The following is a 72,089-nucleotide window of genomic DNA, read 5'->3' on the forward strand; positions in this document are numbered from 1 at the left end:
CAATCAAAAAATAAGTTACTTTTCAAAGCTGAGCTTTGAAAATATTTTCCTATGGGGGAAAATGGACTTTTAGTGGAATAGAGGACTTTGAAGCATTTCTGATGAAAAGACCAGAGCTGAGTGGGAACTTTGAAATATAAATGTAAGAGTCAGAGAAGCCTTTTACGTACATTAATTACATTTGGTACATTTATTTGAGCAGTTGGATATATAATGATATCCATTTGATATATACATATATATGATGATATCTAACATTTGAATAGGGAGAGAAGAAACAAAAGTCCCTTCAGAGCCTTAATGTCTTCAATAGTCTGATATTTTTCCCTCTGTTTGCTCATTTTCCCAGTCAATTACTTGGCTTTTTAGCTTTTTGTCAAGGTAGGACTCTGTTTCCAGTGTGGAGACTGTACTGTCCCCAGCTTCAGTGGTTTTGTACAATGTTTTCAGAGATACTTCTAGGGTGTAAGTTTTCAGTTCTTCCAAGGTGGTATGATCAAAGGAGAGGTGTTTACTCCTCTCCTGGCCTGTGCTCTGGTCTGTGAATGACCACAAGCACTATTTTTTGCCTTGGAACTGTGAGGAGGACTCCCTCTCCACCGCAGCCACAACCTGCGCTAAGCCAGCACTCATCCTCGCCCCAGGATCGCCACTCAGGACTGCAACCCACATCCAAGCAGGACAAAGCAAGAGAATCCTGCCTCAGCACCAGCAAAGAGATCCCTGCAGTCCCCCTCTGACCAGCAGCTTGATCCCCCCACAGTCTGTGGGCCAAGAGCTCTGGAAGCAGCCACTGCAGCTGCTGCAGGGGGTGGGGGGCGGAGCTGACAGCGCTATTCTCTCATGTACGTTCTACAGACCTTCCCCATTGATCTTCGAAGTTGTCTTTGCCATTTGTGGGTTGAGAAGTCTGGAAACCACCCCAGCTGCTAGTGATTCAGTGCCTTGAGGCCTGCTCCAGGTCTGCTCTGGCTCCACCCCGTCTGTGCCCAAGGAGGACTTCGCTCTGCTCCCAACCCAGTACCATAGACCCTTCCTGTCAGCCTTCCAGGTTGTTTTGGCCTGGTAATTTGTTTCATGCTGTCATTTTGTGGGTTCTGCTCTAGAATTTGTTTAGAGTCATTTTTTTACAGGTTTTAGGAGGGGTTTGGGGGAAAGCTCAAGCAAGTCCTTCAGCCTTTTACTCCACTATCTTGGCTCCATTCTGCCCCCCCCCCAATGTCTTCAAAGAGTTTGAGGGAATTAAATAAGAAAAACAGAGAACCTGAAGATGGATGGGTTTATTCTGAGATTTTTGAAGAGGAGAAAAAGGAGGGTAAAAGGAACACATTACTGTAGAAAGGAGGAAGAAGGGAGGACAACTTGCTTTTTTACAAATTGAGATTCATGAGAAGAAAAGCACACTTACATGGAGGAAGGGGTGGGGTAGTGAGCAGCAGATATTTTATCTTCTCTCTCTTATCTGAAATGGACAATGGGGGATTGAACCTAGATAGATTGAGTGGTGTAGAAATACAGCAAACTCAACAGGGAGATTGGGAGAGAAGTATGGAGGGAGAGGATAATATCCTTGTGGAATAGTAAGAAGCAAAACAAACTTCCTGATATGGAAGGGGAGATTAAAAAGGAAAAAAAAAAAGAAAAGAACTAGACTCTAAGAGGGAGGGTGTCCATCAATTGTGTAATGGCTGAACAAATTGTGGTGTGAATGTAACAGAATATTATCGTACCATACAAAATGATAAAAGAGATAATTTCAGAGAATGCTGGGTAATATGAACTGATACTGAGTAAAGGGAGCAGAACAAGGAAAACAATTCTAAAAGGACAACATCATTGGAAGGAAGACAACTTGGAAATATATAAGAACTATATATATATAAGAACTCCCATCAATGTAATGATTATCCATGTCTCCAGACATGGTAAGCATGTTACCTATTTCCTGACCAAGAGAGGATGAACTCAAGGTTCAGAAAAACATACACATTTTTGTACAAGGCCGTTGTTTTGCTTGTCTAAACTTATTTGATACAAAGACTTCTTCCCTTTCTTTCTCTCCGTTTTTAATTTGGGGGAGGGAGCTGGGAGAAGAGGCTAGCAATAGTGAGGGCCATTGAAATATTTTTAAAAATACACAGAAGGGAAGTAAGAAAGTACAGGAGGAAGCAGAGATAAGCAGAACAAAGAAACCAAAGGTTGTTTGATCACTTGTAACGTGTATTCTAGTGATACACACATTGGTGTATGGGTTAGATTGGACTAAATGCTGATTAGGGTGCCTCCTGACTGGTATTCTATAGAAGAGACAGTTTCAAAAATTAAAAATGAAACTATTTTGTACAAGAAAAATTTTCTGAGTGTCCACTTGAATGTATTTGTATATTTGCTCTTAGTTCTCTGAATGCTTGAGGTAATAATTGTTTGTGTGTGTGTGTATGTATGTATGTGTCCATGGGAGGGGACTGTGGAACCCTAAGCAAATACCATGATGCTTATTCTTCTTATTAACAATAGCTATGGATCAATCCACTGGGAAGGGTGTGCCCGGTGCAGGAGGGCTGTTCTGGTTCTTGGATCAGGTGTACAACCTTTTAGAACAAGGTTCTTAACCTTCTTCTGTGTCATGAGCTCCTTTGACAGTCTGATTAAGTCTAGAGGCCCCTTCTCAGAATGATGTTTTTAAATGCTAAAAAGCAAATACATAGGATTACACAGGAAATCAATGTACTGGAATATAGTTGTCAAAATTATTCTTATAAGAATAGTTCTGGTATGAGTCAGTCTACCTGGGCCAGAATTGAATTTACATTAAATGACAGAGAAAAGTATTAGAGATAGAGAAACATAGACCTTTGTTTTGCCCACCCAAAGTTTCAGAGCTTGGAGGGCCATGCAGCACAGCATGTGATGGGAAGAATCAATGGACAATCTTTGAGAGAGAAAGGATCCTAGATCTAGAGCTAAAAGAGACCTCAGAGACCAATTATTCTGACCACTTAGTCTTGGCACGATCTTGATTTCCTGTCATTTGGTGAAGAATTCATGCAGGTAAACAATTCAATTACATAAACTTCTACTTTATATCTTCTATGCATACCATGAGAGAGAGAGAAGAATGGGATATCACCCTTGTCCTGATGAACCAGTAACAATGACTTAGAATATTAGGGAGGGGCAACGAACAGGATTTATAGTCAGTTCCTAGATTCATAGTAACAAGAAAAACCAGATTAGGTATGTATAACTAACAGAGGTTTCCCCAATTACCCCTTTTACTTCATCATCTAAAGATAATACAAAAGATAATGATGAAAATTCACAAAAACACCCAAAGACCTCATATTCAGCAGGAAGGTAGATGAGATGGAACCTCCAAGAAAGTTCAATATAATGTCATTATCTCTTTAAGAAACCCTTCCAAATCTACTTAGTCAATGTGGAAATTGGAATGTTCTTTTGGACTTGTTAATGCGTTGGGCTTTGTCTGTGTGCATGATTCTTCCCCGTTGGGCCCTACTCTCTTCCTGTGAATCCTTAGCAAACCAATCTCCCAGACTGTCTGTGCTACATATAGTAACAGGATGAAGGCAGAGCTTGGCAATATCCTGAATCCACATTGCTCTTCCCTGTCCCCAAGCCTGTGGCTTGTCTGGGGCCTTTGAAAAGTGCAAGCATTGTGCTTTAGGGCTTTGCTGGACTCTAGATTTCAAGCTTAAGTATTAATGAATAATCATCAATGGCGCCCTCAGTACTGATAAGATTGTCTTTTAAATTTGGTTCTCACAATTATAGGCTAGCTCAATTTTGAGCTGCTTCAGGATGGAAGATCTAACATATGGTGGTAATTAAAAGGCTTATGTGCTATTTGGACATCATCACTTAAACATCTGGACTAATGTTACACATTGAGAACCCGGATTTGACCTAACCTTGACTGAAATCTGTAAGTGAAAAAGAGAACCAGCAATCTGGAAGGGAATGGAGAGAGAAGTTCATTCATAGGACACTTGGGGAGAAATTTCACTAGGAGTGGTGGGGATGCTACAGCCTTGTACTTCAGGAAGAAGATATGGCCTCCTGCGTCTGTGCTGATGCATTTATTTCTCATCTATACTGACAGTGTTTTGTGGGGTTGGGGGTGCAGAAACACCTCTCTAGCCTTTGTCTCTTTCTTCCATCCCACCCAGTAAAAGCAGATATTGCATCATTTATTGTAGACAAAATAAAAGTGATTTCATAATCCAGGAAGTGACAAGAGACTAAGGAGAACATTTACTAAGCAATTACTCTGTACTAGGTGTTGGGGATACATAGATGACAAATGATCGTCCCTTCCCTCAAAGTGCTTACAATCTAACAGAGGTGAAACAACATGTATACAGATATATTCATTTATGCAATAAATAGTTATGGAGGGCTTCCTTTGTTCTGGGCACTGTGATATGCGCTGAGGGTATAGAGACAAAAAAATAAAAATAGTCCCTTCCCTTAAGGATCTTACAGTTGGGGAGACGGCACATAGATAAGTAAAAAAGGTAGAATGTATTAAGAGCAAAAGGGAGATCCAGATTAAGTGGCTTAAGAAAATTTGAGGAACCAGAGATTCTTTTCAGCTGGATGAGACCAGGGTATGCTCTTGAGCGCATGGCCCCTATTTTCTTTAACCTTTCTTTGACCTCCAGGGCCAAGCACCGTAATTGGCACAAAGGAAGCAATGAAGAGTTAGGGATAGGAATTGGACCTGTAATTTCTTTGGTATAGGAAACTCCCAGGTGATGAAACGCCCTCTACCAAAGCAGGTTAAGCATCTTCTCTGCCACTTAAAGTCTTAGAGAGTTGCCTGGAGAAGAGTTAAAAAGAGAGTTAACTGGAGAAGTTAAGTGACCTGCCCAGGGTGACCCAGATAGTATGTGTTAGAGGTGGGCCTTAAATACAGGTCCTCCTGGTTTTGAGTCCAACTATCCCTCCACTATGCCAACCTGATTATCTTTATTAAATTAAATTAATAAATTTATTTATTAAATTTAAATTATTTTTATTAAATTCAATTTGCTTTTAGAATTTCAGGTCAGCAATTAACTCTTAAATTGAGATTAGTAAATAACATTAATTGCAACTTCTGTATGTGCAGTTGACCAACTGGCAAAGTTCTCTTTCAAAAGGAATTGGTAAGAGAAGCTGTAACTGGAGCTATAGGCTAATAAGGCTATCAGACACATGTACAGAAAAAAGGCCAGAATGATATAAAGTGTAGAATGAAAGCTACTTCCCAGAAGGGAGGATCACTGTGTTCCTTTTTCACCTGAAACCAGCCCATACAGGCCTAACCAATAGGCTCTTCCCCCTCCTCCCACTCTCTCCCCGCACCCATCCCCAAGCTCCTCCCAAGGGGTCTGGCCCATATCCTTTAGGCAACTGCCTATCTAAACCACTAGTTTTCTATTTAAAAAAATTCACTAGCCTAAACATATAGCTTCCTAAGTAATGTCAGCATGCTGCTGTGGAAGTAGCCAGATTTGGAGGTAGGAGCCTTGGGTTTTTATCTCTGCTCTGCTGTTTAGTACCATATGTGACCTTAGGCAAGTCACTTAATATCTAAGCCTGATCTGTGAAATGAGAGGGTGAACAGGGTGATTCTCCAAGGTTCCTTCCAGCTCTAAATCCTATTCTGTCCTGTGACCTCATTCTTTCTCCAATGGAAACATGTTACTAAGTCTCCTGTGGATGGTCCTTCCAAGAATTCTTTTGGAGCTAAGCATCTTTCAAATGGTAATAGTGCATCTTGGCAGGCCTTACCCAACAACTCACACAGATCCTTCTTGGAAATCAGAGACATGGATTTATTATGCAGAATAACTTAAAATATAGATGGATTTCTTAGGGAAGATTTTAGCTAAAAGACAAATATGCAAATCATTGTTTATCAATGAAGGGAAAATGGCTCACTCAGAACTGTTTTTTCCTGATAACTCTGAATTCACTCTAGAGGCTGTGTTCCCTATCACTTTACTGTAGGCTGAATGTCAAGAATGCTGTAGATCAGTGGTTCTCAAAGTGTGATTCCCGAAAGCCTTTCAGGGAATTGGAGAGTCGAAAACTATTTTCATAAGAATACTACATTTTAATTTCTAATATAAACAATAGCTCTTTGTGGTGTGTGGGGTCTTTAATATATTTTAAGAGTATAAAGGGGGTATATGATTGTGATGGAATACTACTGTGCTTTAAGAAACGAGGAACAAGTTGATTTTAGAAAAACATGGAAAGACTTGCATGAAATAATGAAGAGTGAAATGAGCAGAACCAAGAGAACCTTGCATGAAGTAACAGCAATATTGTTTGAAAAATAACTTTAGGACTAAGCGATTCTGAGTATTGTAAATATTCAAATCAACTACAGAAGACCTATCAAGGAAGATGCTATCCACCTCCAGAGAAAGAACTGATAAATAGAAATATGCACAGTATAGTTTTACTTCTCTCTCTCTTTCTCTCTGTCAAATCGTGGCCTTGTCTAGTGCACGGTGGGTGGGGACGGAGGGAGACACTTTGGAACTTCAAATGTAACCCTCCCCGCCCAATTTAATTTAACTTTTAAAGAGTGTAAAGGGGTCCTGAGACCAAAAAGTTTGAGAACCTCTGCAGAGAGAAGGGTTGAGGAAGGCCAATAGAGAGCGGGATGTTCTCTGAGGTCCCTTTTAGCTCTGCGAATCTCCCAGTCCGACGACTGAAGGAAACCACAAAGCCCAAACTAAATCTCCCTGTAACCATTTTGCTGTGATAGCAGCAACTGTTATGTCTTGTGTTAGTTTATTTCTTTCGCTCAGTTTTCCCACAGCCAAGCTGCATTTATTTCTCGGTGTGTCAGATGCCTGGGGCGTGTGTAGTCTAAAGCGGATCACGGAAGAGCTCCTTTGCTCCTTCTCCTGGTTTGGCCGGCATGCCTGCCTGCCTGCCTGGGCCTCACTTTTGGCTCTTGGGCCCCGGTGCCCAAGTTCTGCCTGCACTGTCTCCCGGTTAATTTGGGGGCGGAGTCCGAGGCCTCCTTTTCTCCCTCCAGCCTCTCATACAGCGCTACAGACCCTTCCACCCCGACCGGAGAGCACGAAAAGACACACCCCACTGTGTACGGAACTGCTCCAGTTCCGACCCATTTCCCGAAGGCTATGGGGGCACAGGGCGCAAGCGCAGTCCGGGCGGGCGGAGCCAACCTAATGGACTCTAAAAGGGTGCGTGCTCGGCACCGCCTCTAGGGTATACCCTCGAGATTGGAAAAAAGTTCCTTTTGGGGGGTAACGCGAAGAGACCCGACCCGGACGAAAGGCCTGAAAGAGATGACGCTGCCAAACCCGGGCTTGTTGTGGCTGAGGCTCGCGGTTTCGTTTGCCTTCGCGCCTCCGCTGCTGAGCGCTCCTTCTGCTGAAGGCCCAGGGTACGCGGCACCCGAGGATCCGCTGGATTCGGTCGGGGTCGGTTCACTGAAAGGTGCTGCGGCCGAGCCCGGGCCCAGAAGGGCGGGTGGCAGGGGGGTGCATCGCAGTACCCGAGAAAACAGGGCCCCGAGGCTCCGCCCCCTCCTGGACTGGGCTGTCCCTCTCGGCTCCTCTGTCCCCCTTTCCCTTTCCACCTTCTCACCCGGTTAGGGAGAGGGACTCTGCCCCTCCACCTCCGTTCCCCCTTTCCCCTCAGCCCCGCCTCTCTAGTCCAGCTTCCTCGCCACCTCGTCTCTTTGGGGTTAGGTGTTTATTAAGGAAAGTTGCAGAGATTCAAGACTTTTGTTGTCGGGCCATTCAATCTGACCTCCAGGGAATAAAACTTGTTACAAGTTAGGGCTAAGGAAATAATAGATGTCATCCTTTCTTCCCTCCACTTAGGTGGCCTGAATGTTCTCTTGATCATCGTGGATGACCTTAGGCCTGCCCTGGGCTGCTATGGAGAGGCTCTCGTGAAATCTCCAAACATTGATCAGCTCGCCTCTCGTAGTGTGGTGTTCCAAAACGCCTTTGCCCAAGTACGTTGATAGAACTGTCAGTCATTCGTGTATTTCGATAAATTGGCCACCCTGCAGACTTGTGATCATTTCAGTCTCCAGGCTCAAACTATAAGATGGTGCTGACATAAAATGGAAAAGTGACTGGTTCAATTGGGTTTGAAGGAATTTCTAAAGAATATTAATTCTGGCTTCTGAAGGTAGTCAGATCTTTATGATATTTTTCAAGAAACTGAAACTGGGACTATTTACATAGGGGAAAATTTGCTATGGTAGGGGTGTGTGTGTAATATATATATATACATGTATAGTATGTATATATATACATGTATATATACATGTATATATGTATGTATATATATTACAACAAGAGGATGTCATTATGATATTCTTCTAGTTATCTCCTAAATGAAAGTACAGTTCTGGAATGAAAATGGGGTCTGGTGGAAAGAGCCCTGAATTTGTTGTCAGAGGACCTGGATTCAAATCTCTACTCTGCTACTTACTACTTAAGACCTTAGACAAATTACTTAATCTCTCTGGGAGTCAGTTTCTGCAATCTTTTAAAGGAATGGGGTTGAATAAGATGACTTCTGAGCTCCCTCCTTGCCCTAAATCCATGACCCCAAGTAAATCTGGCAAATCACTTCTTTTTGGTCTAAATTATTTATTGGATAGATGGAGAGACCTTAAGTTTAAGACAGGGGCAACCCTTCTGTAACTTAGTTTTGCAGTATTACTTGTATAGTTACACAACTGATATGTGTCAGAAATGGTTCTTCAGTCCACATCTGTCTGTGTATCCAACAGCTAGGTGGTGCAGCAGATAGAGCATTGGTCCTGGAGTCAGGAAAATTCTTGAGTTCAAACCTGGCATCAGAGACTTACTAGCTGGGTTACCCTGGATAAGTCACTTAATATCTGACTGCCTCGGTTTCCTCAATTGTAAAATGGGGATAATAGTAGCACCTACCTCCTAGGGTTGTTGTAAGGATCTCATAAGATATTATTTGTAAACAGTATAAACAGTGTGCTTAGCACAGTGCATGTCACATAGTAGGTGCTTATTAAATGCTTATTTCCTTCCTTCCTTCTATTTACTCTCAAATCATTTTGCCCACTTCTAAATAAGTGCTCATTTGAACTACTCTCTGACTTCATTTGAAAACTTTTTATAGTAATCTTAATGACTTTTGGTTTCTGACCTAGACAAAGGTTCTCTAAAGCAGGGCTTCTTAAACTTTTTCTACTCACGTCCCCTTCAGTGCTTCTTAAACTGTAGGGTCATGACCATATGGGATCACGACCCACAGTTTAAGAATCGCTGCTCTAAAGGCCCTGCCTGAGCAAGAAGGCAGGACTTCTCACTGAGAAGGGATATTACAGTGCCTGGCACATAGTAGGAGCTTAATAAATGTTTATTGAATGAATAAATGAATGAATGTTGCTGGATACTCTGTAAGTCAACTGACTTGCTCTTGAGCCTTTGCGGGTCTTAGCTAGCTTCACCCAGCAGGCAGGATCCTACAATGCTATTAAATCACAGAACCAGTTTTTGATTGACTGTAGCAAAGAGTCATTTCTTGCCAGTGACATAATTTAATGACTTCGAGAAGTAACCAAGCCACTTAAGATGTCACCCATATAAATGTGTGACATCTGTTCATGTGCTGCCTTTGATATTAGACTATCAAGTGATGATTAATAGTATTTTGGCTTGAGTTACTAAATTCAGAACATTTGTATAGTTAGACCAGACACTTTTATTTCTGGGGATTGAACAGGTAAGAGATCTGTATGGCTTAAATGCTATTTATCTCAACTTAGCAGACTGCATGACAAAGCTTCACTAGTGGTCCAGGAAATTATTAGCCTCTTCAACACTCTTGTGTCATTTTTGTTTCCTCTTAACAGCAAGCTGTGTGTGCCCCAAGTAGGGTGTCTTTCTTAACTGGTCGGAGACCTGACACTACCAGAGTGTATGACTTCAATTCCTACTGGAGAGTACATTCAGGAAACTATTCTACAATCCCTCAGTATTTCAAAGAGAATGGCTACGTGACTTTGTCAGTTGGAAAAGTGTTTCACCCTGGTACTGTATGTTTTCAATGCCCATGAGGTTAAAGCTTTTTTTTTTTAGTTTTTAAGTATTCCCTTTTGCATAAGAACTCATATGTTTTCATAAGGCTGGTTGTGATTTCTTTGTAGTCACTTTTAAATACAAATCATACAGGTAAGTCAGGCAACCTGGGTTCTAGTCCTAGCTTGGCCACCCATTAGCAATATGACATCATTCCACCTCTATTGGACTCGGTTTCTTCATCTGTAAATGAGAAGTTTTAGATCGGAGTTTTCAAAGCTGATTGGAATGCAATATTTGGGGGCTTGAATTGATGGAACCCATAAATTCTGTTCTGGGAATGGAGACTATTTGCGGTACAAAGGGGGTGAGAATATTTGGGAAATTTTGAAGTAAAACGGAAATCTGAGCTTCATATCTAAAAATTGCCCTACATAAAAAAATTTGAGACATACATATTTGGATATTTCACAGGTTAGAGGAAAAAATATTGATAGTGTTAAAATTCTCAAGGAATACCTAATTATACTGTGTGGAATGGGCAGGGTTCTGCAGAATGCAATTTCAGAGAGATCGGCCTACATGATCACTAAAGATCCTTCCAGTTCTGCTGTTGGATGGTTTTATGAAATGTCAAAGCCTGTGGAGGCCTTAGTTTTGTTTAGTTTTAGTTTAGTTTAATTTAGTTTTGGTCTCTTGGCATTAAGAAAGCACTGTTCATTTATGAAGAGGCTGCTGCTATACACTTGATAGTTGCCTCATCCTGGCTCTAAATTTCATGTAATTGAATCATTTGTGGAATTGCCTTTGACTTGGCAGTAATGTGGGGCAGCTAGGTGGCACTGCGGTGGATAGAGTACCAGGCCTGGAATCAGGAAGATTCATCTTCCTGAGTTCAAATCTGACTTTGGACAGTTACTAGCTGTGTGACCCTGGGTAAGTCACTTCACCCTGTTTGCCTCAGTTTCCTCATATGTATAATAAGCTGGAGAAGGAAATGGCAAACCACTCCAATATCTCTGCCAAAAAAAATCCCAAATGGGGTCATGAAGAATTGGATACAACTAAATTGATTGAACAACAACTGGTGTAATGTGGATTTTGAGGTTCTGAGGGAGAACCTCATTAAGTACAATGAGTTCTTGGGATCTTAGAGAAGGGATCTCAGACTCGGTATAATGTTGTCTTATCTGTTTTTGGAAAAAGCTATGAGCAGCATCCTCGACAAGTGGGTGTCAGCCTTGACTTGATTCTCTCTATCCTACTTACTGAATCTTAGTCCATTCTATTTGTATGATGGTAAAGAGGCTCTGCCTCTTCCCTTTGGGATTTGTTTAGGAAGAGAATTTGGTATAGCTGTGTAGATTTGGACATGATGCTGGTATCAGTACTGATTTGGAATACTTTTTCCACAAAAAGGTAAATTGAATCTTTGGAGCTGCTTAGCCACCAAGGGGGAAATCTGGAGCATGGCGTACTCTTTAAAAACTGTTTTTAACCCTAACATTGATTATCAATAGAACTAATTAAGCTTATGCTTATATTAATTAATTTAAGTACATAAAGTATAAGTTTTTAAAGTCATTTCCTCTTAGACCGCACTGGAATTCTTTGGTCTATTAACTTTTCCTCTTCCATTGGTCATAGTGTATACACCGTTCTTGTTTTTTTTTGCCTTGTATTATTTTTGGGGTGGTTTGTGATCAAAATGTATTTATGTTCCTCATGCTTATTGTACCTAATTACATTTCAGGAGTCCGTAATATCAATGAGCCATAATTTAACTATTCACCTTATTTTTTAAATATTTGTGTTCCTTCCAGGTTTTTGTTGCTATTGAATATTGTCTTTGAATAGGTAGCTTTCTTTTTTTTGATATCTTTCAGGGTATGTTCCCAATGACAGAGTCCAAAGGTATGATTATTTTTGTAATGTTACTGTGTACTGCCAGTTTTTTTTGCTTGTGAATATTTTCTTCCCCAATGCTACTCTCACTTTGAAGTGCTCTTTCTCTCTGCCCCCATCTAGTTCCCTTTTGAACTAAATGCACTTCTCTACAAAACTTGGGTGTGTTGTGTTTTTTCAAGCTTTGTTTACCTGGTTCCCATGAGTCCCATTTCCCTAACCTCTCTGTATGGAAACTCTTCTTTTGGCACATCCCAATTGTGAAAAATAGTTCCTCCCTCTTCCTCATTTCCTCACTACTGTATTTCTTTTCTCCTCTCTTTTGTTCTCTCTCTTCAAACCAGCTCCACATTTGTCTTTTTTCCTTCTGTGAGCCTTGAAGGATTTTGACAGGACTGTTGACCTTTCTGTAGTTATTAGAATGTAAGCACTTGCTCCTCATTTAACAGCTTCATATTGTTCAAGTGTATTTACCTTTCTAGGTTTCTCTTATCTCTTGTGTTTGCATTTATAGATTCTACCCAACTCTATTGGTTTTTTCCTCAGAGATGCTTGAAAGTTTTCCTTTGCTTTCAAGATCCATTTTCTCTCCCTTTTGGATTATCATAGTTTAGCAGGAAACAGTTATTTTCGATTGTAAGTCGTTTTCTTTTGCCTTTTGATATATTATATTCCAAGATTTCCTTTTTTAAATGTAGTTGCCTTGTAGTCATGCGATTCTGACTGAGGTTCCTTTGTCCTTGAACTCTTTTTGGCTGCTAGCAATATTTTTCATTTGACATGGAAACTCTAGATTTTGCTCTGCCATTTCTGGATGTTTCAATCTGATATTTCGTTAAGAAAGTGACAGGTGGGATTCTATTTTCACTTTGTCCTCTGGTTTTCATAAATGTGAGCAGATTTTATGATTTCTTGAAAGATATGCAAGTTTTTTGTTTGGTCATGGTTTGAAGGACATTGGAGGATGTTTAAGTGATCCCTCCTTGACTTGTTTCCCAAGTCAGTTTTTTAATAATAGATACATTATTTTAATTTTTCAATCTTTTGACTTTGTTCTAATATTTCTTGTCATCTTATTGGAAACCTTGAGTTTGCAGTATTCTGCATTGCGGATTGCGTTTTTTCGTGGCTCTTTGTTTGGAGGCGTCTACTATACCCTCTTGTTTTCAGATGCCCTCCTATTTCTTCTTTGCCAGACCCTGGCTGTTTCCTATAAATGGGGCTCGTGGTTTGCTTGCTCCAGGAAGCTCTGACTAACCTCAATCTGCACTGATAATTCCTTTCCATCAAGTTCTTCAGCATTTGTGCAGAGTCTGTTCTGTGTTGTTTACGAGTTTATTGGCAGGACATTTATCTTGTCTTTGAAAGTATATTGTAAATTATTTGTGGTTAGGCCCCTTTTTTCTACTTCTATTTTTTAATCCTGTATAGTGTTTTCATAGGGCTGAGCACCCAATAGGTGCTTAACAAAAGTTCAGTTGATTTGGATGTAGGTGTGAGGAAATGAATCTCTATATAGAATTTAGAACTGGAAAGGAACATTAGAGATCATCTAGTCCAATTTCTACCCTGCCCTACTGTCATTCTTAAAGATGAAGAAATAGACCCAGAGAGGAGGAGGAAGGGCTTGTCAATTTGTATACAAAGTCTTACTTTTTCTGGACCTTGGTAAAATTCTGTTTAACTTTTTTTAAATTTTTCTTCAAGGGATTTCTTCAAATTACAGTGATGATTTTCCATACAGCTGGTCAATTCCACCTTTTCATCCCTCCTCTGAACAGTATGAAAATAGCAAGGTAAAGATGTCAAGAAATCAACATTCCTTCTTGTCTAGAAACTGAGTGCTTGGGCTAAGTCCCATGTATATTTTATTTTATGCATCTTTTAAAGTTTATGATACAACTAAATGCTGATTTTATGTAAATATATGCGTATACTTATAACATGCTATACACATGTGTATATACACATATATGTATGTATAAATCTATATATAGTTAGCCTTGCTTTGAAAGCAAAAACATAGTACCACTCTAGCCATTTTTTAAAACTTTTCCTAAAGTTCAGGTCCAGCCATGTCATATACTCCCCCCCCCAAAAAAAACCCCACTACACTCTAGTAGTTCCCTATCACCTCAAGGATCAAATATAAATCTTTTTGGGGTTCAAAGGCCTTAATAACCTAGCCCCTCTTAGCATTCCCCTCCCTCCGCCTCCTTGTTATTTCTTGAATAAGACACTCCATTTCTTGGCTGTGGGCATTTTCAGTGACTACCTTTCATGCCTGGAATGCTCACCCTCCTTATCTCTACCTCTTTGCTTTCCTCGCTTCCTTCAAATCTCAGCTAAAATCCCACCTTCTACCAGATACTTTTCCCAATCCCTCTTAATTCCAGTGTCTTCCCTCTATTAATTATTTCCTATTTATTTTATATATGGCTTGTTTGCATGCTGTCTCCCCCATTAGACTGTGAGCTCTTGGAGGGCAGGGACTGTCTTTTGCCTTTCTTGTATCCCCAGCCCTTAGTATAGTGTCTAGAACATGGTAGGTGCTTAATAAATGCTTGTTGATTGACCGGCCATCAGATCAGACCCAAAGAGCTACATTCTAAAGAATGCTAGGAATGCTGGACAATCCTGGAAGAAAATCTAGTCTATGGTAAAGTCCAATGACTGGAACTGTGGGGGTTATGGAAATGGATTAGCTCTAGTCGTTGGCCTCAAGGTACTTACAACCTAAAAGGGAAGATGATGTCTTTACAAATCACTAGATTTGTTTATAATCAAGTTTATAATTGTGTGTGAGGTAAGTAGAAAGGTCCTTATCTTAACATATTAAAGTGTTGTTACATTGATATGTTAACATATCTTAACATATTAAAAGTCCTGTTACCAAATAGGTTGTACATACTTAGAGAGTTGGATGGGGAAAAAGCTGATATATGTGAAGAAGTAGAGCTCTTCAGTGGGTCTTTTCCCCCTTAGTTCATGTGAGGGAGTTCAGCCTTAAGGCCGCTTGTAGCTCTAGTGTATTGGGAGAAAAAATAAAGGGTTGAAGTCAACTTTTTTTAGTTTGGAGGAATAATAAATCTATACTAAGGCCCAACTCAGAGGGATCATAATTAGAAGGTAAATTAGAAAATCAAATGGAGTTCCCTTTCCCTTTCTCCTTTCCCCCTCCCTCTTCCCCTTCTCCCTTCCTCCTTTCCCTTCCCCATCCCCTTCCCCTTTTCCCCTTTCCCTTGAAGTGTGACATAGTAATGCCATCCCACTTCCTTTTTTGGAGAGTTTCATTAGTATTTCACTGCCTTCTGGGCCTTACCTAAAGACACTGGGTCTGAAGACAAGAAAGCAAAGAGTTTTGCAGAAGCAGTGGCCTCATCAGTGTGACTGACATAGGGTGTGTACACACTGAACATTACTGTTGATGCAGCAAGATTGTGAAACTGACTTCTTGTGTTCAGGAGAAAAGTAGTCTGTGTCAATCAACAAGCCTCATTAAGCTTTTACTGTCCACCAGGCACTGTGCTAAGCACTGATGACACACGGAAAAGGCAAAAACGCTGTCCCTACCCTCAGAGAGTTTCCACTGGGGGCAGACTACATGCAAATAATGATGTACTATAAGATATATACAGTGTAAATGGGAAATCATCTCAGCAGGGAGGAACTAGAGGGAGGGGAAGGGAAGTTTCCTACTGAAAATGAGAATGGAGATAAATCTTGAAGTAAGCCAGGGAAATCAGCAGGCAGAGTTGAGGAGAGAGAGCATTCCAGGCATAGAGGACAACCAGGGAAAACACTTGGAATCAACAGATGGAGTGTGAAGAAGAGAAGATAGACCAGTTTCACTGGACCATAGAGTTTGTGACTTTGAAACATGGGAAAGGGGCAGGTTCTGAAGGAAGGGCTTTCAGTGTCAAACAAAGCATTTGCTATTTGATGCTGGAGGTGAGAGGGAGCCCCTGGAGTTTACTGAGTGTGGCAGAGTATGGTATAGTCAGTCAGGCCTGTGCTTTAAGAAAATCACTTTGGCAGCTGAGTGGAGGATAGATGGAGTGAAGAGAGATGAGAGCTGGCATTGGAAAATGAGCTTATGCCTTGTGGCTGATTTGGCCTGCAGGGGGAGGCAGTAGTACTTGATGAAAACAGTAGGTATTCCCTTATATTTTCTATTTGGTTAAAAATCCAGATGTCCCATGAAGGGGGAATGTGACCGATCCTAGTAACTCTATCCTTGTTGCTTCTTATGTCGTAATTCTTGAGTCACCATTTTTGGCATCTGCACAAATTGTCCAATTGCATTTTATTCGGGCTTCTTTTCATTTAGACCAGAACATTCGCAAGAAGATGAGCAGCAAAAGCTTTATAAAATTAGCGCCTTGTTTAAGGGCATTTCGTTTTGTTAGTGCGGGTGTTCCCTTTGCTGATGGAATGCTACTTCTGACTCAGTAGAGCGCTTTAAGGAGTTGCTGTGGCTGACACATCCTTACCTGGTGTCCAAACTAGTTATGGGCCTCTCCTGGCTCAGCTAGTGGGATCCTTAGACAGCAGATACATAGATCATCCCAGGAGGCATACCTGAAGCATTTTTTAGCTTGCTGTGGAACCAGCTGGATGTTATACTGATGGCCTAATTGTGGAGAGCTCAGAGTAACCTCTACAGTTTGGACTGCCTGGAAAGGAAAGAAATAATTCCTCATTGGAATTTGGTTTCTCATTTGCTTAGCATATATCACTACTTGAATGCAGTGATTTTCTGGCGAGATGTTCTTTAAGAGTAGTAATAATAATAGGTGACATTTATAAAGTGCTTTTGAGTTTGTAAAGTCCTGGACATACATTATCTCATATGATTTTGTAAACTTTAAGTGATTTTTTAAATCTATCACCTGATATTAAAAAAATCTCAAATATTTCATTCTGAAAGACATGTAAAGGTCAGGATGAAGAACTTCATGCCAACTTGATTTGCCCTGTGGATCTTGATGATGTACCTGAAGGAACCTTGCCTGATAAACAGAGCACTGAAGAAGCCATACGATTGCTAGAAAAGATGAAAAAAATGAATGGTCTTTTCTTTCTGGCTGTTGGCTATCATAAACCTCACATCCCATTCAGATACCCCAAGGTAAAGAAGTATTCATACATTCATATTCAAGTATTCATATTCAACCCTCATAAATATTGGGTTTTTTCCTTTTTCTTCCAAAATGATGGCTTGGACTTCTCTCAATGAATTTCTCAAATTACTTTTTCTAAAACATTTGATTATGTTCAGCTAGAAGGCCAGTAACAGAGAAAGACAGGGTTAGGGTGGATTGAAGCATGGTCCGGGGAAGAAGAGAATAACCAATGTGCTGGGGCCACAATTAATTTTAGATATAGAGAAGTAAAAGTAACGCATCGTCTATAGAAAACACGTACTGATTCCTTCCATGGCAAGTCTGTTCGATATTTACTAACTTGGTAAATATTGGAAGAGATGGCTGAGAGGGCAAATCCGAAAAATAGATTGCAGAGTCGAAAAAACCTCTCAAAATCAGTTCATTTTCTTTTCTTCCCCTGAAGGGTTTTATTTTCTTTCTTTGTGCTTAGTGAAAAAATGTTGGGTTTTGACAGTGAGAGAGCCTTAGAGAAGGGTGCCAGAAGCAAAGGCGAGACACAAGAGATAAATGATGGGCCTTGGGAAGCAATTCTAAGGAAACTAGACTGTTCTCAACAATTGAAGTATTTCTCTGACCTTGTCAGCCCAGATAACTTGAGCTAAAGGAAGTATTGGAACCTTGGACAAACGTCATAGCATATTTTTTAAAAATAATAGTATATTGTGCCAGAGTGTACTCATTCTAAAACATGACATTTCCCCATCACCATTCTTTCCAGGTGACTGCATACTCTGTCATTTTCAACTTTCTGGCGAGCATTCCTTATTTGGAGAGTTGTGATCAGAAAGCATGGTCTTAAAGTTCTCTAAAATTGTCTTGTTTTCATTGGTCCAAGAGATTTTGCCTCCATAGCAAGAAGTTTTCTTGACTATATTATTATTCCTTCCCTACTGCCTTTCACCTTCCCCTTTTTAGATCTCTTTTTTGCACAGTGAGATATGGGACCGCTTATGTGGGGTTTGTGTTTTTCTGAAGGGCCCAGACTTTGGAAGGCCCTTTCTGCATTTTCCCAGTCTGGGAAGGTTACAGAAAATGGTGACTGTTTAATTTGTCCAGTGGTATTTGAAAGACTGCATAATGAAGGCATGGTTTGGGGATTGAGGGCCTAGTCTGAGGAACAAATTCTCTGATTAAAGGGTTAGGTATGGGGCTGTTTGAAAAGAAAAAAAACATAGAGAAAGCATGACAACCCTATGTGACTTTCTTTCTCCCAAGGAATTTCAGAAACTGTATCCCTTGGAAAATATTACTCTGGCTCCTGATCCTCAGATCCCTGCTGGACTACCTCCTGTGGCATATAACCCCTGGATGGATATCAGAGAGAGGGAAGATGTTCAGGCCTTAAACATCAGTGTTCCCTATGGCCCAATTCCTACAGAGTTTCAGGTACCAAAAGCTTTAAAATGTGTTGTTTTATTATTTATTTTTTATTGCACAGTCTTTTCCTTCCTGTTCACACCCCCCTTCTTTGTGACAAAGGAAAATGTGTAAGCAAAATCAGTCACAGTAATTGTGACTAACAATAAATAATAATAATAATGATGATGATGATAAATATTAGCATTTATACAGTGCTTTAAGTTTTGCAAAGCACTTTACAATTATTATCTCATTTTATTCTCACAACAACCCTGGGATGTAGGTACTGTTTTGATCTCCATTTTATAGAGGAGGAAACTGAGACAGATGGGAGTCAAGTGACTTGTCCAGGGTCACACAGCTAGGATGTATCTGAGGCTGGATTTGAACTCAGGTTATTCTGACTCCGGGCCTGGCATTCTATCTCATGTAGTGCCACTTAGCTATACCATAGCATACACTCAGATTGCTCTCACCTCCCCCTCCTTGAAAGGAGGCAGGTATATGTTTTATTATCAGTTCTTCAGGCCCCAAGTTGGTCATTAGTTACTCTGAGTTTGACTGCCATTTAGTGTTGCTTTTTTTTTTAAACATTAGAGTATCTTCTGGTTCTGCTTACGTTGCTCTGTTCATACAAGTCTTCCAGTGTTTCTCTGAGTTCCTCATATTCTTCATTTCTTATAGCACAACGATTTTCTATTATATTCATGTATCAAGTGACATTCATACCAGTAAAGTGCCTCATATAATTCTTGTGGAAAAGTCAAGGACAGATGGATGTGATAATATAATTCAGTGGCTTCAGAAGTCATTGAATGGCTCACTGTTAATTTGGTGGGAGCTCTCCAGGGGAATGCCTCCAGTGATCTGTACTTTTAAGCATTTTCATGGGTGATCTGGATCAAGGTGTAGTGGCATGATTATACAGTGTGCAGGAAACACAATTCCGGGAAGGACAGCTAACATGCTGGCTAAGCAAGTCAGGAACCAAATAGATCTTGACAGGCTTGAGCATTGGGCTAAATCTAATGAGATGGTATTCAATAGGGTTCACTGTTAAGTCTTACTCTTGGTTTAAAAAAATGAGTTGCACAAGTACAAAATATGGGAGAGACAGTTTGTCTGAAAAAGATCCTGATGTTTCCGTGCACAGCCAGCTCAGTATGAGTCAGTAGTGTGATAGGGCAGCCCCCAAAGCTGTGATTCTGAACTCCACTAAGAGACGTATAGCTACGGCGCTAAGTGGGTAGTGCTGCTGCTATACTCCGCTTTGGTCACTCCATCTCTGGAGTGGCATTGTGCTCAATTCTGGTGGCCACAGTTGAGGAATGGAAACACTTTGGTGAGTTAGCCAATCAATAGGCATTTATTACTTCCCTCATTATTTTGTAAATGTTAACAAAGCTCTAGATTAATGCTAGCTTACTATGGTATCAGGCACTGTGCTAAGTGCTAGGGATACAAAGAAGGGCAATAACATGGTCCTTGCCCTCAAGACCTTATGTGCTAATGGAGGAGATGATAATAATTAGCAGTAATAATAGTTAGCATTTTTATGTAGCATTTCAAAGCTTGAAAAGCACTTTACAAATACCTCATTTTATCTTCGCAACAACCCTGGGTGGGGGATGCTATTATCCCCATTTTTACAGATGAGGAAACTGAGGCAGACAGAGTAAATGACTTGCCCAGGGTCACACAGTTAGAAAAGCTAGATTTGAACTCAGATCTTCTTGACTCTAGACTCAGCTCTCTATCCATTGTGCCAACTGATCATGATACAGATGGGAAAGCCTCCCATAGATGGTGGAATTTGAACTGAGTTCTGAGAGAAGCTGGGAAGTAGAGGTGAGGAGGAGGAGTATTCCAAGTATAGGGGACAGCTGGTAAAAAGGCATGGAGTTGGAAGATATGGAGTACTGCATACAAGGACTATCAAGTGGACCTGTGTAGTACGATTGTTGAGTACCTGGAGAGGCATAAAGCGTAAGAAAACTGGAAAGACAGGTTGTGAAGGCTCTATATGTCAAAAAAAGACTAGATTTGATCCTGGAGGTAATAGGGAGCTATTGCAGATTATGGGTGGAGGTGTGTGTTTGTGGGGGGGGATAACATGGTCGGGCCTATGCCTTAGGATAATCACTTTAGCATGTAAACAGAGGATGGATTGGACTAGGGAGAGACTTTTGTCAGGTATACCAGTTAGATGGTTATTGCAATATTCTGAGGCAGGAGATGATGAGAATCTGCACCAGGAGGGTGGCAGTGTGAGTGGAGAGAAGGAGCTGTATATTAGGCATATTGTGAAGGTAGCAACCACAAGATTTGGCAACAGATTGGATGTATGGAGGAGGTACAAAAGCGGAGTCACGGATGACATTGAGATTTCAAGCTGGGTGACTGGGAGGATGGCAGTGCCCTTGACACTAATGGGGATATTTGGAAGAGGGAAGGCTTTAGGGAAAAGATAAAGAATTCCATTTGGACATGTCGAGTTTCAGGCCCCTGCAGGACATCCAGTGTCAGATGTCTAAGAGGCAGAAGGAGATGTGTGACTGTAGCCCAGCAGAAAGATATAGAGATCTGGGAATCATCTACATAAGAGGTGATAACTGAACTCATGGAAGCTGATGTGATCATTTAGCAAGGTAGGTTAGAGGGGCCAGGTCAGAGCCTTTGGGGCTCTGCGGCCCATTTTTATAGTGGGTGTGAGCTAGATGAAGAAGAGCAAAGGAGACTGAGAAGGAGCAGGCCTACAGGAAGAGAACCTGGAGAGAGCAGTGTCACAAGGCTAGGGAGGAGAGAGTAGCCAGCAGGAGGTGAGCAGTGGTATCAAAGGCTGTTTGTGATCAGAAAGGCAGCCATTACAACATCATTAGTAACTCTGGAAAGAACAGTTTCATTTGAATGATAATGATGTTAGAAACCAGATTGAAGACAGTTTGGAAGAGCTCCAGAGAAGCACCAGCTGTAGATGGCTTTCTCAAGTTGTTTAGCCAAGAAGAAAAGAAGAGCTGTAGGATGATAGCTAGCAGGGGTGATGGCATCAAGGAAGGGAGAGACATGGGCATGTTGGTAGGGAGCAGAGAAGGAGCCAGGAGATTGGAGGTATTGAAGATGAGAGACAGAGTGGGAACCATAGAGGAGGCAGTGGTATCAAGGATGCATGTAGAAAGCTGTGCATTTGTGAATCAGGGCTGAAGGAGGCAATAGTGGCGAAGATGTTGAAGTGATGTTGGATGAGGGGAGAAGAGGGAGCTTCTTGGACAGTGGCCTGAATTTTTTCAGTGAAGTGTGAGCTGAGAGGGAAGGGGAGGGTATGCCACGGCAGGCTGGAGGAGGGATAAAAAGGTTTACAGTAGTCACTCTGGTGCCAGAGCACATTGGGAAGAGGGTTACCAGGACAGTACCAGGCCATAGGTCCATGTGTGGGCATCAGCTGAAGGAACTAGGAATGTTTTTAGCATGGAGAAGAAAAGACTCTGAAGGACTCACTGGCTATTTCCAAGTGGTGTTGTTACGTGGAGAAGGTGGAGACTTGTGTTATTTGGCCCCAGGGGGCAGAGCCAGGAGCACTGGGTTAAACTTGCATGGTGACAAATTGAGGCTTGATGTCAGGAAAGCCTTCCTAACAACCAAGGCCATCAAGAAGGCTGATGGAGGAGACTGCAATTGGACAATCACGTGGCAGGTTCCTATGGCTAGCGTTCTTTTTTGGGTATGTGTTATACCAAATGGTCACTGAGATCCCTTCCAAATCTGAAATCTGGTGATTGATTCTTTGGTAGCCTGCAATTTGAGTCATTCCCCAAACTATGGGTACCCTATTTTATTTCTGCTTTCAAAGATATGTTTTGGGAAAAATGATGTAGCTGCCTGAGTGCAACCAAAATGCCCCACATCTGCTTGCTCAGTGTTTGCCTCTATGCTCTGTATGTGGGATTTCCAGTAACAATGAGGGATCTGGCAAGTCACTCTTCTGTTGTTGCTGGGCCAGATAGCCTCACTGCAGGCTCTCTTGTTTGTGAACCCAATGGTACTATCATATGTGTGCTGGCCACTGGAATAGGGGAGATGAACAAGCAGAAACCAAAAAGATAGGCCAGGTTGGTACCAGGGTGGCTTCAGAAATCCAAAGGCCCAAGAAAAATGGGAAAACCAGCTCTAGGAGCCCTATACACATCAGTAGGCCCGTTTTAGCTGAGGAGTCAAGACACAAGGAGTGTTGTGCCAGAGAGCTGGCCTAATAATTTATCTGGAGTGATCTGCCTCCCCTTCCTGCAAAAGCTTCAGTCTTATGGAAGCTGTTGGTACTACCTGCCCTGTACTGACTTGTCACAGTGGGCACAGGTGGGGTCCTCTCTGTCCCTTCATGACTCATCTCTACCCATCAGGCCATGGTGCTTGTCCAGAGCCACCAGAAGGATAGGCCCTTTTTCTTCCTGAAAATTTCACCCTTTGACTAGTTTATTCTGGAAAAAAATGTTGGCAGTAACAGAAATACAGGTCAGAAGGCAGGTTACAAAGCTCTCCCTCTGCCCCATTCTTAATCCAGTCTTGTCATGTTGCTTCAGAAGAGTGTACTCATTATAGTGATTTATGCTATCAGAATAGGGAAAAGAATGTGGAGGACAAAAACTATGGAACAGCTGGGAAGAGAACGTTCTTAGCCCCAAGGATCGACTGCCTCAGGGGCTAGAGGTCAGGGTTGGATGTGTTTACGCTGGCCCAGGCAGCTTTTGTTTTTGTGGAAGGGAGCTTTCCAGTTTCCATCCTCCTCTCCTCCTGGGGTGTGGAATCTCCTTACTTCGCATTTTTTCACTGAGCTTGGGGAGGGAGTATGAGAGACTGAAGCCTTATTTGATATTGTTCTCATATAGCCACTTAGGTTTGAGCTCCCTATTAACTATTTTTGTTCAGTCCTTTCCAGTATAGACATCATTCTCCTCGGCATCATGAGACTTGTGTATCCCTTCTCTCCATTGTCCACGATCTTGGTTTCATCCCTCCTCGTGTTCATCCTCCCTTTTTTCTCCTCAGAATAGTCTGAAGGCCCTCTGAGTTGTCCTTAGCACTCCTCAGCTTTGTCTCATTTATTACGGCGTGCTGGGCCCTCTGGGGGTAACCTTCAGTTCCTTCGTCAGTGTTTCTAGGTTCCAAGCCAGATAATAAACCTTAGAGGTGGAGGGGCCTTAGAGGTCCTTGGACCATCATTTTATAGAAAAGGAAGCTAGGCTTGAGAAAGGAAGTACTGTGGCTTAGCTGACACAGCTAATTAGTGGAAGAACCAGAGCTAGGACCAATTCCCCTAACTCTGTCCCGAATTGTTTCCCACTTCACCAAAATTTTTGTTTATTTCGATGGCTTTTCAGAGCTGGAAGAATACACAGGATTGGTAGATAACAGCAGAAAGAGGCAAATCTACCTGAGCAGAGTGTCTTTAAAGCAGCTTTAAAGAATTAAAAGCAAACAGGAATCTTGTTTAGACACCCAGATTTAGCCACGGCTACAGGGTTATCCACCAACATGCATGTACTAAGAGCCTCCTTTGGTCCATTTGCACTGAGCAGAGGCCAACGAAGACAGTCCTGTTCTCAGGGGTGGAGGTGGGGGACTGCAGAAAGATATGGGCACATATATGCACATGTATGAGCATATATAAGAGAGATACAATATAGTTGGCAGGGGAGGCACTAGCAGTTGGGAAGGGGAGAAGGAGGTTGGTGCTTGAGCTGAATTGTGAAAAAACCAAAGACAGAACCAAAGAAGGGATTCTAAGAGGCAGAAGTGAGGAGGGAGAGCAGTTGGGGCGTGGCTGAGGATGTCCAAAGGCAGGAGATGGGAGATAGAGTGTCATGTGTGAGGAACAGGAAAAAATCCAATTTGGCCAAACTGGCCAAATGTATAAAGGGGAGTAATGTAATGAATGATGATGTTGGAGAGATGGGTTAGTACCAAGTTACATAGGACTTCAAAAGCCAAACAGGAGAGCTTCTATTTTATTCTAGAGGCAATAGGGAAGGAACCATTGGAGTCTTTTTGAGCAATGGAATTAACATGGTCAGATATATAGTTAAGGAAAATCCCTTTGGCAGCTGGAGGATGGAATGGAGTGGAGGGAGACTTGAGACAGGGAGACCAATGAGGAAGCTCTTGCAAATCCAGGCTAGAGATGATAAGTGCCTGAATTAGGTTGGTGTCTGTGAGGGAATAAAGAGAGGACAAATGCAAGCAATGTTGTGGGGGTAGAAATGACGATCTTTGGCAGCTTATTGGTTATGTTGGGGCTAGCAAGAGTTAAGAGTCCGGAGTAAATGCTGAGCTTGTGAAACTAGGTAATTGAAAGGATATTGGTACCCTCTACAGAAACGAGGACTTTTTTTGAGGAGGGAAGAAAGTACCGAGATTTCTTTTGCATATGTGAATTTGAGATGTCTATGGAAAAACCACCTTGAAATGTCCAATAGGCAGTTGGAACTCAGGAGATAACCTGGAACTGGATATATAGACAGGGAAGTCATCTGCATTGAGATGATAATTAAAACTATGTGAGCTGATGAGATCACCAAGTGAGAGAGTATAAAGGGAGAGAAGAGGGCCCAGGACAGAGTCTTCAGGAACTCCCACAGTTGGGGGGGGGGATATAGAGGAAAGGACAATGAAAAGGAGAGATTACCCGGAAGGGGACAGTGGTCAACGATTTTGTTGAATGTTTCAGAGAATTAAAGAAGGATGAGGGCTGAGAAAAAGCCATCAGATTTGACAGTTGAGTCACGACTAGGAATTTTGGAGAGAACATTTTTCAATTGAGTTATAAAGTTGGAAGCAGATTGCAAAAGGCTTAGAAGAGATTGAAGGGAGAAGTAGCAGCAAGGAGTGTAAAGGGTTTTTCCTAAGAGTTGGGTTGAGAAAGGTCAGAGAGAGATAGGGGATGACAGCTTGAAGGTATAGTAACATAGTCATGGTTTTTCCAGGATGAGACAGATTTTGGCATGTTTGGAGGCGACATGGAAAGAAGCAGAAAATATGGAGAGATGAAAGGTTAGGGAGAATGGGGAGGGAGCAGTGATCAAAGTAAAAGTCTGCCAGAAAAGACAGGATAGGATGTGCGGAAGGGCCACCTCTCTGTGGGAGGCTAGAGAGAGAGGGAGGTGAGAGTGTGGGCTGACTGCAGAGGCGAGTGAGATGAAGGCGGAGCTTATGGTGAATGGCTTGTATGTTCTCAGTAAATTCAAGGTAAAAGGATAATGGGGGGCCCGGAAACTTCTTCTGTGTTTTAGCAGACAAAAATAAAAAGCCCAAATTGGAGGGAGGGATATAAGTGAAGTCTGAATTGAGGGATTTTCGCTTTTTTTTTTAAATTTGCAGCGGAAAATCCGTCAGAGTTATTTTGCATCTGTTTCTTACTTGGATTCACAAGTTGGTCACCTGTTAAATGCTTTGGATGAACTTCAGCTCTCTAACAACACAATTGTTGCCTTTGTATCTGATCATGGTGAGCATTTTAAAGTGTTCTGGGAAGTGATTCGAAGTTTTGACAATTGTCCTTGAAACATTTTCTGGCCTTGGAAACATCACCTGTGCTCTTGGGTGAGTCAGCTCCTCCTTGGGGTTTGTGCCTTGTGCAGCAGAGCACTCCCCCCACTTTGCTGACTTTGGGCCAACTCCTTCCCTTAACGCCAATTGTTCACAGCTTTTTTTTTCTTTTTTTTCTCACTAAGTTGTTGTTGATGAGAAATAGCCCTTCCCTAAGCACTGACCTATGAGAATAGAGGAGGCATCAGACTCACAGTATCACTTTGAAATTGCCCCAAAAGCCAAATGGGCCCATTCCAAGTGGCGAGAACCTTGCAGTGCTCCTGCGTGCCCCACTGTGAGAAGCTACTGTGGAGGGAGGGAACTCTCAGATTTCAGTGAAACGATAGTCTGTTCACTTATTGTACTTGTCTATTACATTTGTGCCACCCAAGGAAGATGAGCTTTTGTCCCTGAGGCTATTAAAAGACCGGGTGGAGTTGATAAGTTAGTAAGGAGTAGTGGAGATGTTTCCCTTTGCTCCACTCATGCTTGTTTGCTTCCTGTAGGACTTTGTGGGTCAGGTCCAGGGATCCTTGGGAAGCATTATGCTCTGAGAGGTGAGGAATCAGTAGAGGAGGAATAAAATATGTGTGCGTATGCATACACACACACATATACACATAAACATCTACGTATATACAATCTACACACACATACATCCAGGTACATACAAGTTACATATATATACATGTGTATATGTGTATATACGTACATCTAATATATACATACATATCTTTACACATTCATTAATTGGTATTTCCTCTGTAATATGCATAATACATACACGTGTATATTTAGAGGTATATACACATACACTGGTATATGCATATATGCGTGTGTATATGTACACACACTTAATTTCTTAGGCAACTTTGGGAACCACAGATAGAATACACTTTATTTAGTGAGGCTCTTTGAATGACATAGTCCCCTTGTTTAGTTGTGTGACTAAATACAATTTCCTCTTATTTTAAGATTCTTTTTTTTCCAACAGATGAACAACTTAGAGTACTCTAACCATTTTTTAAAAGTTTCATAGGCTGAGTAAATAAAGCATTTAGAAGCAGAAGTTGCATTTTGTCATTAAGCTATGACCCAGTAGAAAAAAAGAAACCCTTAGTTCATAATTTACCATCTTTCTTCTTTGGAAGCTTAGGCTCTCCTCTGGCCATTTCTTCAATACCTGGCTCCTCTTCCCTCCCCCCCACCCTGCCCAGTGCTTCTTCATGGCATTGGAGGGGACCCTTTGTCAACGGAGCATCAATTCTGGCACTGCCTGGCAAGCCAGAAAGGCCGAATGCCTTGGAGAACCATGATGAGGCATTGGACAGGTCCTTCAGCAGAGACATAACAGGAAATGGTGTTGAAATCGGGCCTGTCATGATATGATTCTACTTGTGTAAGTTTTTTTGTCTCTGGGTGTTTGTGTAACTTGTGCTTCTCATTGTCCAGGATGGGCTCTGGGTGAACACGGAGAATGGGCCAAGTACAGCAATTTTGATGTAGCCACTCAAGTGCCCCTGATGTTTTATGTCCCTGGAAAGACTGCTCCATTTCCTTCTCCTGGAGAGAAGCTTTTTCCTTACATTGATCCTTTTGACTCAACATCAGACGTGGTGGTTCCAGGTACAAAAGATGAGTCTTGTAAAGTATATCTTACCTACTCTATTGTTATAATTCTGCCTTTTCATTTATATAGCGTGTTATAGGATTGTTCCAGTCTGTCAAGACATCTGTGAATCCTGATTTTATTTTCTATGTGATATTAGCTATTTCTCCCCACCTTCGCATCATCTGCAGATTTAGTGATTGCGACTTTCATGTCATCATCCAAATCATTAGTTAAACAGACAGGTTGAACAGCACAGGTCCTGAAAGAGACCTTGGGACAGACTTCTAGACACTACCTCTCCTCTCTCCTTCTCCACCCCTCATTAATCAGCCCATTGCAAATCCATGTTAACAGTACTGCTACCAGGCCAACTTTTTTCTTATATTCCAAGATATCATGGGAAACTGAAATGACTCATGGAATCCTGGAGTTAGAAGGGACCTCAGAGGTGACCTAGCTCAATCCTGAATCAGGGTCTCTGATGAGTAGCCATCCTGCCTCTGTGTTAAGAGTTCTGATATCATTCATTTATGCTTGGAGCCTTGAACTCACTTACTGTGAAAGGCAGTGTGGGACAGTAGATAGAGTGCTTGACTGAATCAAGGAAGACCTGGGTTCAAACCCTAAATACTCCCTTTTTGTGTGAGCCTGAGCTCATCTGTAAAGTGAGGGGGTTGGGCTCACTCTTCTCCAGGATTCCTTCCCAGTCTAATGTCCTCTGATCCTCAGAAGCTGCTTAAGTTCTCCCATATTTGGAGCTTCAGCTTCTTTCTGCCTTTTTCGGTTTGCAGTTCATTTCTCCTTTACAGAGCAGACTGGAGCAAACCTGAAGTTCGACCTATTCTGGCATCTGTCCTTTTGCTTCTAGTGTGGGGCAGCTTACTATCCATTTCAGCTTCCTAGTCTTTTTGTCTTAAATGTTTTCCAAAGTGTGAGCTCATTTTTGGCCTACCCTAAAGCTCTCTACCACTGTGTTGCAGTCAGTCTTGGTTATGTAACCTAACTAACCTGCCTAATCTTTGTTGCATTGGCTTTGTTTGTACAAAACTAGACTATATGTTACATAAAGTCTAGCTCAGGGGTAGGGAATGTGCGGCCTTGAGATCACATGTGGCCTTCTAGATCCTTAAGTGAGGCCTTTTGATTAAATCCAAACTTTACAGAACAAATCCTTTTATTAAAAGGATTATTATCATTATTTATTAAAATTTGGGTTCATCTTTCCTCTTACTTTCTTCACTAAGATTATTCTCCATTGTATAGCTCTTCGAAAGAGTTTTGAATCTTCTTAAAACCCAGCGAAGCAAAGGATAAGATTATTAGACTCTGGGAATAAGGAGACTTCTTGAATTCTAGTCTCCAGTCTACTATTAACTTGCTCTGTAACCTTGGACAAGTCATATGAGAGCCTCAGTTGCTTCATCTAAAATGAAGGAGTTGATCTACTTGATTCTTTCTTTATCTCTGTGATACCTCTTTGAGACCTTGATAAAAATCTCTGTAGTAAATCATATTTCTGTAGTTCTTTAAAGTTTTCAAAGTACTTTACCACAACAGTGGCTTAAGTGTTCATCCCGTTGAACATACTGTGCAACTGAGGCTCTTAGCATTGGAATGATTTGCCTAGGATCATATAATAAGTGGATTTGAACCCAGTTTGTCTCGGTTCAAGGTCTCAGAACTGTGCTAAGTAGTTGAGGGACAAAGGGATACTGAAAAATTATAATATATAATTCCTCCCCCTAAGTAGCCTTACAATCTAAATCAAGAGTTAAGACCGACATGATAGTGATAAATGTATTTAGGTGCAAAACTGTGTTAGGTAGGAAATTAGTAGATATTCCTAGAACTTTAGAGACAAGGAGTAGAAGTCCAATAGAGGTCGAGATGAAACTAGACTCTGATCTCTTAAATTTCAGGCCAGGGACCCTGGTCCATGGTGATAAATTTGAAGCCAGCTGTCCAGTCTTGAGCATCACCTCTCTTGAAGGTGCTAAAAACCATTTACTTCCATAAATGTATGTTTGTTGATTGCCATTGAGAAACCAGCTTCCAAATCTAAAGGAAGAAAGTCAAGCCAGATGGAAAGGTTTTTAACCTTTCTTTGAGTTATTAGTTTAATTATACCAGATGTCTCACAACTTTTAGTGCAGGTTTAAGGGGTTTTTAATGCACTAAGACTTTTGGGACACCCTGTATACATAAAGTGTGCTGTAAACTATTAACAGGAAATGAATTATACTGTACCTTTAATTCTAATTTAGTATTTCACTTGGATTTGTAACTTCTTCGATACAGATCACAACTCTTCTAACTTAGCAGATGATCTTACAGAGTCGTGGCCCCAAAGCCTTTCTGAATTGAGCAAGGTTGGTGCTTAGACCACAGACATGCGGTCCACCCCGGGCCCATATGTGAAGCCTTTCTAGCTTGGTATAGTTTTAGCCGTGAACCTGAGGCCACCTTCATGCTGCAAGGATGGATGTCCTAAGTTTATTCTCCAGAGTTCCCTGTCATCCAGCAGATGGAAGTCAGACCCTTGGGTGAACATCGTGGTCTGGCCCAGTTTACAGAGAATGCTTCTCCATGGGGCAGGGCCTAAGTGAAAGCTGATTATTCTGTTCCCTTTTCGGCTGGGAGGCTTTGAAAGGGTAGTCTTTTAATCCACACAGATTTAAATCCTCACACAACAGAATTTCTACATTTTTATGTAGTTGTAGTGTCTTCATGGTAACTTAATAATTTTTTTTTCTCTCTTAAAAGTCACCTGCACTATTACATCATTCATTATCATTCAGTGTTTACAGAATCCCCTCTCTAATATCTTGCTGGTCACTTTGCATGGCTGGAAGAGCAATTGGGAGGGAGTTAAAGGCTGAGATGCCTTTCTTCTAAATAAAATAAAAAGAACATGATAAAATCAATATGTGGCGCCAAGCCATCTTTGATTTAGTCTATTTGCCTCGAATTTGTTCACTTCGATATCACACTTTGTACCTTGATGCTTTTTTTTCTAGGAGGGCGAGCCGTGGAGCTTGTTGAACTTGTGTCCCTTTTTCCGACTCTCTCAGAACTTGCTGGACTGAATGTACCCCGACGCTGTCCATTTGATTCATTTAACATTGAGCTGTGCAGAGAAGGACCAAGCCTTGTTAGGTATTTAAACTTCACCAAATGGGAAACAGACCCTTATGACAGCACCAGGAAACCCATTGACCTCGTGGCATACAGCCAGTATCCACGGCCTTCAGATACCCCTCAGTGGAATTCTGATAAGCCACATTTAGAAGATATAAAAATTATGGGCTATTCCATCCGTACAGTAGACTACAGGTTTACTGTATGGGTCAGCTTTAACCCTGAGAATTTCAGTGCTGATTTTACTGACATCCATGCAGGTGAACTGTATTTTGTAGACAGTGACCCCCTGCAGGATCATAATGTTTATAACCAGACCATGGGCGTATATTAAAACTCACCAGGTCATTGGGCCATAAGTTTTATATAATTAAATGGCTTTTTGTTTACAGTTTTTTTTTGTTTCTTTTTTTACATTTTCCTCCTCCCTACCCTATGTGGTAGATAAGAGAATGAATTAGAGATTTCGTGACATTTTGGTGCTAACAGAGGTGATCTGGAGAGCAGATAGTTGAAAAGGATCAGTAGTTTATTACAGCAAAAGTGTATTAATTCAGGTTTCTTTAATTTGGAATTTGTAATAATTTGGACTGAAGGCTAGGTGGATACATTATTGATGTTGAAAAGCTCTGCTAGAAAGCAAACAGCTTATGGGGCAGCTAGGTGGCACAGTGAGTAGAACACCAGCCCTGGAGTCAGGAGGACCTGAGTTCAAATCCAGCTTCAGACACTTGACACATTTACTAGATGTGTGACCTTGGGCAAGTCACTTAACCCCAATTGCCCTGACCAAAAAAAAAAAGAAAATGAACAGCTTAAAGGAAAGGAGAAATATATAACTATTAAAGAAAATAAATGTTTTCAAACCTCCATTTTGATAGACAAACATTTTGCTACCATTATGTTGCCTTTCTGTGAGTGATATTAGGGCTCAGTATTTATAAAAATTCATTTGTCTCCCTTATAAATTGAACATTTTTGAGGATATTCATGTTTATAAAGTTGTGAGGCTGGCCATGGAATTTAGTGGCTGGCATAATGGATGACTATTTCTTTACCTCCAGCCTGTGAAAATATTCATGCGGTTTCATCCATCAGGGAACATGCCATTTAAAGGTATTTGTCTGATCCTCTAGCAAGGCTTTGCACAGACAGGGAGCTTCCATTATGATCACAGTTTCTTGGGGTGTTAATATAGGACTTCTTACTCTTAACCCTGACCAGTTATCATTCAGTTCCTTCCAACTCCAAAAAGCTATGATCTGGGATTCCACGATGCTATTCTCTGAATGATGAAAAGGCACCCACGTTTAAATGACTTCTCCCCTGAATGTGTGTCTACCCTGTTTCAAAGCAACCCGAGTTTTTAGTCTGGAATGTGTGCGATGGACCTGGGTCTCAAATGTGCTGCCCTGCCCCAGAGAGGGTGGCTGAGCTGGAGACAACAAATGGATCTTGTGGTTGCTCTGGGTGAAGTTTCAGGAGCCCAGCCCAGGGTATTGTTCCAGCCAAGCAGCAGGCTGAAAAAGAATAGTGGGGCCAGTGCAGAGAACAAAGAGTTGAGATCTAGGCTCTTGCTTCTGGATATAATAGGAAGAAAGAGTTAGGATGTAGACAAAGTAAAGAGCAAAGAACAAAAGTTAACCGGTTTTTCTCCTACTGTCTCTTAAGTCAGGGGCTATTATTTATGAGGGTAAGAGGGGTTCCCAGCGGTAATGAGACTGACATTTACGAAACCCTTGCTCTAATTTATTGTTGCCATTTTACTAGTGTATTTTCTAAAACCTTTGCTGGTGATTTATAGGCAAAACTCATTATTTACTTAACGGGTTTTCGGAATTCATCTCTCGCATACTATTGAAAAATGTACCCTGGTATTTGTGTTAAGTGTGTCGGGATTTAGCATGTGAATAAATCATACTAAATTTGCTATTATCATCGTGTGCAATTCTTGCTGGTGTTTTTAGTACAGTTTGATGTTACATTAAAATAAATGAAGCCGTTAACTTCTATGGCTAGCATGCCATGTGTTTTTACCCCGTCTTCCCCAAAGTACCCAGCTTCTCGTTATTGTGGATTTTATGAAGGACTTAGCAAATACTATCTTGGAACTCCTTCATTTTACAATTGAGGAAACTAAAGCTCAGAGGGGGGAAGTGACTTTTGCAAGGTCATACAGTTGAATTCTCAACCCTGGGTGATGGATGATATATGTACTTGCTGATGCATCCTTGATATGCCAGGAAACCTCTCCAAATGTCATCTGGAAATTGGCCATATGGGTGGGCCTTGCTTTAAGCAATTCCTCCATAGAAACATCTGAATGGGTAATTTGGGAGAAGATTATTCATCCTCTACAAGAGGGTTCAGCCCAAGTTTTCTTTTAGCAAACCTCCTTGCATTGGAAACATGATTTGACTTGTAAAAGTTCAATTTGCATTTCACCTCTTGCAGGAAACTGGAAAGTGAAGTATGCATACATACAGCTTTGAAAATATCCTCTAAAAAGAACAATAATACCTGCTAATTATATAGCACTTATAGGTTTGCAAAGCACTTTACATATATTATCTCATTTGATGTGTATAACAACCTTGTGAGCTAATTACCTTAGGGATCATCCTCCTTACAGATGAGGAAACAGGAAAGGTACAGAAAGCAACATGAAAGATAAAGTAGATATTACAACATAGTATGTTGGAGAAGAGGCCTCTTTTATTTGTGGCACTCATGAGCTCTCAGAGTTCCTCCTTTGAACCCTGGCCAGAAAGATCCTATCCCTGCCCACCTCTCAGGGCTTCAGTTTCCCCAGCTTTGAAGTGCTAGGACTAGACTGGATGGTCCCTCAGGTCTCTTTCAGGTCTTCTGCTAGGCAAGGCATTAAATGCTAGGACCCCATCAAGGGCATTTCATTGGTACACTTACTTCTGGAAGAGCGCCTGGGAATTTCCGTGTTCTCTCTCTCCCTGCTGTCCCTCCCCCAATGGCAATGGCCTTCTTTGAAAGTTTGTTCAGAGTCTACCCTCTTCCAGGTGAGTGTGCTTCTTACTGGCAACAGGACTTTGATATCCCAGCAACACAATGGCATTCTCTTCCCTATATAACCCAAATAAAACTTCCATCTGCAAAAAGTAATACCTAAAAATAATTATCTTGCTCAGATCCTCTCTGAGACTGGCTCTTTCCTGGAAGCCTTATAGGGTTTACCGCTACCCTGTGAAGTTATCTACAGGAAGACATTAAACCTCTTAACAAGGATATACCTCTTAGTGCTTCCCTTGCATTTGGTACACATAAGTGCATCCTAATAGTTTGATCTTTGAGCACGTGGAGTTGTTTCCCTTTGTTCAGATGGTCTTAAGTCAGGGGCCTCAAGGCCACGTGTGGCCGGAAGGTTCTCCACCCCTGTCTTTAGTCCTGCAAGATGGGGTCTGTACTTTTTATTTTAAGAGACCAGTTTCTAGTCTAGCTTAGTTCTAGAATAGCCATATTTTTCTTCATTTGCCCTGCTGGAAATTTCTGATACTTGGTTGGGTGAAACAGTCGAGGTCAGGGATGTGATAGAACAGTAGAGTTTCATTATTCTCCGGTGGATGGTTTGTAGTGGCCATATGCCAAACTATATACCACTAAGAGCCGAGCTGCCCAAAGCCATGGCACAAAATCCATTTACCGTGCATTATTGAGTGTCCGCGAGGTCATGGTGTACTTCATAAAAAATACCGTGTCCTCAGTAAGCTTACAATCAAGTAATGGGCTAAGTAGGGAGATGCCAGATATGCAGCAGCATGTGATGTGAGGGGTACAAACGTACAATGGGGGTTTTGAGGGAGATCACTCCCAGTTACTTGGGAAATTGGGATGGTTCATGAAAGGAATATTTTAAGCTGGACCCAGAAATACAGAATTTCAACAGGTGGAGAATTGGAGGTGGAGGGAAGGTGTCCCCCAAAGGGGGACTGACTGCATGAACAAAGGCAAAGAGGTGAGAAAATACGGAAATAGTAATTCAACTTGACTGGGGTAATGCACGGAAGGGGGAAGTAACAGCAGAAATTCAGTTCACTTTCATGAGCAGTAAGTGCTTACCGTATTGCCAAAAGGTAGATTAGAGGCGAATAATAGAGGGCCTTGAATAGCAGGCTAAAAGAGTTTGGACTTAATTTGTATGGGGAGCTATCTCTGTTCAGGGGTGGGGAACCTACCACTTCAAGGCCATATGTGGCCTTCTAGGTCCTTGGGTGTGGCCTTTTGACTGCATGTTTTATATAACAAATCCTTTTATTAAGGGGATTTGTTCTGTGAAATTTTGATTTGGTCAGAGGCTGCACTTGAGTGTGACCTTTTGACTGCATGTTTTATGTAACAAATCCTTTTATTAAGGGGATTTGTTCTGTGAAGTTTTGATTTGGTCAGAGGCTGCACTTGAGGACCTAGAAGGCCACATGTGGCCTTGAGGCCGCAGGTTCCCCACCCCTGCAACAGTGAAGTGAGATGGTCAAAGCCATGCATTAGAAAGGTGAATCCAGCAGAGTTGATTGAGGGGAGAAATTGGAGGCAGGCAGATCAGGGGCTATCGACAGTGCAGGTGTGAAGTAATTAAGCCCTAAACTGGGGTGGGGGGGGATAGTAAGTGGGAATGTAAAAGTGGGGATGTTTGAGATAATTGCAGAGGAAAGATTTGGCAGGACTTAGCAACTGATTGGATGTGGGTGGTAAGGGAAGAAACAAAGACTGCTTGAAGGATTCTTGCTCATGCTTTTTACTCTTAGGAGAGTATCTCAAGCGCTCACTCAGAACTTATTTATTCTTACTTTACATATAATTTAAGAATTTAGAAGGAACAAATAGACAAGTACATACTAGAGGAAAGCCCACTGCCAGCCACAAGATTTGACAGCAGGCAACTTGACAAGAAAAGCAAAAGCTTATATATTAATTTCAAGGACATAGCTGTTTGAGGCCATGTAGTATGGGACTAAATGCTGCCCTCCCCTCTGCTGCTGGTCCTAACCCAGCTGCAAAGCCTACTGCCACCCTGGAAGACCCCTGCTCCTCTTTCCTTACTGCATGTCTTCCCCCCCTCCCCGGGGCCCACCCCGGGCGAGAGAGGACTCGGCCACTTCAGTAGCTCCTGGGGGCAGGCTGATTCTAGGGATGCCAAGAAATGGACTGTGATTTCTTTAGTATGAGGCAATGACCTCTACTAATGATGATTGGCACCTTCTCTCTAACTTTGAGTCTTAGAGGGTTGCCCACAACACAGAAGTTCAGTGGTTTGTCCATGCTGCATAGCCTGTTTATGTCAAGTCTTCCAGGCTTGCTTTCTCTCCATTGTACTATTACCCCACTGCCTTTCTCTATTAGGTGATCTAGTGGTTTTCCCCAGCCACCCAGAAAAGGTTGGATTATATTCAATATTTCCTCTTCAGAGGGGCAGGGGAATATGCAATTTAGGAAATATTTTCATCTAGAATGGCTAAAAGAAAAGATCTGGAATTCAAAGGGATATTCACTTAGGCAAAACAGTTCATTTTCTGGCAATGGCAGGTCAATATATGTGTTGTAAGTGAGAGTTATAAGATGAAACTCATTTTTGAGCATGGCTTGTCCTAGGGGCTGGCAATTAGTGGCTCATGAGCCACATATGCTCTCTACTTATGTTAGTGTGGCACTCAGCCAAAACGAATGAATGAAAAACAATTATTAAGCCCTTACCGTGGGCCAGGCACCTGGCTATGTGCTGGGGATACAATTACAAGCGAGCCAGACAATTTATGCCCTCAAGGAGCTTATATTCTAATAGGAGAAAATGATGCTTATAGCAAAGTGATGATCAGGGACAATGTTTGGGAAGCCATAGAGAATTCGTTGACATGTACTTATTGATTTGACTACTGTTGTCAGAAGAGACAAGAGTTGAGGGGGAGAGGCATGCATGTGATGGAGTGGCATGGAGCAGGTAGGCCTGAGACAGGGCAAGATAAGGTAAAAGCTCACCAGTCAGAGCCCAGTGGTCACAGGATAGGACTGGGAACTTTCTGGCATGAGACTGGGCTCGCCAGTGAAGGAATCTGTAAATAGGAGTTGACTTATCTCTCTGCCACAGTAGAGCTCACAGCCTGGTGCTCCATACACATTCTGCCCCTCCACCCCCACCTCAAATGAACAAAAACTACATATTTATTGAGGCACAGGACTCCAGACTATGGTGCCCCAAATGAACTTTTCCCACTTAATCTAGGGTTATTAACTTGGGAGCCTCTGAACTTCTAAAAATTTTGATCACCACATTTTAGTATAACTAGTTTCCTTTGTAATCCTATGCAATTTATGCATTTAAAGGCATTATTCCAAGAAGGGGTCTGTAGGCATCACTAGACTGCCAAAGGAGGCTGTGATGCAACAAAGGTCAAAAACCCTTGTTCTAGAGTAATATACACCTGTCCTAAAGGCTCCGATTGGCTCTGAAGGGAGAACACAAAGGCAAGTCCATCCTTTCACTATCCAGCCACCTGCCCCATTCACGCCAAAAGCTTGTGTGTGTGTGTGTGTGTGTGTGTGTGTGTGTGTGTTGTTTTTCCCAAAAGGGGCATCTTGTGTGAAAGAAGTTACCAGGGCTGAATTCCTAAATAGCAAGACCAAGCAAAGGCCATAGCCCTGCTGGGCTGAGGATCCTAGAATGTACATCACTAAGTGGTTATCCGGCCTGTTCTTAAATTCTGTATTGAAGGGGAGCTCACTCCCATTTCACTTTTGGGTAGATGTGATTTTCGTTAGGATGGTTTTTCCTCATATCAATCCTAAATCTGCCTTTTTGTAGTACCCACCTATTTTTACTGGTCCCACCCCTTAGAACAAGTGGAACCAATCTAATCCTTCTTCCAAATACTTGAAGGTGGCTTAAAATAGTATCTTAAGTCCCAACATCTACCTGGTACACTGCAAGCACTTAATAAGTGCTTGTTGAAATCTTCAGGCTCAATTTATCCTTTATAGCCCCCATTCATCTCTCCCTTATCTTAACTCCCATCATGCACAGCCATTACCATACAGTCTTTCACTGAATTATTTTTTAGTTGTCTCACAGAATACCGAAGTGGGAAGGGACCCCTTGATATTGTCTCTGACATATGGTCCAGCGAGATGTAAGATGTTTGAAAGGAAGGAACATTTGTCATGGTTTCAGTTCCTACCACAGTGCTGGCCACAAGGCAGAAGACATTCAAGATAACTTGCATATTGATGGATTGATTGACGTGCTAATCTGGGGAGGTCCCCAGAGGTTTATTTCACCTAGCTCAAGTCTTTGATCATGATGAATGAAGGAGAAATCATTTATTAAGCACTTACTGTGTATAAAGCACTGGATATACAAACAGATAAGACATACACTCTGTGCTTTCAAGAAACTCATGTCCTAATAGGGGAAAATAACAAATGGATTCCTTTTGGGTAGTCGGCAACTTTGGTCAAGTAGGGGCTTCAGCGCTCAGAGACAGTTATCTGGGAGCATTCCCACAACTGTTGATTCTCTGCTATTCCTGGGACTCTTTGCACTTGGTTAGGAGTTGGGGCTGTGCTGTCTCCATCCAGGTCTGAGGGGAGGTGGTGGTTGAGATATTTCATCTAGGCTGGCTTGGCTGCCCTGTGAGTAGGACTTGGCAGGGATGACCATATGAAAGACATAATCAATAAATCAGAATTCAGGAAGACCTGGGCTTCACCTCTTAATATTAACTGTGTGACCCATAATGAATCCTTTGACCTCTCTGAGCCTCAGTTTCCTCATCTGTAAAATGGGGATAATGATATCTATAGTTCACTGAAGGCTCAAAGTACTTTGCAGATTTTAGAGTACTATAACCACCAAACTAAAACTCGTGATTATTAGTATCATCATTATTGAGAGTTTGAAAAGGAGAAGAGGCATCAAAATTAGAATCAGTATTCATAGCATGCCGGAGCTGTAAGGAATCTTACAGGAAGAATTTGGGGTGCAGAGATGTTAAACCATATGGCATGCCCAATGTCTCACCCAGCTAGCCAGGGCAGAGCTAGAGGGAGGATTCTGTTGCTATCTCCTGGCCAGAGTGTGGGGGAGACAGTTGATCTTTTTTTTTGTTTTGTTTTTTGGGGTTAAGTGACTTGCCCAAGGTCACACAGCTAGTACATGTGTCAAGTGTCTGAGGCTGGATTTGAACTCAGATCCTCCTGACTCCAGGGCCGGTGCTCTACTCACTGTGCCACAAGTTGATCTTTTTTAAAGCAACAATTCATGTTTTACATCAACAGCCTTCTGCGAAGCAAGGAGGCATCATAGATAGAACAATGGACTTGGAATGAACAAGGTCTGTGTTCAGATTTTGCCTCTGCCTCCAGTGCTGTGACCCTGGGCAAGGGTTTCCTCTGAGCTGCGGTTTCTTCACCTATAAAGTGAGGATAATGCTTGGAGTATCCATTTCATAGGCTGTTATGCACATAAAAGGAGATGATGTCTGTAAAGTGCCCCATACCAATATCATCTCATGATTAAAGCACCTGAAGGGGCCTTCCCATTATTTCTGCTGAAATGATGCTTAATGGAACAAACTAGAACCATGAATGTCCATGAATGAGGGTATAGAAACAGTAGGCCTTTGTTCTGTGAACAGGAAGGACCCTCTCACAGCCCCTTTGGCACACTCTGCTGTTGTTACATAATGAAAGTTATGGTCGGAAGCATTTTGTTCTTCCTTCCTCTCCCCACATCTTTGAGGATATTGACAACTAATTGAGCTCCCCTAAACCCAGGGAATCTTTGAGCTCCTCAGTCTTCAACAATGGACAGGATTTGTTCTCTAACCCTGGCATCACCAAGGAGGTTTGCCCTGAAACAAAGTGATGCTTTTGGGAGAGCCCAAACTCCAGGGAGTTGGCCTTGGTCATGCCATGCGTGGAAGCCCCTCTATCTACTAGCCAAAGAAACGGTTTTGACAGGTACGGGTTCCTGGTCTATTTTAAGTCTTTTGTAATGTATGTGTTACCACAGCTTGAGAGTTAGAGAAAACATTTTTAAAAGCTGAGGCTGTTTTAAGGCAGGGAATCTGAAAAATTGGGTCACCAGTTATGATCCACGTTGGCATATGAGAGAAAATGCCACTTTTGTCTCGTCCAGGTTTCACAGCAACAGGGCCAGGCTTTGTTTCCTCATGACTTGCCTGAAACTGCACCTTGGAACTTTGATCCACTGTCACAAGAGGAAGCCAAAGAGATTCCCTGAGCCTTTAACCTTTTTGTTAGGAATTGTCTTAATCCCACATTATGGGGATGACTGAGTGTATTTCTCATGCTCTGCCACTAGAGAGCGCTAAGACATAAAGATAAACTGGAGTGTGGGGGGAGGAAACCCTAAAGAATATATGAGTCACATTTAAACACACTATAAATCTGAATTGTAGGGCAGGATTTTAAAGAAACTATCCGTTTTTAATAAAACAGATGAAGTTATGGCTTTGAGCAGGGAGGGGGCAGGGGAAGGAAGAACCAGAGAAAGGGAGGTGAAGAGAGACCCAAGATAAAGAGGGAAAGGCCAAAGAACTTCAGAGAAAAATGGAGGCAGAGGGAGGGAGAAATAGATGTGAAAGTGAAAGAATTCCAAGATATTCTGATGTGAATTAGTGAGGTAAATGCTTTTTTATTACACCCTTCTGTTCACCTGAATTGTTCGAAAATCCTCTCTTCTTCAAACTAGCAGCCAAGTAGAATTTTCTCTCATCTTACTAGGTTTCTGATGGTTAACTGTAACTGACTCACACACCTGTGCTAGGCTCCTAGGTAACACAAAAGCTTATTTATTTTTCGGGGGTGGGGAGCAGGTTAGGGAATTAAATTATAAACTTTTGAACAAATCATATATTTATCAAGGTCCTCTCCTGTGAGGTAGTATAAATAGCATCACCCTGCAGCCACTTCCTGAGCTAAGCGTTGTGTATTATCACTATAATCAGCATTCCCCAAATGACAAAATTCACATTTATATGGCATTTTTAAGGTTTGTAAAGCACTTAATAACTGCTATTCATATGGCACTTTGGGGGTTGTAAGACACTTTACATATATTATCTCATTCTATTCTTACAATAACCCAGTGCTCTAGATATTATACCCATTTTACAGACGAAGAAGCAGAGGTATGTGCTTTGCTTAGGTTCTTCAACTTGTACGTTTCTGAGGCAGCATTTGGACCCAAGTCTGCCTGACTGCAGATGCGGCATTCTGCTATACTCTGCCGCCTTCCCATAAGGAATAGGACACGCTAATAACCCTGTGCTTAATAAACCCATCTGTTGAATGACTGACAAGGCCTGAATTGGTTTAGCAATAAAAGGACATTTTTTAAATTTAATATGTTATTAAATTATTTTCTTGCACATATATAGGAACTGAATAATTACAGCTTACACATAGGGCTTTAAGGTTTTTCCCATAATTACTAATCTCTGGAAGTTGGTAGTGTTATCTCCATTTTACAGATGAGGGAATAGAGACTCAAGGAGCTAAAAAGACTTGCCTAGAATCACACAGAAAGTGATTTAAACCCAGGTCTCCTGATGCCAAACCCAACTTTACACTAAATTGCACTTTTTGCCATGGAACAAAATTCATTATAAGGTGATCTCTCTTGGACTCTATCCAACAGTTCTGATATGTCAAAATAACTTTCTACAGTATCACCTTCTGGGAGCCCTATGGCCTAGACTCAGAGGACAACAATCATAGCAAGATTTACGTGATGGTGAGAGTGGACCGTGGGAAGGTAGAGGAGCATGGAGAGAGTGAAGAGATAGAGGGTCAGGCATTCAAGACAACAGGTAAATAGCTTGCTCCAAAGCAGATTTTTGCGTTATTTGATAAAATGGAATGTTTTACTCTCTCACATTGATTTATATTTTTATTAATATAACTTTTATTTTTTAATTGACAATAATTATTTTCTCTTCTTCCCACCTCATTCATCCACTGAAAAAAGAAAAACAGACTCCTTGTAACAAATGTGCCTAGTTAAGAAAGATAGATAGATAGATAGATAGATAGATAGATAAAGATAGATCCCTGCATTGCCCATGTCCAAAAATATGTCTCATTCTGTGTCTTGAGTCCATATCCTCTCTGTCAGGAGGAGGGAAACATGCTTCATTATTAGTCTTCTAGAATCCTGGTTGGGCACTGCATTGATCAAAGTTCTTAAATCCTTCAAAGTTGTTTGTCTTTTTTTATGTGGCTGTTATCATATAAATTGTTCTTCTGGTTCTGCTCACTGAACTCTGCGTCAGCTCATATGAGTCTTTCCGGGTTTCTCTGAAATTGTCATTTTCATGATTTTTTTTGGCACAATCATATTCCATTCATATGCTATCATTGGCTCAGCCATTCCCTAACTAATGGGCACCTACTTAGTTTCCAATTCTTTACCATGACAAAAAGAGCTGCTATAAATATTTTTGTATATTTGGTTCCTTTATATCTTTCTTTGAACTCTTTGGAGTATAGACCTGGCGGTGGTATCACTGGGTAAAGGCTTTGCACAATTTAGTGACTTTTTCAGCATACAGATTTCAACATTGCTTTCCACAATCACTGGACCAATTCAAAATTCTACCAATTGTGCATTACTGCGCCTGTTTTCTTGCAGCCCCTCTAATATTAATCATTGTTCTTTTGGGGGCCCTATTTGCCAATCTGATGGATGTGAGGTGGAATGTCAGAGCTGGTTTGATTTTCATTTCTCTCTTAGTGATTTGGAGAAATTTTTCATATGGCTATTGATAACTTGCATTTCTTCCCCTGAAAACTGCCTATTCATATTCTTTGACTTAATTGGAGAATGGCTATTTTTTGTTTGAATTTGAAGCATTTCATATATGTATATATATATACACACACATATGTATATACATATATACACACATATGTATATACATATACATATATACACATACATACGTGTGTGTATATATGTATGTGTGTGTCTATGAAATGAGACCTTTATCAGAGAATCTTGCTACGAAAATTTTTCCCAGTTACCTGTTTTGCTTCTGATTTTAGCTCCATTGGTTTTGTTTGTGCAAGCCCTTGTTGATTTTATATAATCAAAGTTGTCCATCTTCTGTGGTATTCTCTATCCCTTGTTTGGTCCTGAACTCTTCCCCTATACATAGGGGGTTTTATATATAATCAAACCTTTATATGAGGGTAACCCCGACAGAAGTAGTGGAAGTTTGTACTATAGAATTGTAATGGGGGTCTTTGTCTCTAGTGACCGCCAGACTTTGTCCTTTCCTCACTGGTGTTTCTATTCCCTTTTCAAGGCTTTTCCAAGCTTTTGTGTATGATCTAGTCTAGTCCAAATCACTAGGGAGTATGGAGATGCTGGGGAATGGAAAGGAGCTTAAGGATTGTCCCTGACTCCAAAAAGACTCAGTGGTTCCCTGATGCACTGACCCCACAGAGGGACTGGGTCAGGGAATAGCTGAATGGAAGTAAATTATTCTAAGTTGATGAGGAGTTTTAATCATTATGTGGTTTTCCTATGAGCCTCTTCTATTTGTTGTTGCGTAAGTGAAACTTTGTATATCTGTGATACTCTTGTTAGCCTGAGTGCTTACAGGAGAAGTGATGAACATTTGGAGGAAGCAAAACTAGCCAGATACAAATGAAGGTCCTAGGATTTTCCTGAGTTTGGGGCCATGATTCAGAGAGATTTTTGTGAGAGACGCACCCAAAATCACATCCATGCCCTTGTATCTATGGGGGCACTCCAACAGTAGAGTTACAGAATATTTGAAAAGAAGTTTCATTGCTTAAGTACATGCAGCAAATTAAATGAACAAATTGTTAGAAAGGAGTCCCTGAACACGATCTACTGAATATATTGGTATATTTTGGTTATTTGTAATTAATCAATAAGCATTTCTTAAGTGCTTACCACGTATCAGACACTATGCTAAGTACTGGGGATACAAAGAAAAAGTAAAAAATAATCCCTCACTCAAGGACCAATGAGAGAGATAACATGAACATAAATAGGTATATACAGAATAGATACCCAATAGAAGGCATAGAGCCTCAGGGGGAAGTTGAGTGACCTGGAAAAGCTTTCTGCAGGAGATAGCTTTTCGTTGAAACTTCAAGGAAGAGAGGGATAGATATTAAGTGGCAGAAGTAAGGAGGAAGAGCTTCAAGGCCTGGGGGAACAGTCAATGAAAAGGCACAAGCATTTGAAAAGAGACCTTGGTGTTACGCAGGTTATCTGCAGTTTCGTTTCCACGATTAATTTCTTCTCCGAAAGAATAAAGGTAAACCTCAACTCAGCTCATGTCTGAATGATAACAATTTCCAAGTTAACTGGTGCTCGCATTAAGTGAGATTTTGCTTAAGTTCTTGTCTGAAGCAAGTGCCTCTTAGGACACGGTCAAAAGGAACATGAGTATTTCATTTTCAGAGAGATTTTTGTAAGAGACACACCCAGATCACATTCATGGCCTTGTATCTATAGGGGCACTCCAACACTAGGCCAGGCAGACATGCTCAAGGAGCCCCTGGATTCTAAACGCTCTCACATGTGCTTTTCTTTCTTTTGTAGTTATGTTGTTTAAGAGTAGAACTCACTGCTAACAGGCACTTGGGACTCACCATCAGCAACATCACCTACAAATAGGAGGTATTCACTTTTTTTGGAGACCCAAAAGGTCTTTCATGCATTCCTACATGACTTCCTATGAGTTATTCCCTCACCTGAGCTTATCACATAAGGATATCTTTTTGACTGGGTCCCTGGGCTGCAATGGAAAGGGGGCCACCAAGAAAACACAGCTGGTTTTCCTTGCAGAGAGGATTTAGGGGGCTGTGGAAAGAACATTAGATAAGCCAGGAGACCAGAGTTTGTGTTTACTCACCACCATTTATTAGATATGACATTTTCAGCACATTTTTGAACCCCTTTGGCCATTGTCACCATCCTAGGGTGTCTTGGCGCTTGTACCAACTCTCTTTCTTCCTTTTTTCTTGCCAACCCCTCAACAATGCTCAATATGTATTTTTTTAGAATTTATTCACAAGTGATAGAGCTTCAGATTTACTACAGGGGAAAAGGCTCTTGGAGACTCCTAGGCTACATTATGTAAACAGAGTCCTCTGGAAGGAATTTTTGACCCACCATGTTTTGATCTACCCTATAGCTTCATCCAGGTGTCCAGCACAACAAGAATGGCCCTGTCCTATGCCATCCTTTTTTGGAAAACTTCTTAGAAAGTCCAGAATTAGCAGCTGCAGTGCATTAAATGGAGTGTGAATGTGTGTGTGTGTGTGTGTGTGTATGTGTATGTGTGTATGTATATGTATGTGTATGTATGTGTGTGTATGTGTATGTGAGTTGTGGTTGAACACAACCTAGCAGTTCACAGGGCTGTTGGGGTGGCCAGGAGCCGAGAAAAATATAGCAGCAAAGATGCTGAAATATGTAACTGCTGCCCTTTGATCCGGTCCTATTTCTCTTCCTATTGCTGAGTATAACTTTGTGCTTAGACTTGGATTTAGCTTCATTTAGTCTCAGCCGTTGTTTTCATGCCTTGTGAAACCACATCTCTGATTGTCTAATGGAAAAGCTCTTCTCCTTTCAGGATTTTAGTTGATTAAGTGCAACTTACTTCAAACTCTCAATAAGCAACTACTGTGTGGAGGCTCCTGTGCTAGGCATTTATCCCTGGCTGTTTTTGACCCTTGCCTCCATATGTTTTAAAGTCATCTTGTTTCCCTCCTTCTAGTACTGTTAGTTACTTATACCCAGAAGCTGATCTGTACCATGGAGAGCAGCTCAATTTTACCCAGCTCTCTTTTCTACCTACCTCTCTTAAACTAGCCCATATTCCTCTAAATTCAATAAATCATCTTTGCTTCTCCAGAGAGTCTTGAAGTCTAAAAGCATCCCCATATAAACTACCATATATAATATAGTAAGATAACATATATAATAATATATGATAACATGTTTACAATAATATATAAATACCATATGTATAATATATGATACATAATATACATATGTGTGTGTATATCCTCTATAGTCAATCCTCCTCCAATCAAACACAAAAGGGGGGGATTTTTTATCTCTAAAGAGGGGATACTATTTTTTCTAAAACCTCCAAAACACATGCCACACCAGGAGTAAGGAAAGATAAGCCAATTCTAGGTGTGTGGAAAACATGGATTTTTGGTGTTGGAAGGGATATGAGAGCCAATCTAATCCAATCCATACCAGACCAAGAATCGCTTCCATGCATTCCCTAAAGAGTAGGTATCCATCCTCTGCTTGAAGACCTTTAGTGAGGGACAACCCACTAATTCCCAGGGCAGCCCATATTGTCAGGAAGATTTTCCTGACATTGAGCTATAATCTTCTGCGATGTTTCAGCCCTCACTTTTTGTTCAGTTGCCAAGCAGAACAAGTTTCATTTCTTTTCCATGTGATAACCCTTTAAATACTTGAAGATGGCTGTTCTGCCTGCCTTAATTCTTATTCGCTTAAAGTACCTTTAACTAATCTTCATATATAATGAAAGCCTGTTCTCTCACCATCTGGATTGCCCTCCTTTGGATGTGCTCCATTTTGACAAAACTATATAATATCTGTCCCTATATCACCAACTGTTCATTAGGTATGGGGTTACAGGATCATAGAGCTAGAGCTGGGAGGGACCTCAGAAGCCATCTAATCAAATCCCCCCACTTTTCAGATGAGGAAGATGAGGCCCCAGGAAGGTTAAGTAACTTGCCTCAGGTTATATAGGTAATAACTGTCAGAGGCAGGATTTGAAACCAGGTCCTCTAACTCCAGAGCCAATGGACTTTTGCACTGCACCATTTTCAAGTCAAGGGAACTCATCCTCCTCTCTCTCCTGCCAAGGCAAGGGTTCAAATTTTCTCCATTCGCTGCAACCAATGGTTCCATGTGTGGATGGTACGGTGTTGTCTGGCAGCATACTTTCCAGGGATGTCCATATAGATAATGAAGTTGATGCATGGATTTCCAGAGTTAGCTCAGTGTTTGGGAGGCTCTGAAAGAAAGTGTGGGAGAGAAGAGGTAGTAGGACACCTACCAAACTGAAGGTTTGTAGAACCAATGTGGTATGAAACCTAATATGTATACTAGTGCCATGCCAAGAAACTGGATAGCTTTGATTTGAATTGTCTCAGGAAGATTCTGAAGATCACTTGGCAAGATAAGGTATTGGACACTGAAGTCCTCTCCGAAGGCATTCAGATAGAAAGCACAACTCCGATGGACTAGCCACGTTGTTTAAATGCCAAATGTACGTTTGCGAAAATTACTATTTTATGGAGAACTCACACAAGGCAAGAGCTCCCATGGAAGTCAGAAGAAGTGATACAAAACACTCTGAAGGTCTTTCTGACAACTTTTAGTATAGATTGTGAGACATGGGAGATGCTGACACAGGACCACCCAGCATGGCATGCCCACATCAAAGAAGGTGCTGTGCTCCTTGAGCAAAGCAGAATTGCAGTAGCACAAAGGAAATGTGAGATGCACAAATCTAGAGACATCTCCATCCCAAATGTCCAAATGGACTATCTGTGACTGACCTGTGGTAGAGTTTGTATTGTACTGATCAGCTACAGTGAAACACACTGTACCTTGATGCCAACATCATGATGTCATTGGTCCTCTTTGAGTACAAAGGACAAAAAACAACATTCCCTCTCTTCCAAACTCCCCTACTTCTTTTGTGAGTACCACCATTTTTCTAATAAATCAGGCTTGCAAACTTCAGAGTCATTCTTGACTCCTCCCTTTCCTTTACCCTGCCATACTTTATTAAGTGGTCTTCATGAACTGCAAGGCACTTCATCTCTACCTAGGCTGGTCCAGGGATGACACCCAAGCCATTCCCTTTCTAGCTTGGGAAGAAAAGCCTGTCAGAGCTTGCGTTCAGCTTGAATAGCCTTTGAAAACCCAAAGCCACTTCCATATGATGAGGCATCAGGAGAGGACATTAGTGGAGGAGTCAATGTAATGGGACTGTTTAGTGAATGTCATCCTTATAAACATGTGTAGTTTGCTCTGCCAGTCCACTCCCTGGTTGGGAAATCTGCTTCCAGAAAAGCACAGTGATGTATAATGGAGATGCTCTACATCCGAGTTTGGAGCCTACACTGACATTATGTAGCTGGTTCTAATCTGCTAACTACATGATAAGAACATAACTCTTGACTGGCTGCATAGTCAGACCTGGTTGCATTCAAAAGGCACTAGTCACCCAGAGCCTGACCCTTAGTCTAGCCTTTTCCTGTCCAGCTACATTCTAATGAGAGAAATGATGTTGTAAGGAAGAGGGCATTTGAGACCTACACTAGCCCAGGAATATGGACCTCTGTTCTTTGCTCCTTTGCACATTTTCTGTCCTGGTTTAGTTGAAGGAAATTAGAGATGGCGATGACCTTGGGATCTTCAAAAGGTTAGGAGAGTGAACCACCAGGAGGTCCAGGAGTAGTGTACACATTGAGTTTTTTTGGCCAGTGACTATAGCATTGAAGTCTCAAGGAATGGCCTTCAGGACCCAGCCCAGTGATAGTTGTGACATGGATTCATCTAGCCATCTGTTCTATCACGTTTGGAAATGAACTTGGTGGCACCAGTGCTATGTAAAAACTGTGTTAGGTTTGAGACCACTCTCCTTAGGAGCAAAGATGGCAATGGTGTTCCCAGGTGTTAGGTACTTGTACTTCCATTCTGGCTATAGCTTTGACATAAATATCCTATTGTTAAAGGTAATTGACGTAAATTGGTTACATGGAAATGGGGTATTGACAGTAGGAGAAACACCAGAACAGAGGCTCAAGGTGATAGCATTAGAGAAGAATCACTCCAACATCTCAGGGTGCCCCCTGGAATCCTGAAGAGAAGATGGAGCTGTCCTCACTCCCAGAGAGTTAGGTCAGAATAATTTCTACAATAATTGAATTTAACATTCATTATGTGCAAGGCACTGGCTAGATGCTGGGGATGTAAAGACAAATATGAAACAGTCCAATATTTATATAGGACTTCAATGTTTGCACTTAGAGGTAGGGAATATAAGTATTATCATTCCCATTTCACAGATGAAAAAACCAAGGTGCAGAGGTGAAAAAACTTGCTCATGGGCACACAGCTAGTAAATATTTAAGGTAGAATTAGAAGGCAGATTTCCTAACTACCACAATATTATTTTTACTATGTCATAAATCCTTTCATATAATATTGGTTTCACTCTTGCATATTGTACCTTGAGGTTTTCTTAGTTATGAAATTGGGTGGAAAATAGACTATGGGTAATCTCCAAGCCTTTCTCATTAGGGCTATGGGGGAATGAGGTGGGGACCAAAATACATTTTCTTTCACATTTATACCACATGGAAACAGTAGCCTTCAAAACAACAGCATAGGCAGATTCCAACAAATGGATCTGAATTGTTTTATTTAAAAACAAAAAGTTAGCCAGTACTGTGGATGGAGGGATGCAAAAGGAGGAGGACTGGCATTAGCAACTGGGATACTCAAGTTCCTCCTTCAAATCCTGGCTCTTGAGGCCATCTCAGGAACTCATAGATTCAGTTTCTTGCCATAAAACAGGTGAATGCTCAAGACAGATGGTTATCTCTTTCTAGCCTTAAGACCATGGCATAATAATGATACAGATAGCCAAGGAGAATTTAATTCAGCAAGTATTTTTTGAATGCCTGATATGAATCAGCCACTATATCATGTACTGGAGAGGCAAAGACGGAAACGAAGCAGTCCTTGACATCAGGGAGCTTACGTTCTACTGTAGGGAAATGACATCGATTTAGATTAGTTTATACAAAGTTTGCATGGTAAATACAATGTAATTTTTTTGGTCCAGGAGAACGCTAATATTAGAGGGGTCAGGAAAAGGCTATAGGAGGCACAGATTCACAGCTCTGCCAACGTGTTCTTCAGCAGTGTGCCTACGTCCCCACAACTGCTCCAACATTTCCCATCTTTTAGCAGCTTTGCCAATTTGCTGGGTATATGATGAAACCTCAAGATTGTTTTAATTTGCATTTCTTTTATTAGAAGTAATTTGGAGCATTTTTTCATATGGTAACTAATAGTTTACAATTCTTTTGAGAACTATGTTTTCAAGTGTCCTTGAGACTAATCTATTGGGGAATGGATTTTAGTTATGTACGTACATATGTTTGTGTCTATATCTATCTCCCAAATTCCAATTTTAACCCTAATTCTGACTCTGTCGTGTGTGTGTATGTGTGTGTGTATGTGTGTGTATCTTGGATGTCAAATGGTTATCTGAGAAATTTGGTAAAAAAGATCTTTTTTCCTCTTTGAACTACTTACCTAGATGTATTGATTTTGTTTGTGCAGAAGCTTTTCAATTTCATGTCAAGTCAAGCCAACAGGCATTTATTAAGCACATACTATATGCCAAGGAGGCAGCTGGGTGGTGCTGTAGTGGATAGAGTGCTGGGCCTGGAGTCAGGAATTCCTGAGTTCAAATCCAGCCTCAGATACTAGCTGTATGACCTTGGGCAAGTCACTTCACCTCTGTTTGCCTTAAACTACTGGAGAAGAAAATGGCAAACTACCCCGGTATTTTTGCCAAGAAAACCTCATGGGCAGTGTTGGTGTGCTATGGCCCACAGGGTCATGAAGAGTCAGGCACGGCTAAACAACAACAACTATGTGCCAAGCACTGTGCTAAAAGCTGGAGATGACAAGGAAAGGCAAAAAGAATCCCTGCCCTAATGTAATCAAAATAAACTTTTATTTTTTCAGTAGCCTCTATCTCTGTTTTGGTTAAGAATACATTTCTTCCCCATAGCTGTCCTCTACTTGCTTTATGGTATGATCTTTTGTGAATTTGTTGGGGAATATGGTGCGAGGTATTGTTCTAAGCCTGATTCTTCCCAGACTACTTTGCAGTTTTCTCAGCCGTTGTTATCCAGTAGGGAATTCGTTCCTAGGTAATATCTGTTTTCTTCCAGCTTCTTAAAAGCAGCAAGTGCTTTCCTGTAACTCCACTCACCTTATACCATCTTAGACTTTCCTGCTACTCTCAGTTATTTCCCTTCTTTGCCTATCATCTCTTCTATGAATGGGATCCAATTTAAATTAAACCAATTTATCCATTCCATATGCAGTAACTTATACATAAAGCCAGTCATATCACTCCTCTGTTTAAAAATCTTATGAAGCTCCCAGTTACCTCTCACCCCACCCAGGGCACTAGATGCTGGCATTCCTACTCTTCTTTATACCTGGCATGCTCTCTATCCCCTTAGCCACCCTTAAAAGGCAGCATGGCATAATGAACAGTGAGCTAGACAGGTTCAAATCCTCTCTTGGACATAACCTGGCTATGTGACCCCCTGGGCAAACCACTTCGGCTCCTCATGCCCTAAACACCTCTCTAAGACTTTTGGGTTGCAGAGATGGTACCAGTCTATTATTGGTTTAGGAAGTTCCTCAACGAGAATGACCTATTATTAAAATGACAAACCTGGTCCAAAAAAGAAAAGCCCAACTCAGATGCCATGTCCTTCATGAAGTATTTCCTGATTTCCCTGTTGGTAAGAACCTTCCCCCCAGACCTCACATACCATGTTGACTCACACCTCTCTAATGTATGTGTGTCACATAGTTGGAGGCAGGGCGGCCAAGTGGAAAGAGCATTGGATTTGTTTTGGGAGGACCTTGTTTCAAATCCCAGCTCTGCTACTTCTCAAAACCTATTTGAAAACAATCGAAAGTGAACATCATAGAATTCACAAAGGACAAGCAAGGCCCTAGAAAAGGGAGATGAAAAGATACCCACACCCTGCCCCTTTGCAAAGGTGAGAGGTCCATGGAGGTGTGGAACACTGCAGATATTTTCAGATGTTTTCAGTGTATTGATTGGTTTTATTGATTTTTTTCTTTAGAAACTCTATGTTATATGGCATGACTCTCTGAGAAGGGAGAAGGAGAGAGATACTGGGAGAAATTTAAACTATGTGAAAACAAAAGATACCAATAATATTTTCTTCATAAAACGTATGTGACTTTGGGCATCATTTTATCTCTCTGGGCCTTAGTTTCATCCTATGTAAAATGAGAAGTTAGACAGTTGACCTCTAATGTCCCTTCCATCTCTAAATCCATGAGGGTAATATGGTGGATTATAGCTGAGTTTGTGTCTTATTCTTCTACTAAAGCATCTGAATCTTATCCACATCTTGTACCTTCCCCTAGGTTCTAGCTAGAGAAGTAGGTGTTTAACATGTTTGTTGTTTTCAGCATAATGGGGTCTCTTTGCATATTGGTCTAATGCAGAAGGCCCTAGAGTGGGAGTCAGTTGATATGAGTGGTTCTGCCACCGTGTGATCATGTGACCTTCCCAAAAGGGCTGTGGACTTGAAGTCAGGAGAATTGGATTTGAATCCTGTCTCAGACACATGCTAGCTGTGTGACCCTGGGCAACTCACTGCACCTCTGTTTGCCTCACTTTCCTCCAATACAAAGTAGCACCTAGCTCCCAGGGTTGTTGTGAAAATCAAATAAGATAATGTCTGGATCACTTTGCAAACCTCAGAGGTCTCTATAAAGGACAGCTTTTAGTGTTCTCTTCTTAGAATTTCAGTTTATTCCACTGTAAAATGGAGCTGTTGCCTCTGATGTGTTCTAATGGTCTCTTTGAGCTCTGATAGTCTGATTTTAAATATCCCACAACACAACCTTTTCGATCCCTGCTTTGCTGACAGCAGCAGGTTTTGTTTGCCTGAGGAATGGGTGATGATTCCTTAGTGACAGCATGAAGAGGGAAGGCTTCGTAAAGGGTGTGGCATTTTAGTTGGGCTTGAATGATGGGTCAGAGGAGAGAGGGCATTGCAATTGTAATGGGAATTTGGAGTGGATTTCAATATGTTCGTACCCCCTCAAAGGTCTTCCTGGCTCTTGGTGCAGCAGGCTGGCAGAGCCGTGAAACACAGGGCTCCAGGCCAGCTCTGGGTGGAGCCAACTGAGAAGTATCGTGGTTTGCTCTGCAGAAAGCCTAACTCTTGCAGGCTGAAACATTTCACAACTCACCTATAAAGCACCATGAATTGCTTTCTCAACTATCAGCTTGCAGCTCTGATGCTGCAACTCACAAAGCATAGACTTGGGCAATCTTGGATCTGGGGTGCTGCCAACTGAAATCATGAAATTCAGGGCTGAAAGGGGCCTTAGATAATAATAGCTATCATTTGTATGGTGCTTTAAGGTTGGCAAAGCAATTCATGTATACAATCTCATCTGATTCTCATAACAAGGTAAGCACTATTATTATCATCTGCTGTCTACAGGAAACTAAGGCTACCAGAGCTTATGTGACTTGTCCAGGGTCACACAGCTAGGGCGTGTCTGAGGCTGGATTTGAACTGAGGTCTTTGACTCCATCACTTTATTCACTTTGCCACCTGGCTGCTGAGATCACCTAACCCAACCCCCTCATTTTTCGGAAGAGGAAAATGAAGCTCAAATCAGTTAAATGACTTACTCAGGGTCACACAACTAGTAAGTGGTAGGGCCAGGATTCAAACCAAAGGCCTCTGCTTCCAAATCCAGTACTCTTTCTAACATAATAAATATTTAAATACAGAGCACCATCAAAGTCACACAGCACTTTAAAACCTTTTCTCAAAGTGTATTCCTATCCATTAACATACTTGATCTTCAAGATATTCCCATGAGGTAAGTAGGATGGTTATCATCTTCACTCTCTAGATGAAGAAACTGAGGCAGCTATGCGGTGCTGCAGTGGATAGAGTGCTGGGCCTTAAGTCAAGAAGACCAGAGTTCAATTCTAGCCTCAGATACTTACTGGCCCTGTGACCCTGGGCAAGTCATTCAATCACTGCCTGCCTCAGTTTCCTCAACTGTAAAATGAGGATAATAATAGCACCTCCCTCACAGGGTTGTTATCAAATGAGATAATATTTGTAAAGCACTTGGCACAGTGCCTGGCACACAGCAGCTGTTTAATAAATGCATGCCTCCTTTCTCTAAGAGCTAGAGTCTGTATCCCTGTGGCTCACTCATGGTAACTGCTTGATGTCAGCATCTTTTTAGAGGCTCTCTGGTCTAAGCCTCTACCTGTTATTGTTGTTTGTCTTTTGTTCTCGAAGAGGACCATGATGGGGAGGTGATGCCATGACATGTAAGTTAATTGGGTTGAAGTGAACCTTACTAGGAATTCACTCTCCCATATTCCTGATAATCTCTGGCCTCCACCTCTGACTCCAAGTCTGGAAGATCTTTGGGTAGCATGATTGTAGGTCTGTATCACAACCCGAACCTCCACTTGAAATCATGGAATTGGGGTTAGAAAAGGGATCCTACTTTGAGACTGAAGTGGCAGCTTGAACAGGGTCCTACTGTTCCTAAGGCTGTCCCTAGAGATGGTTGTGGCTCTATCCTTTCTACCATGAAAAAGCTGAGAGACTCGAATGAAGGGTTTTAAGGCTCTTTAAGGATTAGAGACAATAGGATTCAGCTGAACCTGGCATCCCAGTGATATGTTATTAGTTGGCTGGAATTTGCTTTAATCCCAATCACCTCTGCTGCTGACAGTCCTAACAGGCCTCTTTCCCCTCTTCTCACAACAACCTGAAACCTGGAAATTTGGAAATTAAGCTTTAGTAATGAGGTTTGCTCCCCATCTGCTTGAGGTTGGATTCAAACCAGTGACCTCGAGGGGAAAAAATGTTTTTAATGACTTTTGCTGCCTTCTCCAGCCTTTCAAAAAGGAGTTGGAACTATACTTTTCAATTCATTTCACACATCACAAATTTACATCTTCAAAAGCTGGAAAATGTCAGCACCTCAGAAAAATCAAGTGTAGAATATGTTTGGACATCTGCTCACCTGGAACAGTAGTAATCACAGAGAAAATATTAGTCTCATGGGAGAGGACATCATTAGACAGTGAGGCCCTGAACTTCCCATCACTTAGGGCCACCTTAAATGTACTTAGTTCCAAGCAACATAAAAGCCTCAAATGAAGATTTCTCTGAATTACGCTGCTTTGAAAACTAAAGAAGGGTCCAACCCAACTATCAACAATGGCACACTTATTTCTCACTGGAATGAGAGAGTTGTTGAAGAGGTCCATTTCCCCCAATGACAAAAAGCCTTGAATTAGCCTTCTCTAACACCAGAATCATAGAATCAGAGCTGAAAGGGCTAGATATTAACTATCATCTTGTCTAGCCCCCTCCTCTTGCTGGTGAACAGACTCGAGCCCGGAGCCATAAGTAGGGTGGAGTAACCAGTCTGTCAACATTCTAGGCCAGCACTTCCAGGTCATCTCAGGACCCTGCACTACACTCCTGTCTGGCCCCACCACCGGATGCCCATTTTAACCTCTCCTTCCTTCCTCCCTCTACCAGTGCAGATCAGCAATCCCTTTGTAAATTAGAGTTTTATAAAGTTTCCTGGGAACTGATAGGTTAGATGACTTGTCACACAGACAGTACGTGCCAGAGGTTAGGGTTAGGTCTTGCTGACAGTAGGGCTGGGGCTCTTCTATGCTGGCTCTCTTGATTACAGAGTTTTAGAAAACCACAGACTTCAATTGTAACATAAGGGACTGAAGGTATCTGTAAAGTGCACCTGAGTGTTAAATGGCTGAATTAAGAGCAGAGGAAATCTCCTTTTCTGAAAATCTTCCTGGCTTAGGTGGGATTCTGCCTGACAGCCCTGGGATAGACCACATACATGCTCCTCCTGGGTTTTCACTGACCTGGGCTCTGGCAAGACATCTCTAAGGGCTCCTGGAAAGAAATTGTGGTCAAGGCAACAGTGTTCAATTTATATCTACTCACCATCTGCTTCCTCCATTGCTACTAATAGGCTGCTGAATGGAACTGGAGGAAGTTTCTCTGCATGTCCGGAGCTGACGAGGCCTACCACAAATTTGTTATCTAATATCAACTAGGCTCTCAGAGGAGCAATTTTCTTCTTCTAAGTAGATTCTTTGTCCCACTCTCACCTTAGTTCAGACCTCACCACCTCCTCTAATAGCCTTTTAATTGATCTCCTTGCCTGAAGTCTCTCCCCTGTCCAACCCAACCTCCAAAGAGCTGCCAAAGTGATTTTCCTTCAGCCCATCTCTGATCATGACCCCCTCTTCCTCACTTGTGTCCAGTAGCTACCTATTGCTATTCTCTGTTTGCTACTTAAAGATATTCACAACCTAACTCCAATCTCCCTTTCCAGCTTCCATATAAATTGTTTACCTTTATGATCTCTGTAGTCCAGGCAAATCAGTATTCTTGCTGTTCCTAACACATGACCCTCCATCTCTCATCTCTCTGCTTTTGCACAGGCTGGCTGTCCCCCATGCTTGATATTCACCCTCTCCTCATCTATACTTAGACTCCCCAGTTCAAGGCTACCTTCTACATGAAACCTTTCCTGCTTTCTGCACACCTCGCCCCCTCCCCCAGTTGCTAGTCCTTTTTCCTCTCTCTAAACTATCTTGTACTCATTTTGCATAATTTTATATATGCTTATACAGCATGTCCCAAAAGTCTTAGTGCAGTTTTTTCAGCTTTACCAGCATTACTAGTTAAGATTTTTGGGACACCCTGTATATGTATCTATTGTATGCCTTGATAAAATATGAGTTTCTCAAGGGGAAATGTTTTTATCTCCCCAGTTCGTAGCATGGTGCATGGCACGTAGTAGCCCTTAATAAACATTTGTTGATTGATCACTAAAAAGAGATTTCTTTCATCTTCCCTGGTGTGTGTGTGTGTGTGTGTGTGTGTGTGTGTGTGTATGCCTATATGGTATATTCACTAAATAGTTACATAAAATTAGTATGTAAAGTATATTGGTTTTTTCATGTCTTTTGATTCAATTTTTTTGGCACTATCACTGTTCTCTATTACGCTAATTGTTATTGTCTTACTAAGAGCATAATTATAGGACATACTCAAATGTTATATGAGCCAGATTTGGGGGGAAAATGTGGCAATATGGTATAAACTTTGAATCAGTTTATCTCAACTAATTTACTCAAAACCTATCTGTAAAATGTGTAACACTCAGTTAAGTAGTAGGATGCAAAATAAACCCCCAAATCATTAGCACTTCTATAAAGCAATAACAAAATCCAGGAGGAAATAATTAGGAAATGCTATTCAAAATGTGTCAGAAATCTGTTAAGCAATCTACCAAGGCACTCTCAGGACTTATATAAATATAATTAGAAAACAGTCTTTAACAAAATAAAGAATTACGTAAATAATTGGAGGGGTTTTCATTGCTCATGTTTGGGTTGGGCTAATATAACCAGTGACAATACTACCTAAATTAATTTAAAGATTTATATTATGCCAGGCAAGCTGACAAGGGATTACGTATACATAATTGTGAGAAACACTTCCTTCTGTTCATTGTAGAGGTGGAGAACTATGAGTGTGGAAAGTTATAGCTGCTATCAGACTTGGAGGATGTCTTATTGGTTTTGTGGAACTGTTTTTTTTAAAGCTTTATTACAAGGGAAGGCTCACTAGATGTGAACTTGATGAAAAATGTCAACAATAAAAAATGTAATGGCTTGCTTGCTTGTTGTGAATGCCTCTGGTACTGAGAGGAAGAAAGCTTCAGGGTGCCCCTCATTAAGCACACATTGTGTTAGCTAAGCTGATGGCCACCTATCTTCATAGGCTGTCTCATAGTGACCTTAGAGGGCTTGGTTGGACCTTGGCATTTACTACCAGCTTGCTTAAGAAGACCAATAGGAGCCCATCCAGGCAATCCTTCTGCCCTGGAACACGAACAGATGGAGCAAACCCTCTGGGTTCCCCAGGAATGGGGACCTCTGGATGTCATAGCAACTTAAACATGAGTATAAGAAGATTTGGAAGTCAAAGACTACCAGGAATTAAGGAGTTCTATCAATTTCACAATGCTGTCTGACTGTGTGCTAACTCATTCTCATTCAGTGGTGCTTCCACTGTTTTCTTCGGAACCAAGAGTGATTGCAAATGTCTGAAGGGCTTTGGCACTTGCCTTTTCTGTCTGACAGGGAGATATTCCTTTTCCCCTTGAAGCTGCCCTGCCAGAGGTGCACATCCATTGCTTTCCATTTTGCTAATCCAAAGTGGCCCTCAGAAATGTTGAATTGTGTTGTATTATATGGTCTTACCTTATAACGCTCATGGCTTCTGGCCCACTGATATCTTAAGTCTTTCTGGCATGGTCAAAGTATATCCCTTTAACTCCCTAAAATCCTCCCCTGATGCCTCTCAGTGATGTAAAGGCAATTCTGGGTTTTCAGAAGCTATGCCAGTGGGATACATGTACTGATAGGTTATTTCAAGCTGGAAAGGAATGTGAGATCCTAGATCTAAAGCTGGAAGGGACCCCAGAGGCCACCTAGTTCAACCCTTCATTGTACAAATGTGGAAACTGAGAACTAGAGTCATTAAGTGACTTGCCCAAGGTCACACAAGTAGTAAGTGACAGAGTCAGGATCTGAACCCAGGTCCTCTGACTTCAAGTCTAGTGTTTTTTTCCTCAGGTAATGAGCTATATGTATACTAAGTCAGAGAAGGCTCATAATCTGCACTGATGGAAGAAATACCTCCCAAATCTCTGAACTATTGAGGTACCTTTTAATTTTAATTTTTTTTTTACTAAATGTAACTTTCCCTTTTGGCAAAAAGATTCTCTATTTGATTCTGAGCCTTCTCTCTACCCTTTGTGCATCCCAGTGGGCCATGGGTATGTTTGGCATACAGATCTGCTGATTGGACTTGATTTGGCAAAGATCTCTGCAAACAGATCATCAGATCCATGCTTTTACTCACCAGCAGGTGAATAGGCCAGCTGGAAAGATGATAGGGATCTTAGCTGGAATGGTCATTACCACCGCCCCCCCCCCGCCCCCCGGTCAAAAACTTGACAGATGGGCCTAGTCCTAATATTTCTAATACTAATGGCAAAATTCTGCACTATAACAACTAATCTCTGGAAGAAAGGAGTGTCCACAGAGTGCTTGTCCCTTGGGCAACTGTCTTTTATTTTCATTATTTAGAATAACCACACACCTTATAAATCTGCCAGTCATCCCAAATCAACTGGTTTGCCTTGGGCCTTTATCATTTCCTGCATTTTAAAAATGAAATATTTGGCAAGCTGTAGACAATGAAGGCAAAATTGAGCCCTTAAATCAGGACAGAAAATATTTTTTTTTTTACTCTTAACAGATCATTTCTTTGCTACCTTCATGTTGCACACCCATTACAAAGATAGTGTCACATTTCTTTCAGTTTGGAGAATTCCAGTTGAATTTTCTAGTTTGGATTTGCCATCTGGTCTGCTGCTAACAGTCTCAGAGAGTAAGAGGCCATCTGTTAATACTTTTCCAGGAAGCTTTTTATAGAGCAGTGAAGTGGCAAATCTCAAAAACACATTGTAATGACTTACAAGATCTTGGCTATGTGTACAAAAAGACTGGGATTCGATTTCTACCAACAGTATTTTCTCCCAAGGAGGAGGTATATGGGGGAGGGAGGGAGGGGGAGAGAGAGAGAGAGAGAGAGAGAGAGAGAGAGAGAGAGAGAGAGAGAGAGAGAGAGAGAGAGAGAAGGAAATACAGTTTATTCATATGCAAAAATACTTCTAAATATGGCAGGACTGGAGGGTTAATAAGTGAATAGCTTTATGGTATCTGAAATACTGTAAGCCTTAGCTGTCTTTCATTTTTATGACTATTGAGGACACCAGTAAAATGGGTTTTCAAGTATTTGAAGGGGTGTTACACCCAGAGGCCAGAATGAAAACTACTGGGTGGAAATAACTGGGAGGCAGATCTTCCCATCAATTAAATCTGTTAAACAATGAAGGGAGTGAGTTCCTCATCATTGAAACAGGGTAAACTGAGGTTAGATGATTAATCAGCAGGGATTTTATGAAGAGATTTATACTTCACTAGTAGTGGATAGAGTACTGGATTTGGATTTAGGAAGACATGGTTTATATCTGGTCTCAGACACTTGCTTAAATAGCAGCAAGGTGGTACAGTGGATAAAAATCTGGGCCTGGAGTAAAGGAAGACCTAAGTTCAAATCCAGCCTCATTCGCTTCCTGGTAGTATGATTCTGGGCAAGTCACTTAATCTCTGCCTGCCTCAGTTTCCTTACCTGTAAAATGAGGGAAATAATAATAGCACCTATCTCACAGGGTTGTTGTAAGGGCCAAATAAGATAATGGACGTAAAGTGGTTTTTTTTGTTACAAATCTTAAAGCACTATATAGTGCCTGATTCATTATAAGCACTTGATAAATGCTTTTTGGTGGCTTATTATTACTGTAATGATTAAACTATAAAGAATTACTCAACATTAAAAAAACAAGCAAAATTCATCAGGTGGAGATTATAGGCTCATTGATTTAAAGCTAGAAGGGACCTTAAAGGTTATCTAATAATGTTTTTATTTTATTTTTTCTCAATTACATGTAAAAACAAATTTTAACATTTGTTTTTTATAATTTTTGAGTTCCAAATTCCTTTCCTCCTTCCCCTTCTCCCTCCTTAAGAAGGCAAGCACTTTGATATAGATTATACATGTGCAGTCATGCAAAACATATTTCCATATTAGCCATGTTGCAAAAGACAACACAGACTAAAAAAACAAAAAGGAAGTAAAAAAGTATGCTTCGATCTGCATTCAGAATCCATCAGTTGTTTTTCTGGAGGAGGACAGCATTTTTCACACGTCCTTTGGAATTGTCTTGTGCTGCAATGCTGAGACTAGCTATGTCATTCACAGTTGATCATCATACGGTATTGCTGTTACTATGAACAACATTCTCCTGGTTCTGCTCACTCCACTTTGCATCAGTTCATGTAAGTCTTTCCAGGTTTTTCTGAAAGCACCCTGCTCATCATTTCTTATAACATAATAGTATTCCATCACAATCAGATACCACACCTTGTTCAGCCATTCCCCAGTTGATGGGCATCCCCTCGATTTCCAGTTCTTTGCCACCACAAAAAGAGCTGCTAGAAATACTTTTGAACATATAGGGCTTTTTCCTTTCTCTTTGATTTCTTTGGGATACAAACCTAGTAGTGGCATTGCTGGATCAAAGACTTTACACAGTTTTATAGCCTTTTGGGCATAATTCCAAGTGCTCTCCAAAATAGTTGAATCAGTTCACAACTCCACCAATAGTGCATTAGTGTCCCAATTTTTCCATATCCTCTCCAATGTTTGTTATTTTTCTTTTCTGTTGAATCAGCCAATCTGATAGGTATGAGGTAGTACCTTGGATTTGTTTTAATTTGAATTTCTCTAATCAATAGTGATTTAGAGCATTTTATGTGACAATACAAAGCTTTGATTTCTTCATCTGAACACTGCTTGTTCATATCCTTTGACCATTTATCAATTGGGGAATGACTCATAGTCTCATAAATTTGACTCACTTCTCTATTATATTTGAGAAATGAGGTCTTTATCAGAGAAACTTGGTGTAAAAATGTTTTCCCCAGTTTTCTGCTTCCCTTCTAATCTTGGCTGCATTGGTTTTGCCTGTGCAAAACCTTTTTAATTTAATGTAATCAAAATTATCCATTTAACATCCTGTAATGCTCTCTATTTTATTTGGTCATAAATTCTTCCTTTATCCATAAATCTGACAGGTAAAGTATTCCATGTTCCCCTAATTTGCTTATGATATCACTCTTAATTTCTTTTTTCCTTGTCCTCAAGGAGCTTATATTTTTAAATTTAATTTTATTTTAAAATTTATTTTTAGTTTTCAACATTCATTTCTGCAAGATTTTGAGTTATAAATTTTCTCCCCATCTCTACCCTTCTCCGCACCCCAAGGTGGCATGTATCCTGATTGCCCCTTTCCCCAGTCTGTTCTATCACCCCTCTCCCCATCCCCTTTCCCCTTACTTTCTTGTAGGGCAAGATAGATTTCTATACCCCATTGCCTGTGTATCTTATTTCCCAGTTGCTTGTAAAAACAATTTTTTAACATTTGTTTTTAAAACTTTGAGTTCCAAATTCTCTCCCTTCTTCCCTCCCCACCTACCCTCCTAGAGAAAGCAAGCAATTCAATATAGGTTATGCATGTATTGTTCTGCAAGACACTTCGATAATAGTCATGTGGTGAAACACTAACTATATTTCCCTCCATCTTATCCTGTCCCCCTTTATTCAATTTTCTCCTTTGACCCTGTCCCTTTTCAAAAGTGTTTGCTTTTGACTACCTCCTCCCCAAATCTGCCCTCCCATCTATCATTCCCCCCTCTTATCCCTTCCCCCCTTACTTTCCTGTAGGGTAAGACACCCAATTGATCACTCTTTATTTCTAAATCAGGTACCCATTTTGACCTTATCTTTGTATCCGGTGTGAGATGTTGGTATACGTTTCTGCCAAACTGCTTTCCAGTTTTCCCAGTAATTTTTGTCACATAGTGAAATCTTTTCCCAAAAGCATTGATCTTTATGTTTATTAAACACTAGATTACTGTGGCTATTTACTACTTTTTATTGTGTACCTAATCTATTTCAGTGATCTACTGTTCTATTTCTATTTTTGTAATACAGTTTGAGATCTGATATTGCTAGGTCACCTTCCTTCACATTTTTTTCATAGACATTCTTGATATTCTTGGCCTTTTGTTCTTCCGTATGAATTTTGCTATGATTTTTTCTAGTTCTATAAAATAATGTTTTGGTAGTTTTATTGGTATGGCACTGAATAAGTAAATTAACTTACATACAATTATCATTTTTATTATATTGGCTCAGCCTACCCATGAGCAGTTAATATTTCTCTAGTTGTTTATATCTGACTTTATTTGTGTAAAAAGTGTTTTATAACTATGTTCATATAGTCCCTGGGTTTGTGTTGGCAGATAAATATTTTATGTTGTCTGCAGTTATTTTAAATAGAATTTCTATTTCTATCTCTTCCTACTGGACTTTGTTGGTAATATATAGAAATGGTGATGATTTATGTGGGTTTATTTTAGTTGTTAATTATTTCTACTAGTGTTTTAGTTGATTCTCTAGGATTCTCTAAGTATACCATCATATCATCTGCAAAGAGTGATAGTTTTGTTTCCTTATTGCCTATTTGAATACTTTCAATTTCTTTTTCTTTTCTTATTGCTATAGCTAGCATTTCTGGTAAAATATTGAATAGTAGTGGTGATAATGGGCATCCTTGCTTCACCCCTGATGTTATTGAAAATGCCTCTAGCTTATCTCCATTACAGATAATGATTGCTGATGGTTTTAAGTAGATACTCTTCTGCTTTTTAAAGTGTCCTTCTCTTCAGTGGATTTTTGTGCCTCTTTTACCATTTGGCCTATTCTTTTTTTAAGTTGTTGTTTTCTTCAGTATTTTTCATGCCTCCTTTACCAAAATGTTTGCTGTTTTTCTTGATTTTCTTGCATCACTGTCATTTCTTTTCCCAATTTTTCCTCTACCTCCCTTATTTGATTTTTAAAACCCTTTTTGAGCCCTTCCAGGAATTCTTTTTGGGCCTTAGACCAATTCATATTTTTCTTTGAGGTTTTACATGTAGATATTTTTGAGACATCATTGTCTTCTTTTGGGTTTGTGTTTCTATTTTCCATCTTCCATAATAACTTTCTTTGGTCAGGTTCTTTTTTTTTTTTTGCTGTTTGCTCATTTTCCCAGCCTATTTCTTGACTTTTAACTTTATGTTAAAGTCGGGCTCTGCTCATGGGGTGGAGGGGGCACTGTCCCAAGCTTCAGATTTTTTTGTACTGCTGTTTTCAGAGCTAGTTCTGGGGGTCTGAAAGTTTTTAGTTCTTCTTAGGTAGTATGATCTAAGGAGACGTGTGATTAATGTTTTCCTAGCCTGTGTTCTGGACCAGGAATCTCCACAAGCGCTCTTCTGGGCCCCTAGGAACTGGGATAATGGCCCCTGTTCACCTGTGGCTGTAAGCACTCTAGCTCCCTCTGGCCCTGTAAGCAAGTGATAGTGTTCCTCTCTACCCTGGACTTGAGACAAGGGCCTCCACTCTCCCATGAGTGACTGCTAGCACTTCTCTTCACCCTGGAACTGTGACCAGGGCTCCTGCTCCCCTGCAGCAGGAAGTGCCAGTATGCTAGTGTTCCTTTTCACATTGGGACTGTGACCCAGAATTGTGTATATGTTATGCAACAGGATCTTGCACCCAGTGCCAGCAAAGGATGCTCTGTAATCTCCTTCTGACCACTTGTCTGACTCCCTGCCCTCTATGTGATGAGAGCTCTTAGAGCTGCTGCCCTGCTGATGCAGTCTCCCCCAAGGCTCGGCATGTGCTGTCTGAGCTATGCTTCAGTGGCGTCCCCTTGCACCCCACCCCCTCTGCCCATTGAGACAGACCTTTCTTGCCAACCTGTTAAGTTGGCTGGAAAATTGTTTTACCCCATCCTTTTGTTGGTTTTGCTGTTCCAGAATTTAATTTGAGGTGTTATTTTAAAGTTGTTTGGAGGGGAATTTGGGAGAGTTTAAGTGAGTTCCTGTTACTCTGCCCTCTTGGCTCTTAAAGGTTATCCAGACAAGCTTCCTCATTTTATAGATTGGGTAACTGACAGTCAGAAAGGTTAAACAATTTGCCCAAATTCACACACATCATAAATGGTGGAGTTGGGTTTTGAACCCAGGTCCGACTCCAAATCCAGTGCTGAATTCACCATATCTAACATTCTATTAACATTCCTTGCTCCCTCTCTGTCTTGAACCCTTCATTATTATACTGTAATAATCTCTATAACCTACAGAGACTGTGTCTTATTTACACTTTGTATCTCCTTACGTAGGTCTCTATACATAGTAGGCAGGTGCTTTATAAGTATTTATTGAGTTGATTTTGTTCCTCAAACACTTTCTAATTTGTGATTTAGATGAACTGCCCCAAAACAAGCGTTTGTATTGACTGATTTATAACATATTTACATTGATTTTTTTCTGAAGTCATTAATTTTTTAAGTGATCAGACAGACCATCTCTAAATAGCCCTGGACCAATTTTCCTTTGAATCTGCATACAATATATGTGATGAGTCACTTGGGAAACTATCTGAAAATCAACTCAATATCACTTCTCTCCGAAGGAGTCTACCATAAGATAGTTTCAAATCATATAAATTATATTTTCTTTTTACATCATATCATTCCAACATCTATTACTTTTTTCAAATTTCTGCTCCTAGCAAGTCCCCAGTACATTCTAAAAATAATTTCTTGTTGAATTTGTGCTATAAGCCAATAGCTGGTTTATTGATGTTTCAACATAAAGTTGAAAATAATACTTGATGAGCAATTTTGACAAGATCATTGCTAAGGTTCCCCTTAGGAGCAGCGGTGGAACTCCTAGCTCTTGCTGATAATAAGTGTCAATCACTGATTGCTTTAGTCATCAGGCAAAAATGTTTTGATATGCACAGGAACTGGAAAGTCATTTTGCCCTTGTAAAGCAGTATAGTCTTTGTGAGACTGTTCAACTTGGGAATTGGCCATTTCCTAATGGTTTGGGGAAAGCTTTTCTTTTAAAGTAGCTTGGAAATAACCCTCAAGAAGTTTACAAATAGATTTGTAAGTAGACATTGAAACACATTTTTGGATGACTGTCTCTGAAAAGTAGGCAGTTGACATAGTGAATGGAATTAGGCTTCTTAAAATCTCTTTAATGATATTTATTGGATTGAATTTGTTTCTTAAGCATTTTCTAATCTGAGATTTGGATGAACTGCCCTAATCCATACCTCCCCATTGAATTGAGCCAGAGTCCCCATCAAACTCACCAACAAACAAGAGGGGCCCCTTCTATGTGAAAAGTGCTGAGCTAGGGGATGGGAGTATAGAGACATAGCTCCTGCTTTCAGAGTTAATGGTAAAGATGCAGAGACAGGACATGAACACAGAAATAGAAATAATATGATAAGGTAATGCATATCAGGTGCCAAGGAATGGTAAAGGCGGGAAGTACTATCTGGACATTTAGAAAGAGCAATTACTGAAGGCTGTGGCCGTCAGGTAAGGCTTCATGAAGAAAATGAGACTTGGGTTGGGCCTTCAAGAAAGCCTAGAACTTCTGATTAATAACCTGTTTGTATTTGTTCATGAATAAATATCAGTTGGCAAATACCCTCAGACTCTCTGTGGAGAACTGAGAGGAATATAAACTGTTACATTTTCATCTAGCCACTAAGGCCACAAATAATTTAAACCTTTGCCCTGCCTCTAAGTGGGACCATACTTCAACTGTCACAGGCATGGTTGTTGACCCTACTCTTAAGGCTTCCCAGTGAATAGCATTCTCTGTTTGCAACTGATAATTTTCCCACTATTCTTCTGAACATCATATCACTATCTTTCTTGTTGCTTAAGTATTTCTTCTCATTCTATCTTTAGAGAATGTGCAGTAGTATTTGGTCATATGTTCATTAAAATACCAGTTCAAGTACTTAATTATGAAAAATATCACTTTGTCTTCTCTTGGGATTGTACTCCTTTTTCCATTTGTTTGGGGTGTTCCTTTTAAAAGGTGGAGTTGGGACTCCATTGGATATAATGTTTGGACAAGGCTCTTTTTTGAGAGGAGGTTATTTCACAAGTCTCATAGCTTTCTTGTGTACAATTTTGAAAGAAATCTAAAGTCTCCCAGAAAATCATAGACCTTGGAGGTACTTCTGGAGATCAGCTAATCTATTCACACTTAATCCTATGCAGAAGGGGCAAATAGAGAGAAGCATCAAGGATGGAGCCACTTACCTCCTTTGTATCCTAAGCTCCTACCATAATGGTATGCATGTAGTAGGCAATCAATAAATATTAAATGAACACTTCTTTGTAGCATCTATAATGTGGATCACCAAGTGGGCAATGAGAGACAGTGTGACATAGAGAAAGTATCTGGGGGTAAAATGTTGCTGGTGGCTGAGGCTGTTTATAGTGGGAGCTTAGTCAGAGTAACAAAGAGGGAGAGAGTAGCACCACAGAGGCTGGCACTGGTCAGGAAAATCTAATCATCTAATAATCTAATCTAATAATCACTAACTGCAAGGAATCCAGCAGATGGTGGGCAATTCTGAAAGGTGTTGTTAACCTGTTGTTTGTTACACAGAGTCACCATCACTCAGTCCTTTGTCATGTTCTTTGCCTTCGGCCACCACACGCTCAAGTTGTTAAGGAAAAATTTCTTAATGGAGGAGTTCAAAGGTAGACTGGGGACCATCTCACGGAGGTCATAGACTCCCTCTTTCTGGAGGTCTTCATATGGAGGCTGGTTGAGCTGGAGAGGGGTTTCTGGCTCAGGTACTGGTTGGATTTGATGAATCTCTGGGGTCCCTTCTGTTATTCTGTGACTGTGCTAACCTGTTTCTCCAGATTCCCAGTATACCTTCTTCCTCTGGTCCCTACTCCATTAGTGTCTTGTGATAATAGACCCTTTTGTCTGATCTTGTACTACTCCAGGGCCCCAACACAGAGGTCATTCAAAAGGGGGAGGGATAGAGGAATAAGCATTTCTCTAGTGTCCATTATATGCCAGGCACTGTGTTGAGAGCTCTACAAATGTTATCTCAGGGAGAAAGGGGCTGTTATTATCTCCATTTACAACTGAGGAAACTGAGGCAAACAGCAGTTAAGTGACTTGGCCAGGATCACATAGTAAGCGTTTGAGTTCAGGCTTCCTGACTCCTGACCCAGCACTCTATTTACTGTGCCAACTGACTATCTGCCACTAAAAAGTAACAAGGGACTAAATAATCATTAAGGTACTTCTGAAGTCTATGTCATGGGATCATATATCCCAACTTTCTTATTTTGCATATGAGGAAACAGGCCCAGAGAGGCAAAGTGACTTGTCCAAGGCCACACAGGCAAGTAATTGTCAACGGTAGAATCAGAACCCAGGCCTTCTAACACCAGTGTCAGAGTTCTTTCCTCTGCACTGTGTCTGTATGAATAAATTCCTTAGCTGCTATCTCCCATCACATCTATGATTTGGAAATAATATTCTATAAATTGCGTTATGTACCTGCTTTTGATCAAGAAAAAAAAAGTGTCATCAAACCCTATGCTTTTCAAATGGAAAATTTTGTATAAATGATATGACCATGATGGGTACACACAAGAAGAGAATGAGAGGCTGAGGAAAGGAGCCTCTAAATTTGTATCATTCAGCTGTTATTCCCATTTGACATTTCAATTTCTTCTGTTGGGGCAGCCTGGCATGTCCAACCAGGCAGTTTTCAGCTGCTTGGAAAAAGTATGCAAAAGCTTTTGTTCATCATGGAAGAATTTTCCCCTTTCCACAGAGAGTAATAGCCAAGGACTGGGCCAGTGACACATTCCAAAGACTGATTGTATTTCCTTGTGACCAGCCTGCCACATGATGGTACTCTGCTTTGCTCCAGGGAATCTCTGCGCCCTCTGCAGAAGGTCTGCCCTAGAGCTGGAGAAAGGGGCATAACCACCAACAATAAGGCAACAGTTAATTCTTACTACCATTATTCATGATGGCAAATGATTCAAAGGTAGAAAAAGAAGTAGGTTTCTTCTCAGCAAGACAGTTGCCTTGTTCATTTTCCATGAAAGGGCAAAACCCAGAATATTATGTAGTGGTTTGAATAGAGAGTATGGAGTGCCAGGGCGATAGCTGCCAGAGAGGAGTTATTAAAAACATTATCAACATTTTTTTGTTTTTGCATTACCTACATTTCCCAATAGAGCCCTCTCCCTTTCCCCTCTCTTAGAGCCCCTTAACACAAAGGAAAAAGAGGGGAAAAGGCCATCTCAGCAAAAGTTACAAACATTTCCAATAATTTGGACATTGCATTCAGTATTCAACATCCATAGTCCCCCCTTTGCAAAGAAGGAGGAAGGTTGCCTTCTTATATCTCTTCTTTAGGGCCAAGTTTCATCATTCTAGTTTCACAGAATTCAGTCTGGATCATTTTGTTGTCATTTTTCCATTAGTACTGCTACAGTCATCAGATGCATTGTTTTCTCAGTTTTGTTTCACTTTGCATCATTTCGTATGTCTTCTCTTCCTTCTCTATATTCTTCATATTTGAAATGTTTTACAGCACAGGAATATTTCATTCCATTCATGTAGCATAATTTGTTTCTAGAAGTTCTTAACCATTTTGTGTCTAGGACACCTTTGGCAGTATGGTGAAGCCTATGGACTCCTTACAATCATGCTTTTGAATATATAAAATACAATACCTAGGATTGCAAAGCAAAGCAACTATACTAAAATACAGTTATCGAAATGTGTTACAATAAGGAAGTTCGTGGACCTCAGGTTAAGAAGTCTTGGGATTTACCTATTCCCCATTTGAGGGACATCAAGTTTGTTTCTAGTTCTTTGCTACCAGAAAAATGCTGCTATGAATATTGTGTAGTATATGAAGCCTTTTTCTTATTGACCTCCTTGGGGTGGGGGATACATGGCTATGAGCAGGATCTCTGGGTGAAGGAGTAAGGATATTTGAGCCACTTTCTTAGCATTATTCTGACTTCCTTTCCAGAAAGGCTGGAGTAAATCATAGCTTGACAAACTGCTCTAATGTGCTTGGCTTTCCACAGCCCCCCTAACATTGACTACTTACAGCTTTTGTCATTTTGGGAATTTTGTTGGGAGTGAGGTTAAGTCTCAGGATTGTTTTGATTTGCATTTCTGTCATTAGTGATAGTAAGCAATATTCACATGGTTGTTGATAGTTTGCAGATCTTCTTTTGAGAACTATTTGTTAATATCCTTTCACCATCCATTGGGGATAGTTTTGGGTCCTATATTTATATTACTTGCCTATACATGGATATCAGATTCTATATGTAGCTATTTGATGGAAAGAATTTCCCAGTAATCCAGCACTTCAGAGAAGACCTACTTAAAGATGGAAATAGTATTCATAATGACCGAGCTTGGCCCCAGGAAAGAGCTGATAAAATGCACTGGCTTTCCTTCGTTGCAGAGATGTGGGGTGATGGCCAAGGGAACTTCTATCTGCAGTCAGACATGGTGTGTTGTTTTTTAAAGAACTTTAAAGACACTAAAGTGTGTTGTTCTTTAAAGACTTCTCCCCCCACCCTTTTATCTTTGTTATAAGGGATGACTTACTGGATGGGGGGCAGCAGAGATTTATTCTGAAAGGAATACGATGTAAAAACAAAGGCGTCAATAAAGCACAAAGGTGGAGAAAAGGAGAGGTGGGGGGATAAAACCAATAGAAGAGAGTCAACAGCAGAGACAAAGTAGGTTTAGTAGAGGTGAGTATCTTGGGACTAGCTCTGGAAGAAAGAAAGAAGAGCCCAGGAATTCTCTGTCAGCCTTTCCTTCCTAGAGGCAGTTCTCATAGAGGAAAGGCACACTGTCAACTTAATGCTTCCAAGTTTGCAAAGCACTTTATAATAAATATACTGTCTTCTTTTGAGCTTCACAAATGTGGTGGAAAAAGTACTGGATTTGGATTCAAGAGAACTAGATTGGGAAAGTAACTTTCCCTTTTTGGGCCTCAGTTTTCATCCTCCACAAAATGAGAGGGTGGGACCAGATGGTCCCTTCCAGTTCTAGACCTATAAATCCTGTGAGGTAGGTGCTATTATTGCTATTTTACTGATGAGGAAACTGAGACTCAAAGCAGTTCTGTCCCTCGCGCAGTTACCAGCTCTCAGGAGCAGAATTCAGGCCCTGCCTTGAATAACTACTTGATCAAAAATAATTGAGTCAAATGTGAAAAAATACAAAATACTTGTAGGAAAGTAGAAGAAGTGACGTGGTCACTGAGCTTGAGGAGTTGGGGCTAAAAAGCACAATGGGAGGAGGCACCAGAAGTGACACTCAAAAAATCAGGCCACTGGGAATGAAGGAGACTGACAAGGCAGGGATGGGGAACCTGTGGCCCTCTAGATCCTCAAGTGTGGCCCCTGGACTGAATCCAAACTTCACAGACCCATGAAAAGGCTGTACCTGAGGGCCTAGCAGTTTCCCTACCCCAGGGCTAGATGCTGTTGAGTGCCTCACACGTAGTATGTCCTCTCTGCTGTTCCTTGCATGTTTCTAGAGTTGAAGTGAGAATTGAAAACTCGTGACTGGGGAGAAAACAAGACAAAATGGCTACCAGATGAGAGATATGATGGCAGCCTGCCATTTTGCGTGAGTAGGATTACGTCACGTGACTGAGGACGAAACCAGAGACAAAATGTTCCTCTGTGGGAGGATACACAATAAGTGGCCCTTTCAGAAAAACCACAATGCAGTCTGGAAGCTGCTGAGGGCCTCCCATCTAGTATGTGCTCCCCGTTTGTGGGTACTTATGACCGAGGAGGATTGTAAACCCTTTGAGGACAGGGACCGTCTTTTGTCTCTTTTTTGTATCCCCAGCTCTTAGTACAGTACCTGGTCCTAAAAAGTACCTAATAAATGCTTATTAATTGATTGATATGTATATTCATATGTACATACATATATACACATATATAAAACATACACACATGTATATGACACATATACACTTACACAATGCAATGCACATATACAATGCATATGTACACAATTATATATGCACATATATTATATGTGTATATATGTACACACATGTATACACACGTGTGTCTATACTTATACACATATATTATATATTCATATGTGTATATATATATCTCATATATATAATATGAAATTTTGGTTGTGGGGGACATATGTGAGCAGCCCTTGACAATCAGGCTATTGGAGGAGAGCCGTGATATAAAGAGCAGTCCTGAAAACCAATGAACAGAATAGATAATGGCATTGTGACTCTAATGGAGAAAAAGAAGATAATCCTTATGAAAGAGAAGAGGGGGAACAGAGACTCTGACTTGTGACAAAGCTTGGTTTCCCATAGTCTGTGATGGGATAGTTTTCACTTGATATTAAACACAACAAAAGGAATCATAGGGATTCATTGAAATGAAATTCTTTTAAGAATGAATATGAGAAAATGGGAGTAGAACTTCTCCCCCGCCACTTAGAAATGGCTGTTTCCTCCTAAGGTAATGCTACTCACAGCATGACAGCCTTGTTCAACTGAAGCTAATTCAAGGGAAACTAGAAAGTGAGGCTGACCTCATGCACTGGGACATGAAAACATGCAAGTGCCCGCAGGAAGCTAAAT

At 41.0% G+C, this 72,089-nt stretch overlaps 1 protein-coding gene across 1 annotated transcript; it reads left to right on the plus strand.

The window, feature by feature from the left end:
- Positions 1–7,192: 7,192 nt before the first annotated feature.
- Positions 7,193–31,224, plus strand: IDS (iduronate 2-sulfatase). Its single transcript, XM_036740154.1, has 9 exons — positions 7,193–7,488; positions 7,878–8,014; positions 9,908–10,085; positions 13,686–13,774; positions 16,909–17,109; positions 18,362–18,532; positions 25,874–26,000; positions 27,536–27,709; positions 30,713–31,224. The coding sequence occupies exons 1-9, from the start codon at positions 7,338–7,340 to the stop codon at positions 31,165–31,167; spliced, it is 1,683 nt and encodes a 560-aa protein (XP_036596049.1). The 5' UTR covers positions 7,193–7,337; the 3' UTR covers positions 31,168–31,224.
- The last annotated feature ends 40,865 nt before the right edge of the window (positions 31,225–72,089 follow it).

Source organism: Trichosurus vulpecula, chromosome X (assembly GCF_011100635.1).
Source record: "Trichosurus vulpecula isolate mTriVul1 chromosome X, mTriVul1.pri, whole genome shotgun sequence".
NCBI lineage: Eukaryota > Metazoa > Chordata > Mammalia > Diprotodontia > Phalangeridae > Trichosurus > Trichosurus vulpecula.

What these genes read in the sequence shown, in the direction of transcription:
- IDS (XM_036740154.1), top strand. Translation starts at nt 7,338, where the DNA reads ATGACGCTGCCAAACCCGGGCTTGTTGTGGCTGAGGCTCGCGGTTTCG. An exon ending in CAATTCCTACAGAGTTTCAG is followed by an intron (nt 18,533 to 25,873) that starts GTACCAAAAGCT and finishes TTAAATTTGCAG; the next exon opens with CGGAAAATCCGTCAGAGTTA. An exon ending in TGCCTTTGTATCTGATCATG is followed by an intron (nt 26,001 to 27,535) that starts GTGAGCATTTTA and finishes CTCATTGTCCAG; the next exon opens with GATGGGCTCTGGGTGAACAC.